Genomic DNA, 72,089 nt, shown 5'->3' on the forward strand with positions numbered 1-72,089 from the left:
GCCAGATGACATCGGTGTCTATCTGGTGCCAGGATTCGGGAAGCAATGTGCTCAGGGCTGAAGATGTGGGAAATGGAGGTTACAGCAGGTGTGGTCCACAAATGTCAGGAGAGAGCCTCTGCTGAGGGTGCGTGAAAAGTTAGAAGCTAACTCTGGACGGCACAGGGGCTCAGTGGTTAGTACCACTGCCTCACAGTGCCAGGGGATCATGTTTGATTCCATCTTTGGGCAACTGTCTGTGTGGACTTTGGCACGTCCTCCTCCTTGTGTCTGTGTGGGTTACCTGCAAGTGCTCTGGTTTCCTCCCACAGTCCAAAGATCTGCAGTTTAGGGTGGATTGGCCATGCTGAAGTGTGCAGATTAGAGTGGGTTAGCCATGAGGAACTGCAGGGCTGTAGGGTCAGCAGATGGGTCTGGATGGGATGCTATTTGGAATGTCAGTGTGAATTCGATGGGCCGAATGGCCTGTCAGAATTATGATTCTACTGCTTTCGCCACGTATATATTGAGAAATGATTGACACAAGTCTGCTGTGGGAGGAGTGGGTTCCAGTTCGTGAGATATCAACACCGGTCCTAGGGAAGGTGGGATTTGGGCAGTCTCTCCACCCCACCCTCTGCCCCCCTGTCCAATCTCTCCCCACCCACTGTCCCCGTCCATTCTCTCTCAACCCCCACCCTCTGCCCTGCATTCTCTTCCTCCCCACCTCTGCCCACCAGTCTTTCTCTTTCCCTCACCATCGGACCCCACAATCTTCTCCATTCCCATCACCCTCTGTTCCCCCCAGTGTTCTCATCCTCCCACCCTCTGTCCCCCTGTCAATTATCTCTCTCACCCCCTGACACTCTGCCCATCCGTCCATTCTCTCTCCTTCTCTTCCACCCACTCCCTCTCCTTGCAGATGCCTCAAACCCTCTTCGATCGCTGTATCAAACCCTTCTAGGAAGAGAGAAAGAGAATGGATGTTGATGACTATACCTGGTAGACACGGCTTCACGAGAAATGACTGATCTTTAAAATTGAGAATAGCTAAAATGATATATTCAGAAATATCATGAAAGCATGTTCAACTTTATAGAAAAGCTGCAGACATCTTTCTGAAACTTGCATTCAAATATGTCCAGTTAGTCCACAGTTGAGGACAGGGTGTAATTTGTGGACGGCCTATACCTAGTCTTGTGAAATTGATTCTGACTATGCAGAAATAGAACCATAGAGTTGTACAAACCCGTCGGTCCATGCTGACCAGGTACCTTAATTAATCTTGGCCCATATACCCATCCAAATGTCTTTTAAATTTTGTAATTGTACCAGCCTCCACCACTTCTTCTGGCAGCTAATTCAATACATGCACCACGCTTTGCGTGAAATATTTGCCCCTCAGGTCCTTTTTATATCTTTCCCCTCTCACCCAAAATGAATGCCCTCTAGTTCTGGACTCTCCCACCCCAGCGAAAAGTCCTTGTTTATTTAACCTATCAATGCCCCTCATGATTTTATAAATCTCTATAAGGTTTTATAAACCCTCAGCATCCAACGCTGTATGAAAATCAGCCCCAGTCTATTCAGCCTCTCCCTGCAGCTGAACCTCTCCAACCTTTGCAACATATTTGTAAATCGTTTTTGAACCCTTCTAAGTTTCACAACATCATTGCTACTCATGATTAATAGGCTGTGAACAATCTATCTTGTTCAGGGCATAAGAGGGGGCATTTGTTGAGGGGAATTAACTTTCAAACTGTTTTTTTCTGACCCTGAGGTCCCTTTAAATCTTTTCCCTCTCAATCCGCAGGGAAGGGGAGTCCCTCTAGTTTGGGACTCCCCTACCCTGAGGAAAAGACATTCAAAAGTTGAGGAGTCACACAAAATGCAAACGCAATAAAAGGCCGAGCTACAGATTTAAAATAAAATGTGGCTTCAGCTTTTTTTTAAACTCCTGTTGACATTTGACATTCGGGTACAAAATCTTGTCAGCAACACCAGCATCGCCACAGACCACACTGCGCATACTCCTCGGTGTCAGTCAGTACTGCGCATGTTCAGCGGCGTTAACAAGAACTGCGCATGCCCCACGCTGTCCGCAATTACGGACGCGACTTTCTTTGATGGACCAATGGGGAGTTCGGGATGACCGGAAGGAGCCTGGTTCCTTTGTCAATCAGAGCCTTGCTTTTGTCTGAATACGGAAGTTTGACCATGAGCTTCTGAAGCTGCTATTGCTGTTGTTCCTCTCTGAATGAAGATTGAGCTTCACCCCAGACTGCAACTTCCTTCCTCTGTCCAACATCTGTGAGTATGGCACTTTCTTTTCTCACCCCCTTTTCCATTTGTTTTCATTCTGGGGTTCAATTTTTGTTTTGCAGCAATTGAAAGGAAAAGGAGTGAATCCCGGCGAGGGGAGAGAGTCTGGAAAAGTTGGTCCAAGATTGTGTCTTAGTTAGCAAACATACGGCAAATGTAGTCGCACAATGTGAAGTTATCGCATTTGCTGTTTTAAAAAAAAGCAGAAAGGAGACGCATTCCTTAAATAGTGATATATTGGGATGTGAAGAAAGTGAGGACTGCATATGCTGGAGATCAGAGTCGAAAAGTGTAGCGCTGGAAAAGCATAGCAGGTTCAGGCAGCATCTGAGAAGCAGGAGATTCGACATTTCAGGCACGAGGCCTTCATCAGGAATGATGTGTTGATGTACAAACAGGCCTCAGCGTCCTTCTATATCAGCAAGCAATGAGCAAGGCAAATGGTACATTAGCAAGAGGAATTGAGTTCCTAGGTGGTGACGTCTTCCTGCAGTTGGGGGTGGGGTTCATTGAATATATTCAAGGCTGAGTTCATTTGAATGTTCGACAACAAGGAAGTGGATGGTTATGGGGGGAGGCAAGAAAATGGGTTTAAGACCAGTATAGAACAGTTAGACAGTCAGACAGTGCAGAAACAGACTGTTCTGTCCAACTAGTCCATGCTGACTATGTTCTCAAACTAAACTAGTTGCACCTACCAGTGTTTGGCCCATATCCCTCTGAACCATTTCTATTCATGTGCTGATCCAAATGCTTTTTAACCCTTTTAAATGGACTAGATCCACCACTTGAACTGAATTGAATTTATTTATTGTCACATGTACTGAGGCACAGTGAAAAGCGTTGTCTTGCGATCACATAGTTAAGTCGCATAGTAAATAATAGGTAAACAGCGGCAAAAACAAAAATAAAGGTTCAGGCAAATCCTGAGAGTTTGAGAGTCCATTCAGTATTCTAACAATAGTAGGGTAGAAACTGTTACAAAACTGGCTGGTGCGTTTGTTCAGGCTTCTGTACCTTCTCCTTGATGGTAGAGGTTGTAGACAAACATTGCCAGAGTGGGATGGATCTTTAAGAATGCTGGCAGCTTCCCGTGACAGCAGGCCTGGTAGATGGATTTTATAGATGGGAGGTAGGCCTTTGTGATTGTCCGGGCTGAGTTCACCACTCTCTATAACCGTCTCCAATCTTGAATGGTACAGTTGCCATACCAGGTCGTGATACATCCAAGACAGCTTGTTGTGGATGACCACTCCCAGGAGCTTGACACCCTCCTCTCATTCCACCTCTGTGCTGTTAATGTGTATGGGGGCATGAGTAACATCCCGCCAAAAGTCAATAACGAGTTTCTTGATTTTGCTAGCATTGAGATCTGGTTTGTTTTCAGTGCATCATTTTTCCAGGTCTTCCATCTCCCGTCTGCAGTCTGTTTTGTTGCCATCTGAGATTTGACTGACTATAGTGGTGCCAGTGAACTTGTAAATGGCATTAGTCTTGTATTTGGTGACGCAGTCATGGGTATACAGTGAGTACAGTTGGGAGCTGAGTATGCACCCCTGGAGGGCTCCAGTGTTGAGTGTTAGTGAGGATCAAATGTTGTCCCCAGTCTTCACTGATTGTGGCCTGTGGGTCAGGAAACTGAGGATCCAGTTACAGAGAGTGGGGCTTAGTCCGAGATCACTAATTTTAGTAATCGGTCTCGAGGGGATAACAGTGTTGAAGGCTGAACTGCAGTCAAGTAGGATTCTTACGTACCTGTTCTTGGTGTCAAGATGTTCTAGGGAGGAGGGAAGGGCAAATGATATGGCATCTGACGTGGATCCCAATTTGCCGATAGGCAAATTGGAGTGGGGCAAGAGTAGTGGGAAGGCTGGAGTTGATTAATGCCATGACCAGCTTTTCAAAGCAATTCATGACCACCAAAGTTAGGGCAACTGGGTGGTAGTCATTGACACATGCTGCATGAGTCTTCTGAGGCACAGGGATGATGTTGGCCCTCGTGAAACAGGCAGGGAGAATGGCCTGCTGCAGGAAGAGGTTGAAGATGTGCGAGAAGACCTCTGTCAGTTGATCTGCCCATGCTCTGAGTGCACGGCCTGGTCCTACGTCTGATCCCATCGCTTTCCTTGGATTCACATGAAGGAAAACTGCTCTGACCTCTGGGCTTTCTCTGGACATTCATTCCACACACAAACTACTCTCTTAAAAAAGGGTGCTTCTGATGTCTTTTTAAAATCTTTCTCCTCTCGCCTTAAAAATGTGCTCCCTAATCTTGAAGCTCACATCTGAGGGAAAGGACATCGCTATCCTTCGTGATTTTATAATCCTCTGTGAGGTCAGCTCTATGCTCCAGTGAAAAAGAATCCCAGTGTATCCACCTAGATGTAGGTAGATTAATATCCAGTCATGATCTGTTGAATGCTGGTGCAGGCTTTAAAGACCAAATGGCCTACTCCTGCTCCCAAGTTTCTCTCACTGTGTCCAGAACAGCAAGAGACCATACGACACAGGAGCAGAAATTAGGCCAATCAGCCCACTGGGTCTGCTCCACCATTCAATCATGGCTGATAAGTTTCTCAACCCCATTCTCCAGCTTTCTCCCCTTGATACTCAAGAACCTATCATCTGTTTCAGTCTTAAATATACTCAGTGACTTGGCTACCGCAGCTTTCTGTGGCAGTAAATTTCATAGATTCGCCCCTGTCTGGCTGAAGAAGTTTCTCCTTATCTCTGTTCGAAAAGATCTTCCGTTTACTCGAAGGCTGTGCCCTCAAGTCCCCATCTCTCCTACCAGTGGAAACATCTCCCCCAACATGCACTCTGTCCAAGCCATTCAGCATTCTTATGTTTCAATTAAATCCCCCCTGAGTGTAGGCCTGTTAATCAGCATGAACCAGACTTTTCAGGATGAGGCAGAGCAGGGAATAGGTTCAGTAAAATGAGAATGAAAGGAGAGTGTGTGGGATGGAGATTTTCAGCTTTTAGGGAATAAGGGAGGAAAGAGAGTTTGCTATAAATTATAATCGATCGGATGGAATAATGGACCGAGGATTGGCAGATGGAGTTTAATTTAGACGAACGTGAGGTGTTGCATTTTCGGAAAGCAATCCAGGACTTAACCAGTTAATGGGGAATGTTGCTAGTGAGGGTGAGAATAAGTGGACAGGGCAGATGAATCAGTGGCTGAGGAACTGGTGCATGGGAGAAACGATCCAAAAATGTGAATATTGGAATCTCTTCTGGGGTAGAAAAGACCTGGACAAGAAGGATGGATCGCACCCGAATTGGAAGGGGACTAATATATTGCTGGGAGATTTGCGAGAGCTGCTCAGGAGGATTTAAACTAGTAAGGTAGGGGTGGGTGGGGGGCAGGGATTGCTGGGACCCAGAGAAATAGTGAGGAAAGAGATCAGTCTGTGACTGGTCCAGTTGGGAAAGGGACTGAGTTAAACAATCAGAGCAGGAAGTAACAAAGCAGAGAACAAGGTAGGACTGGTAAATTAAACTGCATTTATTTCAATTGCAAGAGGCCGAACAGGGAAGGCAGATGATGGTTAGGAACTTGGGACTGAGATATCATGGCAGTTACAGAAACATGGACAGCACTGGCAGCTTAATGTTCAAGAACACACATGGTATTGGAAGGATAGAAAGAGGGGCAGGAGAGGAGGGAGAGTGGCTTTTTTGATAAGGGATATATTACTATGCTTAGGGAGGATATTCCTGGGAATACATGCAGGAAGCTTATTTGGGTGGAACAAAGAAATAAGAAAATGGATGATCACCTTATTGGGATTTTATTACAGACTCCCTAATAGTCAGAGGGAAATTGAGAAAAAAATTATAAGGAGATTTCAGTTATCTTTAATAATAATAGGGTGGTTATAGTCAGGGATTTTAACTTTCCAAACATAGACTGGGACTGCCATAGTGTTTAAAGGCAGTACAAAGGCAGTTGGAGTATACTTAAGAGTAAACTCAGGAGGGCAAAAAGGGAACATGAGATAGCTTCGACAAATAGAGTTAAGGAGAATCCAAATGATTTTTATAAATATATTAAGGAGAAAAGGGTAACTAGGGAGAGAACAGGGCCCCTCAAAGATCAGCAAGACGGCCTATGTGTGGAGCTGCAGGAGTTGGGGGAGATAATAAGCAAGTATTTTGCATCAGTGTTTACTGTAGGGAAGGACATGGAAGAAATAGAATGTGTGGAAACAGATGATGATATCTTGAAAAATGTAAAAATGTCCATACTACAAAGGAGGTGGTGCTGGATATCTTGAAATGCATGCAAGTGGATAAATCCCCAGAACCTGAACAGTTGTACCCTAGAACTCTGTGGGAAGCTAGAGAAGTGATTGCTGGGTCCCTTGCTGAGGTATTTATACCATCGATAGTCACAAGTGAGGTGATGAAAGACTGGAGATTGTCAAACGTGGTACCAATATTTAAGAAAGATTGCAAGGAAAAGCCAGGGAACTATCAACCAGTGAGCCTGACATTGCCGGAGGGCAAGTGGTTGGAGGTAATCCTGAGGGACAGGATTTACATGTCTTTGGAAAGGCAAGGATTGATTAGGGATAGTCAGCATGGCTTTGTGCGTGAGAAATCATGCCTCACGAATTTGATTGAATTTTTTGAAGAAGCAACAAGGGATTGACGAGGGCAGAGCAGTCGACATGATCTCCATGGACTTCAGAAAGGCATTCAACAAGGTTCCTCATGAGAGACTGGTTAGCAAGGTTAGATCTCGAGAAATACAGGGAGACCTAGCCATTTGGATACAGATCTGGCTTGAAGGTAGTAGACAGAGAGTGGTGGTGAAGGGTTGATTTTCAGCCTGGAGGCCTGTGACCAGTGTTGTGCCACATGGATTGGTGCTGGTCCCACTACTTTTCATCATTCATATGAATGATTTGGATGTGAGCATAAGAGGTATAGTTAGTAAGTTTGCAGATGACACCAAAATTGGAGATGTAGTGGACAGCAAATAAGGTTACCTCAGATGACAATGGGATCTTGATCCGATGGGCCAATGGGCTAAGGAATGGCAGATGGAGTTTAATTGAGATAAATGTGAGGTACTACATTTGGAAAAGCAAATCAGGAAAGGTCCGAGGGAGTGTTGCTGATCAAAGAAACCTTGGAGTGCAGATTCATAGCTTCTTGACAGTAGAGTCGCAGGTAGATAGAACAGTGAGGAAGGCATTTGGTATGCCTTCCTTTATCGGTCAGAACATTGGGTAGGAAAGTTGAGAGGTCACGTTGCAGCTGTATAGGACACTAGTTAGGCCTTTTCGGAATATTGTGTGCAATTCTGGTCTCCTTCCTAACAGGAGGATGCTGTGAAAGTTGAAAGGGTTCAGAAAAGATTTACAAGAATGTTGCCAGGTTTGGAGGATTTTAGCTATCTGGAGAGGCAGAATAGACTCTGGCTGTTTTCCTGGAGCGTCAGAAGCTTTTGTGAGGGAGGGTGGGGGTGACCTTCGACACGTTTATTCTATCCATAATCCTCATGATTTTATAAACAGACAAGGTCTTTTCCCTGGGTTGTGGAGTCCAGAACTAGAGGGCATAGGTTTAGAGTGAGAGGGGAAAGATTTTAAAAGGGACCTCAGGGACAAGTGTTTCATGCAGAGGGTGGTGCATGTATAGAATGAATGTTAGAGTAAGTGATGGAGGATGGTACAATTACGGCATTTAAAAGGCATCTGGATGGGGATATGAATAGGAAGGGTTTAGAGCGATAGTGGCCAAGTCCTGGCAAATGGGACGAGATTAGGTTGGGATAACTGGTCGGCATGGATGAGTTGGACTAAAAGGTCTGTTTCTGTGCTGTACACCTCTACGACTTTAATTCAGGACTCTGAAATTGTTCATGAAAACCACTTCAGTAATCTGCCCAGTTTTAAGACTACAATATACAGGAGCAGAATGAGGCCATTTGGCCCATTGAGTCTGCTCCACCAGTCGATCATGGCCGATATGTTTCTCAACCCCATTCTGTTGCCTTCTCCTCGTAACCCTTGATCCCCTTACTTATCAAAGACCTATCTATCCCTGTCTTAAATGCCCTCAATGACTTGGCCTCCACAGTGCTCTGCAGCAATGAGATCCACAGATTCACCATCCTCTGGCTGCAGAATTTCCTCCTCATCTCAGTTCTGAAGGCATTCCTTCACCCTGAGCCTGTATCCTCTGGTCCTCGTTTCTCCTACTGGTGGAAACATCTTCCCCACATCCACTGTATCCAGTCAGAGTCACGCAGCACGGAAACAGATCCTTCGGTCCAACCAGTCCATGTTGACTATAATCCCAAACTAAACTAGTCCCACCTACATGTGCTTGGCCCAATATCCCTCTGAACATTTCTTATTCATGTACTTATCCAAATGTCATTTAAATGTTGTGACTGTAAGCGCATCCATCACTTTCTCTGGAAATTCATTCCACACGTGAAGCACTCTGTGTAGAAATGTTGCCCCTTATTTTGTGTTTATATCTTTCTGTTCTCACCTTAAAAATATGTCCGCTCGTCTTGAAATCCCTCATTCCAGGGAAATGACTCCTGGCATTCATCTTCTCTGTATCCAGCAAGATTTTATAAATCTCAAAGAAGACCTGAAATGTTAGCTTGCTCTCTATGTGGACACTGTCTGACCAGCTGTGATCTACAGCATTTGTTGTTTTCAGGACGGATTCCAGCATCTGTCGCAATGCTCTCCTAAATGTTAGCTACCTCTTTCCAGATCCTTCGAGACTCAACCTTACTCAACAATCCACTGTGCGGTACAGTCAATAAAGTTCCACATTGCATCTCTTTCAGCATGTGGCTCAGTGGTTACACTGCTGCCTCACAGCACCAGGGACAAGGATTTGACCTCATTCCGCATGGGATTCGATGTGGCAACCCCCCAGCTGTTTGCATTTCCTGTAGGGGAAGTGGGGACGGGCCGAAAGTTCAGTGTGTGTGAAGTGAAAATTAAACTTAGTGCTTTGCTTGAGCTCAAGCTGAGTGACTTGGTGGCAGGACTGGAAAAGGAAGGTACAGTGTCTGTGGTTAGTGATGCTGTCTCGCGGCACCAGAGAGCCAGATACAATTCCAGCCTCGGGGCCGTTGTCTGTGTGGATATTGCACATTCTCCGTCTGGTGTTTGCTGTGGATTTCTGCCAGTGCACCTGTTTCTTCCCACTATCCAAAGATGTGCAGGTTTGGGTGAATTAGCCATGTTAAATTGTCCATAATGTCCAGGATGTGTAGGTTAGATGCATTAATCAGGTGTAAATGTAGAGCAATCAGAGTAGGGTTATGGTGCTTTAAATTTCATGCAATTACAAAAGAAAAGAATGTTCCGCATAAAGGAGAATTGCTTGTTCTGAATTTTTACCCTGACTGACAGTGATAACTTTCATAATCTGTTTTTTCCAGTGCATTTTGAAGATTTGAAGACTGAAGTTTCAAATTCAGTAGTTGAAGGGCTTATGCCCGAAACAGCAACTCTCCTGCTCCCTGGATGCTGCCTGACCTACTGTGTATTTCCAGCACCACACATTTTGACTGACTCTCCAGCGTCTGCAGTCGTCATTTTCATGTCAATGACAGACAGTCGATCAATCCATTGGGACTGTAACGATTTTTGACTATGATTCTGCGAGAAGGAGCAAAATTCTTTGGTTTCTGTTTCAGTACGCTTTCAGCATCAGTGGAGCTGGATGAGAGACACTACTGTGGCAGCGCATTGAATGTGCAGCCTGTCACAATTATACAGCCTGGAAAGAGGAATTCACGGCAGGGAGGGTTTGGACATGCGTTTGTGTGCAGCTGAAGCTTTGGCCATGGAGAAACCAGAGGAATCTCGCCCCATGGAGAAACCGTGGAAGTGTGGTGACTGCGGGAAAGGCTTCAGTGTCCCATCTGCCCTGGAAATTCATCAGCGCAGTCACACCAGGGAGAGGCCGTTCTCCTGCCCAGAGTGTGGGAAGGGATTTATCCGCTCTTGCCACCTGCTGGACCACTGCCGAGTCCACACTGGGGAGAGACCATTCACCTGCCCCGAGTGCGGGAACAGCTTCACCCACTCCTCCCACTTGCTGGCGCACCAGCTTGTCCACACCGGGGAGAGGCCCTTCCCCTGCTCTGATTGTGGGAAGGCCTTCAGCAAATCCTCTGACCTGCTGAAGTACCAGCGGGTCCACACGGGGGAGAGGCCATTCAGTTGCCCCGATGCGGGAAGGCCTTTAGCGATTCCTCTGCCCTGCTGAGGCACCAGTGGGTCCACACAGGCAAGAAGCCGTTCCCCTGCCCTGAATGTGGGAAGGGCTTCAGCAGTTCCTCCTCCCTGCTGACACACTAGCGGGTCCACACTGGGGAGAGGCCATTTGCCTGCCCTGAGTGTGGCAAGAATTTTCCCCAGCCCTCCCAACTGCTGACCCACCGGCGGGTCCATACCGGGGAGAAGCCATTCTCCTGCTCAGTGTGCGGGAAGGGCTTTGCGGTCTCCTCCAACTTCGTGGCCCACCAGCAGTTCCACACAGGGGAAAGGCCCTTCAGCTGTCGCGAGTGCGGGAAGGCTTTCAGCAATTCCTCCCACCTGCTGAGGCATCAGCGGGTCCACACAGGGGAGAAGCCGTTCTCCTGCCCAGAGTGCGAGAAACGCTTTAACCACTCCTCCCACCTTCTGACCCACCAGCGGGTCCACATGGGAGAGTGGCCGTTCTACTGTCCTGAGTGCAGGAAGGGCTTCAGCAATTCTTCTGCTCTGCTGACCCACCAGCGGGTCCATAGAGGAGAGAGGCCATTCAGCTGCCCTGAGTGTGGCAAGAGGTTCACATTTTCCAGGAACTTTCGAAGACACCAGCGGGGGCACCAGTACTCCCAACAATCGGATACTGCAAGTGACGCCACTGTGGATTAAACCTTGTGCCCCACTCTGACAATGGGTGCAGTGGGAAAGTTGGTGGGCTTTTAAAAAAATGTCTGGACTGCACACTGCCTCACACCCCCAAGTGCAACTCTAAAGTGGCTCGGGGCGACATGGTGGCTCAGTGGTTAGCACAGCTGCCTCATAGAGCCATGGATTCGGGTTTGAATCTACTGTTTGATTCTCCCGTGTCTGCATGGGTTTCCTCCGGATGTTCCGCTTTTGCTCCCACAATACAATGATGTACAAGTTAGGGTGAGTTAGCCGAGCTAAATTGTCCATAGTGTTCAGGGATGTGTAAGTGTGGTGCAGTAGTCAGGGGTAAATGTAGACTGGTCAAAAGTGTGGTGCTGGAAAAGCATAGCCTGTCAGACAGCATCTGAGGCGCAGGAGGATCGACGTTTTGGGCATAAGTCCTTCATCAGGATTCTCCTGGTCTTCGGATGCTGCCTGATCTGTTGTGCTTTTCCAGCACCACATTCTTGACTCTGATCTCCAGCATCTGCAGTCCTCACTTTCTCCAAGTAAATGTAAAGTAACAGGGTTAAGAGAATAGGTCTGGGTGGGTAACTGTACGGAGGGTTGGTGTTGCCTTTTTGGTCCCAAAGGTCTGTTTACATTCTGTAGGGATTCTGTGATTCCATAAACTTTGCTTCCAGTGGGCGACATTACTCGGAGTCTGGGACTGCACGTTGCTAAGAATCCGCAGAAACCTTAGACCACAAGAGCACTGGAGCAGACATGAGGCCATTCAGCCCATTGAGTCTGCTCCACCATTTGTTAGAAACAAAAAATAATTGCGGTTGCTGGAATCCAAAGTTGGCAAGCAGGAGGCTGGGAGAACGCAGCAAGCCAGGTAGCATTAGGAGGTGAAGTTAGCATTTCGGGTATTAACCCTCCTTCAGGACTGAAGAAGGGTTCTTCCGAAAACATTGACTTCTGTATCAGAAACAATTTACCAGGGTGTTGCCGAGAGTTGGAGGGTTTGAGCTGCAGGGAGAGGCTATTTGGCTGGGTGAGAGATTTAAAAGGGACGTAAGGGGCAATGTTTTCACACAGAGGGTAGTGCATGTATGGAATGAGTTTCCAGAGAAAGTGGAGGCTGGTACAATTATACCACTGAGAGGGCATCTGGTTTCGGACATGAACAGGAAGGGTTCAGAAAGATAATGGGCCAAATACTGACAAATGGAATCAAATTAATTTAGGATGTCTTGTCAGCGTTGATGAGTTGGACTGAAGGGTCTGTTTTCGTGCTGTACATCTATGTCTACCGGTCCTGATGTAAGTTTTAAAATTGAGTCCAAGTAACTTTGAATAGTTCAGTCTTGTTGAACTCACCTCTTGAAAGGTTTCAAGTGAATCCCTCCAAGTGATACTGTTTAAAAATGCCGAGTTGGACAAAATATCCCATTAAGTTCGACACAAACCCACAGCTGAAGATATCAGAAATCACACAACACCAGCTTAGAGACCAACAGGTTTATTTGAAATTACAAGCTTTAGGAGCATTGCTCCTTCTTCAATGCTGCTGCTTCATCACTTCACCGACAAAGGAGCAGTGCTCTGAAATCTCGTGAGTTCAAATAAACCTGTTGGACTCTAACCTGGTGCCATTTGACGTCTGACCTTGTCCAGCCCAATCCAACACCAGCACTTCCACATCAGAGTTGACTCGTGAGATCGGATTTTATTCAGTGTGATTAAGTGAGATGCTCATTTGAAAACTCAAAACTGTTGGAGAGACAAAGAGACACGAGTCAGTGCTACAGCACGGAGACAGGCCCATCGGCCCAAACTGGTCCATGCCGACCAAAATGTCCATCAACAGTAACCCCATTTCCCTGCACTTGGCCACTATCCTTCTCAGCCTTTCCTCTCCATGTGTTTGACCAAATGTCTTTTAAATGTTGTTAATGTACCTACCTCAACCACTTCCACTGGCAGCTCATTCCATACACAAGCCACACTCTAAAATTTTTGCCCCACATATTTTTTCAATCACTCCCCTCTGACCAGGTTTGTATTATCTGTTTGGAGATGTAGGAGTAAAACTTCACAATAAAAGATTAATACAGCCTTTATTCATGACTCATGATTAAACACACTTTCTCCATTTACAGCTGTAATTGAGAGGCTTCTCTGAATTAGTTGACATGTTTGTAACAAGTTGTGAAACATGAAAGGGTTCTGAAAAGATTTACAAAGATACTGCCAGGGTTGGAGGGTTTGAGCTGTTGCAAGAGGCTGAAATAGACGGGGGCTATTTTCCCTGGAGGGTCAGAGGCTGGGGGGTGACCTTACAGACTGTTTCGCTGTAGAAGTGTTTCAGAAAAAAAAATCTCAAACCTTTTTCCGATTGTTGCCTTTGCCAACATCTGGCCATGAGTGAAGTCCCTTAGCCCAGTCGAATCGGACCCTCTGCCTTTTACAACCCCTCTTGGGAAAAAAAATCAAGATGACATCTTCTTAAAGGAGTAACATCATCACAACAGAGAGCACACAAACAGAAATATTTCTATCACAAGGTTGTACAGTTAACAGGCCAAGATAATGACTTTTCAATTTAGCCAATCAATTTAAATCCGGTCCTTTGGCTACCAATATCTATTAAATTTAAATGTGATGGTTTTGACAACAGAGGACCGATCCTATTGTAAAAACTCAATATGGCATCAAGGGTATAAAAGAAGGCGACAGTTGGACAGAACACCAGAGCTAACTCCCCATTGCTAGAGCTAAGAGTCCTCAGCACTAGAGAGAGACATCAGCTCTGACAGTCAGCTGTGAATGAGACAGCATCATTTACAAAAAAACCAGAAGAGCAGGAATTGCAGGAGGCATTCCTGACAAAAGATTCAATAGAAGGATGCTTAGAATATTCTGGAAGATGTAATCTGAGAGACTAAATTCTATTTCTTGTTGTTTTAGTGGGTCTTGTATTTATTGGAACAGCATATTACAAAAATCCTGTTTCATGCCAGAATCGTCAGTAGTTCGAAGGGATTTATTAGGTTTGTTAATAGTTTAGTTCAGTTGTTCACCATTCAAGTTGGATATGTAAATTGCTTTTTGTTGATTTTTAAAGTGTCAGGGATTTATTTTTGTTTAAGACAAGAGCAGATGACACTACTTTTCACACTAATTTTCCGATTATAGGGCAATGCACTCCTCTTTTGGTGTTTCGGTTTGAGATCTCAGAGAGGGGAGGGGAGGGGATTCAGCATTCGCTTTAAAACAGTATTGATGTGCCGTCCTGCTGAATGCAAAGGAGTCATTATTAATCCTAGCCTCTCACTCTGATTGTGGGTGAATCGCTTTAATTTGAATACTGACTCAGAAACTGCACAGACAACCAACTGTTGAATCATAATTTACACTTTATTGTAGGTAGGAACCAAAATATAAAACCCCTCAAGTAAGCAAGTTCACCCTCACCCCCCAAATCTTGGCTATCACCCAAATGATGGCGGAATTTAACATTGTTTCTACCAACCGTGCCCATCTCTGGAAGTTTACAGGGGTCTGATGCAGGGTTGTTCTTCCAAGCACTGCAGCTGAAACGTTCTGGAGTTGAATTCTGGTGGAGTTCCGTCACTTTCAGATTTCTGGTGTAACGTTTCTTTAGATTCTAACACCACCTCCCCACACTTCTGGAGACCTCAGGTCTGTAAGCTTACCTTCTTATCCTTGAGGGTTTTCCACCTGTTTGAAACAGCCTGTCCTGCAATTAACCCCTTTACGCCAAGGTAAAAACAATGACTGCAGATGCTGGAAACCAGAGTCGAGATTAGAGTGGTGCTGGTAAAGCACAGCAGTTCAGACAGCATTCAAGGAGCAGGAAAAATTGACGTTTCGGGCAAAAGCCCTTCATCAGGAATACAGGATTCCTGATGAAGGGCTTTTGCCCGAAATGTTGATTTTCCTGCTCCTTGTATGCCCTTTACACCAAGGCCTTCCTTCTACAAGCAGAATTAATTGTCCTTTTGTCACACAGTTATTAAACACCATTATCTCATCTGTCCAAAGAAACAGCTCATTGTTTTGCCTCCTCCTTCCCAGCAATAGTTAATGTATGTTATTTGTTAACTCCCTTGTAGCAGTTTCTCCTTGGCCCTTTTGTTTCTTGGTCCAGAAAGCGTTATTGCTGACTCATGAAGTTCTCAAAGTTCTGGAGTTTCCAGGACCACACCACATTCCTGTCTGCCTCTTCCAGGAATAACGACTGTTCCTGAGATACTCGCAATTCCTAACATTCCTTGGTATCCCCAAATACAATCCACATGTCAGGAAATCACTAGTGCTGCCCTGACACCAGACAGTCACTGTTGGAACAGAAGGATTATGGGAAGAAAATACAGAAATCCGAAGTGCAAAGAGACTTGGGAGTTCAAGTCCAGGATTTTCTCAAAGTAAACTTGCAGGTTGAGTCAGTAGTTAGGAAGGCAAATGCAATAATCGCATTTATTTTGACAGGACTTGAATACAAAAGCAGGGATGTACTTCTGAGACTCTATAAGGCTCTGGTCAGGCCACATTTGCAGCATTGAGAGCAGTTTTGGGCCTCCTATTAGCAAGGATGTGCCCCAGGAGAATGTTCAGAGGAGGTTCACGAGAATGGTCCCAGGAATGAAACGTTTAACATATGAGGAACTTTTGAGGACTCTGGGACTATATGAAGTTTATAAGGATGAGGGGGGTTACAATTGAAACCTACAGGATATTGAACGGCCTGGACAGAGTGGATGTTGGGAAGATGTTTCCATTGTTAGGACAAAGTAGGACCCGAGAGTACAGCCTTAAGAAGAAAAGGAAGACCCTTTAGTTGGGAGATAAGGAAAACCTTCTTCAGCCAGAGAGTGGTGTATCTATGGAATTCACAGCCACAGAAGGCTGTGGAGGCCAGGTCATTGAGCAGATTTAAGATGGAGACAGAAATGTTCTTGAGTATCAAGGGGATCAAGGGTTCCGGGACAAATGGGCTTGAGAAGGTTAACAGCCACGACTGAATGGTGGAGTCGACTCAATGGGATGAATGGCCTAATTTCAGCTCCTAAGGTCTTATGATATGCTGATGTGTGGAGGGGTGATGAGTGGGCAAAGAGATGAAGGGGGATTAGAATTAAGGGGAAGCTGGATACAGCCACAAGGGAGAAAGAAATACAAGAACTGTACAATAAATGACAGAACTCTTAGGAGCACTGGCATGCAGAGGGATCTGGAAGTGGAAACAGAGGTGGGTATGGTGGTCAAGAAGGCACATAGGACGCTTGCCTTTCCTGGGTGTGAGAGTTGGCAAGTTACATTACAGCTATTTATTTCAACCACATTCGGAATATTGTATGCAGTTCTGGTCACCACGCTATCAGAAGGACGTGGATGCTCTGGGAGAGGGTGCTTTAGTCAAGGGCTAATGTTGCGTAATAGGAGTAGGTGAATAAGTCTGTGTCAGTTACTCTTCACAGGGTCAGTGTGCACATGTTGCGCCGAATGGTCTTTTCCACACTAGGGATTCTATGTTACTCAGAGGTTTTTTTATTCCCCAGGGTGAAAAGAACAACAACAAAAGGGCACAGGTTCAAGGCAAGAGGAGGGCAGTCTATGGGAGAAGTGGAGGGGAAGGTTTTTCACACAGAGGGGTGATGGGTGGTGGAAGGAGGCACCTTAGCAATGTTTAAGGTGTATCTTGATAGACACATGAACGCGAGATGAACAGAAGGATAGAAACCGCAAATGGGCAATAAATAGCAGGTCCAAGTGAGGATTAAGAATTGGCACAGGCTTGAAGGGGGTGCCTAAACCAAATAAGAATGGCTTGTGACTGTGTTGTACTGATACAGGTTTTCCCCACTATCCAAAAGTGGAGCGTTCCTATGAAACCTTTCATAAGGCAAAATAGCGTAAAGCGAAGAAGCAATGAACATTAATTCATTTATATCGTATATACTCAAGTAATAGTCAATGTTTTGACTACTTTTTAAGGTTAAATTTAGGGGGTCGACTGTTACTTGGATACTACTTGAGGGGCTGAAATTCATGCCTGTCAAGATTCATACCGTATCATAAGCAGAAGCTCAACTGATGAACAAAGCAAAAAAAAATTATGGTAATTCTGAAAACTGAGTGGAACATACAGACAACGGACTGGAAGACAGGAACAGAGCCGAACAACCGACAGACTGCAGAGCTGGAGTGGAACATGACGGCCATCACACTGACTCACAAACATTGGTCTGTTGTCTATGAAGAACTAGGGTCGACGTTTACATGATCAGACTACTTTTCACAACACTTGCAAGAAAAAGAAATCAAACACGTCCAATTCGCCATGCATGGAGAACAGGAAATAAAGTAAAGAATTTTTAAAAAAAGAGATTTCCAGCATTCATACACAACTATACATGTGCACATGTCCATTTAAATACTGGGTAGGTTGATTCTTTGGAAGATGACAATCGCAAAGAAATGAAGCTCTTCAACAAAATGCTGGATTTGGTAGAAAGATTAATTAGTACCCTCACTCCCCTCCCTCCACAGCCAAATCATCACTGGGCAAGACAAAACCCTAGGATCTAAATAACATACCTACATATACACACACACACACACACAATCCTACCCATTTTACGTGCAATTACCTCAAATCACATTTATAAAACATAACCATAGGGGTTTACACAGGCTCTCGTACACAATATTGCCTGTGACCTTCTACAGCGCTGTAAAGTGCTGCAAATCCCATGATGACAGTATTTCATATCCAATGTGTTAAATAACATTGTATATTTTATAAAAAAAGATATCTATACATTATACACAATTTAACATCGGAACAGTTCAGTCAGATGGTACAGCCTACCCTCCTACATGGATTATAGGAGGTGTATGGAGGATTAGATAGTGATTCTAATAGAAATTATGTTTGTTTTAGGAATGGGAGTGATTGTGGCTCCAGGCTAATGGCGATCCGCCTTATCCCCCGGGTTCCCCCTCAGCCCAGCCCGGTACCTGGTAGAGTGAAGCCGCGGGTAGCTCCAGGCTCACGGTCCAGCACAGCACCGAGTGCAGCCTCTCCTCCAGCTTGTGCTCCGCCGGACTTTACCCCCCGCCGCCGCTCCTCCACCTCCGAAGAAGCCGCGGGCGCCGGCTCTCTCTCCTCCACCGCCGACATTTTTAATTAGTTTTCTCGTTCACCCGGTAACCGTCACCTCCCCCTTCCCGGGCCCCGGGAATTATACACAAATAAACAATAAACCCCACCGGGGACTGTCTCCTTTTCTTCACAACTTTTGTTTGAAAAGTTCCGGCTTTAATGTGAAATGTATTTTAAAGGTATTTTCTGAGGTAAACGATGCCTGTCTGCCCCCTCCCTCCGTCAGAAACCGCCCGCTGAGTCGATGAGAAAACCGCAGCCTCGCGCCGCCATCTTTGTTTTTCTTCTTTCCATCTCCTCCTTCAGTGACGCGCGTCATCCGCGCCCCGCCCAATCAGAGCGCACCTTACTCCACCTGACCAATGGCGGTCGGCGCTGGTTGTTATTGACAGAGTTTGTGTCCAATTGCCAATTTGGGATAAAAAGGCAGGAGTCACAATTTCTTTTCCCTGTGGTTGCACTTCTCATTCTCCTTGCTTTTCTCCTCCCCAGGGGAGGGGAATCCCAAACTAGAGGGCACAGGTTTAGGGTGAGAGGGGAAAAATTTAAAAGGGTCCCATGGATTAGAAAAAAAAGTGTGAAAGTTAGTTCAACTCAAGAAAAGCCCCCTCTTACGACCTAAACAAATTAGATTGTTCACAGCCTATTACTCACTAAACAAGAAGGATGTTGTGAAACTTAAAAGAGTTCCGAAATTATTTATAAGAATGTTGCTCGGGTTGGAGGGTTTGAGCTCCAGGGAGAGGCTGTATTGGCTGGGGCCGTTTTCACTGGAGCACCAGAGGCTGAGGGGTGACCTTATGGAGGCTTATAAGATCACGACAGGCATGGATAGGACAAAAAGATAAGGTTGTTTCCCTGGGGTGGAGGAGTTCAGTACAAGTGAGCATTAGTTTTTGGGTGAGAGGGGAAAGATTTAAAAGGGCCCCAAGGGGCAACTTTTTCACATTTTGGTTGGTGTGTGAACTGAATGAGCTGCCAGGAAAAATGGTGGAGGCTGGTACAAATACAACATTTAAAAGGCATCTGGATAAGTATATGAATAGGAAGTTTTAGAGGGATATGGACAAAGTGCTGTCAAACAGGACTAGATTAATTTAGGCTATCTGGTCATCATATACTGAAGGGTTGTTTTTGTGCTGTACAACTCAATGGTTCTATTTCTACAGAGCCAGAACCAATTTCACAAGACTAGGAATAGGCCATTCGCCCCTTACACACTGTCCTCAACTGTGGCCTAACTGAGCATATTTCAATTCGTAGTGCTATGTAATGAGCCAGACTTTATAAAAATATCTTAAAGCAAAGGAACACTTAGGAGGCAGCAATTATAATATGGTCGAGTTCAGTGTGCAGTTTGAAAGAGAGAAGGCAAAATTGGATGTAATGGTGTTACAGTTAAAGAAAGGTAATTACAAAGGCAATGAGAGAGGAACGGACAAAAATTTATTGGAAGTAGAGCCTAGTGGGGAAGACAGTAGAGTAACAATGGCAGGAATTTCTGGGTGTAATTGAGGACACAGTACAGAGGTTCATCCCCCCCCCCCAAAAAAAAAGATTATCGGGGGGGGGGGGAGGGCAGTGAAGAAGATAGCCATGGCTGACAAAGGAAGTCAGGAAATGTATCAATGAAAAAAAAGAGAACCTACAAAGTGGCCAAGACCACTGGGAAATCAGATGCCTGGGAAGACTACAAAAACAAACAGAAGATAACAAAGAGAAATAAGGAATGAGAGGATCAAATGTGAAGGTAAGCGGGCCAGTAATGTTAGAAATGATAGTAAAAGTTTTTTTGCAATACATATGAAACAAACAAGAGGCAAACGTAGAGATTGGACTGCTCCAAATTGATGCAGGGAGATAGTGATGGGCGATAAGGAAATAGCTGAAGAACTTAATAAGTACTTTGTATCAGTTTTCACAGTGGAAGACATGAGTAATATCCTAACAATTAAGGAGGTAAGGAACAGAGTTGAGTATGGTCGCCATTACAAAAGAGAAAGTGCTGGAAAAGCTAAAAGGTCTAAAGATTGAGAAATCTCCTGGTTCTGATGGCTACATCCTGGCGTTCTGCGGGAGGTGGCTGAAGAATTCGCAGAGATGTTGGTTGTAATCTTTCAAAAGTCACTGGAGTCAGGGAAAGTCCCAGGCAATTGAAAAATCACTGTCCTAAGTCCTTTGTTCAAGAAAGGATCAAGACAAAAGATGGAAAATTATACGCCGATTAGCCTAACCTCAGTTGTAGGTAAAATTCTAGAATCCATCGTAAAGGATGAGATTTCTAAATTCTTGGAAGTGCATGGTTGGATTACAATAAGTCAGCATGGATTTAGTAAGTGGAGGTCGTGCCTGACAAACCTGTTAGAATTCTTTGAAGAGTTAACAAATAAGTTAGACTTGGAAAACCCAGTGGATGTCACCTACCTAGATTTCCAAAAGGCCTTTGATAAAGTGCCTCATGGAAGGCTGCTGAGTAAGGTGAGGGCCCATGGTGTTAGAGGTGAGCTACTGGCATGGATTGAGCATTGGCTGCCTGGCAGAAGGCAGAGAGTTGGGATAAAAGGTTCTTTTTCAGACTGGCAGCCGGTGACAAGTGGTGTCCCGCAGAGCTCAGTGTTGGTGCTGCAGCTGTTCACTTTAGATGTTAATGATCTGGATAAAGGGACTGGGGGTATTCCCACGAAGTTCGCTGATGATACAAAGTTAGGCAGACAGTCAGGTAGTTCTGAGGAGGTGGGGAGGCTGCAGAAAGATTTGGACAGTTTAGGAGAGTGGTCCAGGAAATAGCTGATGAAATTCAATGTAAGCAAATGTGAGGTCTTGCACTTTGAAAAAAAGAAACAGGCATGGACTATTTTCCAAACAGTGAGAAAATTCATAAAGCCAAAGTACAAAGGGATCTGGGACTGTTGGTCTAAAGGTTGACTTGCAGATTGAGTCAGTGGTTAAGAAAGCAATGTAATGTTGCCATTTATCTCAAGAGGGTTGGAATATAAAAGCAGCGATGTGCTACTGAGACTTTATAAAGCTCTGGTTCGGCCCCATTTAGAATACGGTGTCCAATTTTGGGCTCCACACCTGAGGAAGGACACAGTGGCACTGGAGCATGTCCAGCGGAGATTCACAAGATGATCCCTGATATCGTAGGCCTAACATACAATGAACAGCTGAGGATCCTGGAATTATATTCATTAGAGTTTAGAAGGTCGAGGGGAGATCTATTAGAAACTTATAAGATAGTGCATGGCTTAGAAAGAGTGGATGCTGGTAAGTTTTTTTCCATTAGGTGGGGAGACTTGCACCCATGGACACAGCCTGATAATTAGAGGGGGTCAATTTAGAATGCAAGTGACGAACATTTCTTCAGACTGAGTGGTGGGCCTGTGGAATTCATTGCCGTGGAGTGCAGTGGAGACCAGGACATTAAATGTCTTCAAGGCAGAGATTGATAAATTCTTGGTATCGCAAGGAATTAACAGCTATGGGGAGAGTGCGGGTAAATCGATTTGAAATGCCCATCAGCCAAGATTAAATGGCGGAATGGACTTATGGCCTCACTTCCACTCCTATGTTTTGTGGTCTTAAGGAAGAGCTCTTTGCTATTCACCTTACCTCCACTCTCCATGATTTTATAAATCTTAGTAAGGTCACCCCTCAACCCCAACACTCCAATGAAAACAGTCCCAACCTTTCCTTATACCTCAAACCCTCCAGTCCTGGCAAAATCCTGGTAAATCTTTACGGAACCGTCTCTACTAGTATTCTTCCTATCACAGAGCCACCAGAACTATACTCAGTACCCAGAAAGTGGCCATACCAACATCCTGTACAACCTCAACATGATATCCGAACTCCTACACTCAATGATGTGAGCAGTGAAGGCAATGGTGCTAAATGCCTTCTTTACCATCCATGAGGTGAGGGAAGGAAGGAGTGTGTGCTGGAGCCAAGGTGGAGGAGGAACAGAACATGCAAATCTGGGTTGGAGCAGAGGGAAATTTGTTCAGTTGTAGCAACTGGACTGAATCCGGGGGTGGGGGGGGGGAAGAAGAGATCTGTTCACATGTCGCAACTGGATTGAATTCAGGAAGGGACCAAACTCTGGTATGTCTCTTAATTACCTGGGTGAGGAGAGACGGAAGAATAGCGTCTGAGGGGTGACCTTGTAGACTTACATAAGATTAATTTATAAGACTAATCCGCAATCTGGTTTTGATCAATATGCCGTATCAGTTGCATGACACTGTGATCTTTTTGCTATAAAATCTGTGCCTGATGATCCTGCTCCGCAGCTACCTGATGAAGGAGCAGCGCTTCAAAAGCTAGTGCTTCCAAATAAACCTGTTGGACTTTAACCTGGTGTTGTGTGATTTTTAACTTTATCCACCCCAGTCCAACACCAGCTCCTCCACATCATTTCTAGTGAACCCAGCCCAGACTTCCTGGTGCTGCCAGTAAACGTTACAATGGCATGATGCAGTGCCTGCGCTCTTGAAAAATTTACCATTTCTAACGATACCAGCTACTCATTCACTGCTCCTTCTGATACACGACATTGGAAACTTAGTGCAGGAGGCTGAAAGAAATGAGCAGCTTTAAAACAAAAACCTCTTGGAGCTCAAAGCTTTCAATGAGAACCTGAACCCAGCTGTAAGTTCAGGTGACCTCTGTTGTGACCCAACTTTGTTACAGCTTCAGATCCCCCCCAGGAAAATCGCGTACAAAAAATAGTTATTTTAAAAAAAACAGCTCAAGGTCAAAGCACACACACTCCACTACGTACTCACCGCACCTTTCTTTAATATTGCTCACCACTGAGTTGTCCCTTTGTAATTGGATCCTTAGTACAGCCTCAACCTATAGGAAGTATTCCCTCACACAGCAATTTCAACCCATATCCTGTATCCAAGTAAGTTTCTCCCTGCTCATTTGCCAGGTTGGGGCAGTGTAGTCAACTACATTACTTTGGGTTGGAGTCACGTGTAGGCCAGATGAGTAAAGGATGCAGCTGGGACAACTGAGTGAATCCATTCCCACAACGGCAGCATCCTTCCCCAAAAATGATGTAAGCGAATCAGATAGGAGTTTCTCTACGCCCATCCCCCTGAAAATTGTTTCATCGTTAGATTCGAAACTCCAGATTTCTAACCGAATTCTAATTCCGCCATCTGCAGCGGCAGGATTTGAACCTGGGAATCCCCGGAACTTGGTTAATAGTACAGTCGATAATGACACAAAGCCGTCGCTCCTTCAATCACCCTGCGACAGCATGTGAACTCGCTGGTGCCTCTTCAGGTGGGAGGAGCGGGTGAAGCCCTTCCTGCACTCAGGGCAACTGAAGGGCGTCTCCCTGGTATGGACCTGCTGGTGCCTCTGCACATTGCCCACCTGAATGAATTCCTTCCCGCACTCAGGGCAGCAGAAGGGCCTCTCCTCTTCGTGGACCCACTTTTGCTTCAGCACGTCAGAGGAATTGCTGAAGGCCTTCCCGCACTTGGGGCAGGTGAATGGCCTCTCCCCCGAGTGGACCCGCCTGTGCCACAGCAGGGAGGAAGAATTACTGAAGGCTTTCCGACATACAGGGCATCTGAAGGGCCTCTCCCCTGTTTGGACCCGCCAGCGGGTCAGCAAGTGGGAGGTATTGTTAAAGGCCTTCCCACACTCGGGGCAGCTGAAGGGCCTCTCCCCCAGGGTGGTCCAGCTGGTGTCTCAGCAGGTCGGAGTAATGGCTGAAGGCTTTCCTGCACTCACTGCAGGGGAACGGCCTCTCCTCTGTGTGACTGCGCCGATGCGTCTCCAGGGCAAGATGGGAAACGGAAACCTTTCCCACAGTCACCACACTTCCATCGTTTCTCCAATGGGCAGGATTCCTCGGGATTCTCCATAGCCAAAGCTCCTACCGCACACAAACATGTGTGGAGCCTCTCCCCACCGTGAATTCCTCTATCTAGGCCGTTTGACTGTTTCAGACTCCACACAATGTGCTGCAACAGTAGGGTCTCATCCAGTCCTAGTGATGCTGAAAACATACTCCACAGGAACCAAAACGTTTTGCTCCTCACAAAATTACAGTCAAAAATCATTGCAGTCCTGATGGATTGAATGAATGTCAGACTTTGATGTCAAAGTGAGGACTGCAGACACTGGAGAGTCAAAACGTGTGGCTCTGGAAAAGCACAGCAGGTCAGGCAACATCCGAGCAGCAGGGCAGTCAACGCTTCAGGCATAAGCCCTTCACTGCTGATTTTGAATATTGCATCTTCAGCTCTTCAGATGCTTTGTAAAGAGAGATTACAAAAGTCATCACTGTCAGTCCAGGGTAGAAATTCAGATTTGTTATTCTACAAAAATCTCTCTCTCTCTCTCTTCCCCCCTGCTGTTCTCACTCCACTCTAACTAATTCTCCTGAGGGTACTGATCCAGGATCTTACAGAAAAGCAAAAACATCAAGACGGACATCTCTCTGAATTTTGGATAACTCCACCTGAAAGTTAATATCTTCCACAACATTGGGATACTGCTGAGAGTGAGCAGGTCTGATTTTGGGAAGCAAAAAAATGCGTTTGTCAAAATCCCTTCCCTTCAGAGAACCCCCATGAGTTCTCACTGGCCCTGCGAAGGGTAACCCACTCACACCCATTCTCCTCCCCACAGTTGCTCTATATTTACCCCTGACTCAAACACCTAACCTGCACATCTCTGGGCACTATAGCTAATTTAGCATAGCCAATCCACCCTAACTTGGACAAAGTTAAAAATCACACAACACCAGGTTAGAGTCCAATAGGATTTTTTGGAAGGACTAGCATTTGGAGCGCTGCTCCTTCATCAGGTGGTTGTGGAGAATAAGATCATAAGACAGAATTTATGGAAAATCATTACAGTGACCTGCCACTGAAATGATATATTGAACAAACCTGAATTGTTAAGTCTTTCAACTTTTAGAATGGGTTGCAGGTATCATTACTATGTAAATTCCATAACTTCTTGTGTGTCACCTTCTCAAGAGCACTTAAGGTTTTATAGCAAAAGGTGACATCTCAGCTCAGACAATGTATTTAAGGTGTGAGGTCAGAATCGGCCTGTATCTCAATCTTGAGTCAGACTGATTCTATTTTCAAAGTGGAATTTACGAAATAGGACATGGATCAACTGCCTGCAGGCTGTACATTTTTATTGCGCAAAATAGAATGGATCTGCAAATACCATTCTGCAAGTACAAATTCTCCCCCATGGACTTATACATGTGAATGTGCATGATAGAGAAAAAAGGTCTATTTCTGTGCTGTATATTTCTATGTCTGTTTGATAACAGATGCCTTATTTCTGTTGGTGTCAATATTGTAAATCACAGCTGGGTACTAATAGTTAGATGTAAGGGAGACAGAATTCCTTAAGTCGGGCACCAGAAGAATCTTGAGAGAGCCCTATTTCTGGTTTACTTCCTCTGGGTGGGTGATTGTGGGTTGGGTCTTGTTTTACTGTTCCAAAAGGTGTAAAAGGGGGTCAAAGCTTGAGCAGAAATCTAGCAAAGCTGAGAACAGATAGACATCCAGATGCCTTTAAATGTTGTAATTGTACCAGTCTCCACACTTCCTCTGCCAGTTCGTTCCATACATGCAACACCCTCTGAGTGAAAAGGTTGCCCCTCAGGTCCCTTTTAAATCATTGTCCTCTTACCTCAAACGTATGCCTTCTAGTTTTGGGCTTCTCTACCCTGGGGAAAACACCTTGGATATTCACCTTATTCATGCCCCTGACAAACATCTGTAAGATCACCCCTCAGCCTCCGATGCTCCAGGGAAAATATCCCTGGCCTATTCAGTCTCTCCCAGTAGTTCAAACTCTCCAAATCTAGCAAAAGCCTTGTAAATCTTTTCTGACGCCATTCAAAGTTTCACAACATCTTTCCTGTAGCAGGGAGACCAGAAGAGAATGCAGTATTCCAAAAGTGGCCTAACCAATGTCCTGTACAGCTGCAATATGACCTCCCAACTCCTATACTCAATGCTCTGACCAATAAAGGAAAGCACATGAAATGCCCTCTTCACTATCCTGTCTGCCTGAGACTCCACTTTCAAGGAAATATGAACCTGCACTCTTCGGTTTCTTTGTTCTAAAACACTCCCCTTAACTGTGTCTGTCCTGCCTGGATTGACTAATTTCTCCAAATTAAACTCCATCTGCCAAGCCATGATCCATCGATCAATTATAATTCATAGGGAACTCTTTTTCCTCTCTTATTGCCTCAAAGCTGAAAATGTCCATCCCACCCACTCTCCCTCCATTCTCACTTCGCGAAATCTAATCCCTGCTGCACCTCATCTTGAAGGGCCTGGTTCATGCTGATTAACAGGCCTACACTCAGGGGCGATCTAATTGAAACATAAAGAATACTGAATGGCCTGGACAGAGTGGATGTTGGGAAAATGTTTCCATTGGGAGGACAGACTAGGACCTGAGGGCACAGCTTTAGAGTAAAGGGAAGACCTTTTAGAATGGAGATAAGAAGAAACTCCTTCAGCCAGAGACCGGTGAATCTATGGAATTCTTTGCCACAGAAGGCTGTGGAGGCCACGTCACTGAGGATATTTAAGACGGGGATAGATAGGTTCTTGAGTATCAAGGGGACTGAGGGTTACGGGGAGAAAGTGGGAGAATGGGGTTGAGAAACCCCATCAGTCATGGTTGAATGGTATGTGCAGACCTGATGGGCTGAATAGCCTAATTTCTGCTCCTAAGTCTTATGGTCTATTTCTGTTCTGGACACAGAATTGGGAGCAGTTGTCGGCCATTTGGTCTTTGAAGTCTGCACCAGCATTGAACAGATCATAACTGGATATGAATATCCCTACATTTAGTTTAATAGGCTGGGACTTTTTCACTGGAGCACAGGAGAGGTTTTTAAAATCATGAGGGTGATAGAGGAGGTGAACAGCAGATATCCTTTCCGACAGGTGGGGCTTCAAGATTCATGAGCAAATTATGAAGGTGAGACAAGAAAAATGTTAAAAAGACTTGAGTTGCACCTTTTTTCTTTTAAGAGAGTGATTTGTGTGTGGAATGAATGTCCAGAGGAAGTGGTGGATGCAGGTACTGTTCCAATGTTTAAAAGACATTTGGATAGGTACATGAATAGGAAAGGTTCAGAGGGATATGGGGCAAACACAGGCAGGTGGGATTCCTTTAGTTTGAGAACACAGTCAGCATGGTCTATTTGGACTGAAGGATCTGTTTCTATGCTGTATGACTCTGTAACTGTTCTGTACTGGTCTGTACTGGTCTTAAAAGGATTTTCTTGCCTTCCCCGATAAACATCCCCTTCTTTCTTGTTCAAAAATCAGATTAACTCAGCCTTGAATATATTCAATGACACCCCAACTGCAGGAAGACATCCCCACTTCTGAACTCAATTCCTCTTGGTAATATACCACTTGCCTTGCTGATGGTTTGCTGCATCTGATTGACAACTGGCATCGACTGGTGTAGAAGGACGCTGAGGCCCTTTTGTAAATCCACACATCATTCCTGATGAAGGGCTCTTGTTCCTCGGATTCTACCTGACCTGCTGTGCTTTTCCAGTGCCACACTTTCCGACTCTGATCTCCAGCATCTGCAGTTCTCACTTTCACCACATCCCAATAGATCACCACTTAAACAATACACCTCCTTTCTACTTTTTTCACAGCAAAGGCTATAACTTCACATTGTGGTAATGTATTTGCCATGTGTTTGCCAATTGTGGCCATCTCTACAATCGGGGAGACCAAGTGTAAACTTGGGGAACACTTCACAGAGCATCGCAGCTGGGTCCGCAGAGGCCGGCCGGACCTCCCAGTCACCACCCATTTTAATTCCCCTTCCCATTTCCTTTCTGACATGATCATCTTTGGCCTCCTCCATTGCCACAACAAACAAAACTGCAAAATGGAGGAACAACACCTCAACATTGAGTTCTCCAATTTCAAGTAACCTCCTCTCCCATCCCGATCCCCTCTCCCACCCTGCCACCAACCAGATTCCTTCCTCCCATTGACCAACCAGGTGTTCACCTGTCCCCATTTCCCCACCCTGCCCCCAGCACCCACTTGTTCTGCAGCTCCCACGCTCAGTCCTGAAGAAGGTTTACACCCAAAACATCAACTTGTCCACCTCCTGACGCTGCCTGGCTTGCTGTGTTCTTCCAGCATCCTGCCTGTGTATTTTGCCAATTCAGACATTGATCTGGACCAATATTTCCCGAGTCTGCCCGCTCCTTACCTTTCAGTTGCTACAAGTCAACAATTTATAGAATCCCTGCAGTGTGGAAAGAGGCCTTTCAGCCCAACAATTCCACACCAACCCTCCAAAGAGCAACCCATCCAGATCCATTGCCTTACTCTATTACTCTCAATTTACCCTGACTAATGCACCTAACCAACACATCCCTGATTACTATGGGCAATTTAGCATGGCCAATTCACCTAATCTCTCCGTCTTTGGATTGTGGGATGACTACGGAGCACTTGGAGGAAACCCACGCCCCTTAATTTAAGAATGAAAAATAAATGGAAAAACGGAGTCGGAAAAGAGAATTATGTGCTCACAGAAGTTGAACAGAGGAAGGAAGTTGCAGTCCAGAGTGAAGCACAATCTTCATTGTGAGGAGCAGCAGCAACTTCAGAAGCTCATGGTCCAACTTCCGCATTTAGACAATGGGGGCTCTGATTGACGGGAGGACCAGTCATCTTCCGGTCCTCTTGGTTTCCTATTGGTTCATCAAAAGTAGGTCGCGCGCCTTTTCCGCGGACAGCAAGGAACATGCGCAGTGATTTGTTGACACTGATAAACATGCGTAGTGCCTTACTGACACCGTAAAGCATGTGCAGTATGCTCCGTAGAGATGCTGCTGTTACTGACAGTTGTGTCCAAATGTCAATAGGAGAAAAAGAGGGTCGATCCACAATTTTTTTCCTTTTGCATTCTGTCTGGCTGCTCAACATTTTTATGCCTTTTCCTCAGGGTAGTGGAAGGGGCGAATCCAGAACTAGAAGCATAGGTTTAGGGTGAGGGGGGGAAGATTTATGAGGGACCGAAGGGGCGACTTTTCACACAGAGGGTGGTGTGTGTTTGGAATGAGCTGCCGGAGGAAGTCGTGGTAGCTGGTACAATTACAACATTCAAAAGGCATCTGGATGGAAGGGTTTAGAGGGATATCGGCCAAATTAGGATATCTGGTCGGCCTGCACTGAAGGTTTTGTTTCCGTGCTTTACAACTCTAATTCACAAGAGGGACCAATTTCACGTGACTAGTTGTAGGCCATTCACCCCTTACAGCCTGTCCTGAGCTATAGCTTAACTGCGCATATTTCACTGCAAGTTTCAGAACGATTTCAGGAGCTCTTTTTAAAAAAATGTACGTGCTTTCAGACTTTAACGATGTTTCTAAATATAACATTTTAGCAATTCTCACTTTTAAAGATTAACCATTTCTCGTCCCTCCGGTCTCCCAGGTAGAGTCATCACATATATTTTGTCTCTCTCTCTCTCACTCTCTTCTTAGAAGGGCTTGATACAGCGACCAAAGAGGGCTCAAGGCACGAGAAAGGACGGGGGTGGGTGGGTTTGTGGGCTGGGGAGAAAAGAGGCAGAATGCACAGGGGAGCAGAGGGTGGGGGTAGAGAAAGACGGTGAGGGGGTGGGACAGAGGATGGCAGGACAGAGAATGTGAGAGGGGCCACAGAGGAAGAATGGGGGAGGCAGAGTGTTGGGAAGGAATGAGAGAGAATAGTGTGGAGTGCAGAGTGTGAGGAGAGAGCGAATGGTTGGGGGTGCAGAGCGTGGGGAGAGAGAGAATGGATGGGGTGCACTGGGTGGGGAGAGAAAGGACAGGGCCAGAAGATGGGGAGATAGAATGGACCGGGTGTTCGGGGTAGAGAGGGATAATGGACAAGAAGCTGGGGATAGAGAGAGAATGGACTTGGAGTGCATTGGGTGGCAGGTGGGACTGGACAGGGGATGCTGTGGAATGTGGGGGTCAATGGACAGAGAGCGCTGGGGGTTGTTGGGGAAATAGACAGGGGGCACTGAGGTGACGGGAAATTGACAGGGGGTGCTATAGGTCACGTGGATGAATGGACAGGGCACTGTGGGTGGCAGGGCAGAAAGGACAGGGGATGCTGTTTGTGGCAGAGCAGAATAGATAGGAGGCGCTGTAGGTGGCGTGGGGGGCAATGGACCGGGAGAGCTTTGGGTGCTGTGGGTGATTGACGGGGGGAACTAGACAGAGGGTGCTTTGGGTGGCATAGGGAATGGATGGGGGCGTTGTAGGTGGCATGGGGAATGGACGGGGCTGCAGTGGGTGCCAGAGGGAATGGCCGGCAGCGCTGTGTGTGGTGGGGTGGAAGGGACAGGAGGTGTTGTGGGTGGCGTTGGGGAATAGACAGGGGACGCTGTGTGTGGCGGGGGGGAAGAGACAGGCGGCACTGCGGGTGACAGTCTTGAATAGACAGGTGGTGCTGTCACAGAGTGGCAGGGATGTGGATTAAGGGACTTAAAGGGCAAGCTTTTCATGCAGACGGTTGTGTAGGTGTAGAACAAGCTGCCAGGGGAAGTTGTGGAGTTGGGTACAATTACAACATTTTAAAGGTGCCTGGATGAATAATTTGGGTTGAGAAGGATCTGGGCCAAATACTGGAAATTCGGATTGGGTCAGATCTTGGACAATTGGTCAGCGTGGATGTGTTGAACTGAAGGGTCTGTTTCCATGCAGTGTCACTCTATAAATTGATTCTTTTTATGATCAAAACCAGACCTTTTTTTTTTACTGAAAATCGTCCTGCTGGATTTTTTTTTTACTGCACCCAGTTTCAGGAGATTTGTGGTGGGTAAAAGTGGTGCAAGTCCCCAATCCTGGAAATTCTGGAAAATATAAAGGGGTTATTAAAAATACTTTAACTTTGGGAATACTAGGTCTTGTGAAAATAGTCTATTTGTCAAATATTTTCATCTGTCCATCTTCTACAAGGCACAAGTCAGCAATGTAATGGAATACTCTCCCATCAGCTTGGATGGCTGCAGCTTCAACAGTTTTCAAGCAAAGACTTGATACCATCCAGGACAAAATAACCTGCTCGATTGGCGCGATGTCCACATACATTCATTTCCTCTGCCCCACTGTTCAGAATCAGTAGTGTGTACTATCTACAAGATGCACTGCAGAAATTCAGCAAAGATCCTTCGAAAATAGCTTCCAAACCAACAACTACTTCCATCTAGAAGGACCAGGACAACAGATACTTGGGAACACAACCTCTTGCAAGTACCCCTCCAAGCCACTCGCCATCTTGACTTGGAAACGTACCGCTATTCTTTCAGTGTTGCTAGGTGTAAATCCTGAAATTCCCTCCCTAAGGGCATTGTGGGTCATCATACAACATACAGACCTCAGCAGTTGAAGAAGGCAGCCCACCACCACCACAAGGGGAATAAAATGCTGGCCAGCCAGCAACGCCCATTTACCACGAGTAACTTTTAATAAATCGTTGAAACAGAGCGTTGAATTGTGCAAACTAAAGAAAAATTAACGTTAAGGAGGGACAGATGGAGGGCATTGATTCGGTCCTTATTTGAGGACAGATAAGGAGCAATATACTGGCACTGAATTGGAAATAGAGTTTAGAGTTAAACACCTATAGTATTTCATTCAGTGTATCATTTAAAATCGATTAAAGGTTGGCTCCTAACGTGTACTTCAATATCACGTGAATAGTACGATTAAGACGGCATACGGAACACTTCATTTCACCTCGTTACTGGCGGCTATATCTCCCACAATCCCGTGCGCTGCAGAACCCGCTCTGTCGGTCGTAGGCAGTGCGCATGTGTGAGATCGGAATGGGGCCCGCCCACATTGTTCTGATGGACGGCAGACCAACCTTTGATCCTGATGAAGGGCTTCTGCTCAAAATGTCGATTTTCCTCCTCCTCGGAAACTGCCTGATCTGCTGTGCTTTTCAAGCACCATTCTAATCTAGACTTGATCTCCAGCATCTACTGTCCTCACTTTCGCCTTCGCCAACCTTTGTGAAACCCTGGAGGACCGGAAAGAGTCTGGTCCTCCTGCCAATCAGAGTCTGGTCCTCCTGCCAATCAGAGTCTGGTCCTCCTGCCAATCAAAGAGTGTTCTTGACTGCTGTCACCCTGGGCGGGTACCAGGGCGGGCTGTCCTAGAGGTGGTCGAAAGGTGCGTCAGGGCGGACCGAGAACTGGAAGGGGCATGGGGTGGACCGAGAACCGGAAGGTGGGTAGGGGCGAGCTGCCTTAGAGTGGTCGGAAGGTGGGAGGGGCGGGGGCTTGCTGGGTCTGTATTGTCTGCACTTTTGTATGTAACGGTATTGCCTAATGTACAAATGTCATTGTCACTGTCTTGTCATATGTGGAACTGGGATTTGAGGTTTGTCCTCCTCTCCCTGTAAAATGGTTGAACGGTAGGGTTCGGGGCCTAGCTTTGCTGCTCCTCTCCCTTGTAAAACTGCTGTCTTTTGTGTACAGCTGTCAATGTTTTTTTGTAAACTGTTTTGTAATTTGTTTAATAAAATAAAAAAAAAACAGGAGATATGATCAAAATTGTCAAAGAGTGTTCTAGCTAGGAGGATAAAGAACTGGTTGAGCAACAAGAGACAGACAGTAGTAGTTGAAGGGAGTTTCTTGAAATGGAGAAAGGTGACCAGTTCCACAGGGATCAGGGTTCTGGAAGAGAGCACTGCTGGTATGATTAGCACATTTGCAGATGACACCACGATTGGCGGAGTAGCGGAAAGCATAAGGGATTGTCAAAGAATACAGGAGAATATAGATAGACTAGAGAGTTAGGCAGAGAAGTGGCAGATGGAGTTCAATCCAGGCAAATATGAGGTGATGCATTTTGGCTAGTCTAATTCTAGAGCAAATTATACAGTGAACAGAAGAGCCTAGGGAAAAGTTGATGAGCAGAAAGATCTGGGAGTGCAGGTCCATTGTCCCCTGAAGGTTGCTGCACAGGTGGATAGAGTGGTCAGGAAGGCATATGATATGCTTGCCTTCATCAGACAGGGTGTTGAATATAAGAGCTGGCAGGTCATGTTAAAAGTTTAAATGATGTTGGTTCGACTGCTTTGAGAATATTGTGTACAGTTCTGGTCGCCACATTATCAAAATGATGTGGACAATTTGGAGAGGGTGCAGAGAAGGTTTATGAGGATGTTGCCTTGTATGGAAGGTGCTAGCTATGAAGAAAGGTTGAGTAGGTTAGGTTTGTTTTCATTAGAAAAAAGGAGATTGAGGGGGGACCTGATTGAGGTTTACAAAATGATGAACGATATAGACAGGGTAGATAGAGATGAGCTTTCTTTCCCAGGATGAAAGATTCAATAACGAGAGGTGAAAAGTTTTTAAGGGTGGTGGGTGTCTGGAATGCATTGCCAGCAGAGGTAGTAGAGGCAGGCACGGTAAATTCATTTAAAATGCACCTGGACAGATGCATGAGTAGGTGGGGAACAGAGTGATGCTTAGGAATTGGGCAACAGGTTTAGACAGACAGAAGATTTGGATTTGCTCAGGCTTGGACAGCTGAAGGGCATATTCCTGGACTATAAAATTTCTTTGTTCTATCTGTGAGCACAACACCCTCTTTTCTCACCCTCCCCTCCTTTTGTATTTGTCATCCTCGGGTTCAACTGTTGGTTTGTTGCAGTTGGAGGGAAAGCAAGTCAATCCAGAGGAGGGGACAGTCTCTGGAAAATGTTGGTCTCGATCTGTGTCTATTAAAGACATTGACAGGCTTTGTTTCCTCAACTTGACACATTTATTTGTCTCGTAAAAAGGATGGCCTCCTGATCTGCAGTCAGAAAAGATACAAGAATGTAGGTAAAAACTATGACTGCAGATGCTGGAAACCAGAGTCCAGATTAGAGTGGTGCTGGAAAAGCACAGCAGGTCAGGCAGCATCCGAGGAGCAGGAAAATCAACGTTATTCCTGATCAAGGGCTTTTGCCCAAAACGTCGATTTACCTGCTCCTCGGATGCTGCCTGACCTGCTTTGCTTTTCCAGCACCACTCTAACATAGATACAAGAATATTGGATCTACATGAGAAACGTTCAGGGGTGAGATTCCCTCTGAGAGTTCTTTGTGAGAGCTTTTTGACTTGATTTATTGCCATATGTCCCACATTGAGTTGGTGGAGTTGTGGGTAGTGTGGAGGGCTGATCTAGTTTGCAATTAGACATTGACAAGATGCAGAACTGGGCTGATAAATGGCAGATGGAGTTCAACGTGGGAAAATGTGAAGTTATTCACTTTGGAAGGTCGTATTTGAATGCAGAATACAGGGTTAAAGGCAAGATTCTTGGCAGTGTAGAGGAACAGAGAGATCTTGGGGTCCATGTCCACTGATCCCTCAAAGTTGCCATGCAGATTGATAGGGCTGTTATGAAGGCGTATGGTATGTTGGCTTTCATTAGCAGGAGGACTTCGTGTAAATGCTATGAGGCTATTCTGCAGCTCCGTAGAATCCTGTATAGACCACACTTGCAATATTGTGTTCAGTTCTGGTTGGCTCATTGTCGGAAAGATGTGGATGTTTAGAGAGGATGCAGAGGAGATTTACCAGGATGCTGACTGCACTGGAGGGCATGTCTTATGAAAAAAGGTTGAGGGAGCTAAAGCTTTTCTCATTGGAGCGAAAAAGGATGGAGGTGACTTGATAGAGGTGTACAAGATGTTGAGAGGCATAGATAGAGTGGATAGCCTTGGCAGAAATGCCCTTACAAGAGGGAATACGTTTCAGGTTATTGGAGGAAGGTTCAGGGGAGATGTTAGAGAAAGTTCTTTACTCAGTGAATGGTGGGTGCATGGAATACACTGCCAGCGGTTATAGTACAATCAGATACATTAGGGACATTTAACCAACTCTTGTTTAGGCACGTGGAAGTTAGTACAATGAAGGATATGTAGGTTAGTTTGATCTAAGAGCAGGATAAAGGGTCGGCACTACGTCGAGGGCCAAAGGGCCTATACTGTGTTGTATTGTTCTATGTACCTAAGTACAGTCAAAAGTTTGATTTGTGATCAGTACAGTCAGATCCTAGCAAACAAGGACATGCAGGTCATACTGTGCTTAGACAGAGCGAGGCGTGTAGGATTATGGCTGCACAGAAGGTGCACAAAAGCAAGGTCAACATCAGATTTCAAATTCATGAGTTACATTCAACAGTCTAATAATGGCAGGGAAGAAGCTATTCTCAAACTTTTGGTTTGTATGTTCAAGCTTCTGTATCTTCTGCCTGACAGAAGAGGGTGTAGGAGATCATTCCTGGGTGCCAGGGCGGGGGTGGCTGCGGGAATAATGTTGGCAGCCTTTCCACGACAATGAGAAGTGAAGATGAATTCCATGGATGGAAGGTTAGCTTCCAGGATGGACGGTACTGTGCACACAACCTTCTGTAGTTTCTTCTGGTCCTGGGCAGAGCAGTTGCCGTTGCAGGCCGTGATGCACCCAGACACAATGCTTTCTATGGTGCATCTGTAAATGTTGGTGAGGATCCTTATGGACATGCTGAATTTTTAAGCCTCATGTGGAAGAAAATGCATTGTTGTGCCTTCTTGACTGTTACATGGGTAGGTTTGGATATTCAGCCGCTCCTTTCTCATTCTTATTAACTCCTTCACTTAAAGTAGTCACACAGTCAGTTTCATACCTGGTGCTAATATGTTTTGAAGGATTTCTTCAGGAGGATGAAATATTACAAGCGGCAAAGATAGTGTACATACATAATATGAAGTCTTTAAACTTATAGAGTCATAGAGATGTATAGCATGGAAACAGACCCTTCGGTCCAACCCATCTATGCCGACCAAATATCCCAACCCAATCTAGCACCACCTGCTAGCACCAGGCCCATATCCCTCCAAACCCTTTCTATTCATATAGCCATCCAAAAGGCGCTTAAATGTTGCAATTGTACCAGCTTCCACCACTTCCTCTGGCAGCTCATTCCATACACGTACCACCCTCTGTGTGAAAAAGTTGCCCCTTAGGTCTCTTTTATATCTTTCCCCTCTCACCCTAAGCCTATGCCCTCTAGTTTTGGACTCCCCGACGGAGGATTGTTCCATTCCTGGTCGGGGTGGTGGTGCGGGGCGGCGAATGGGGATGAAAAGGATGCTGTCACTCATGGGGGTGGGGGTGGAAGTGAGGAAGAATCATCCCATGGACATGGGAAAAGGAGAATTGTACAGTCCAGACAGGGAGGGTTGTTTCATTCATGGCGGATGTGGGTAGGGGAGAACTTTACCATTGACAGTTGGAAGGATTGTACCATTCGGAGACGGGAGAATTGCACCCTACATGGGTGAGGGAGGAAAGGAGTGTACCATTGAGAGGGAAGGATTGCATCATTCATGGGGAGGGGTAGAAAGGATAGGATGATTTTACCATTCGGGATTGGGGGGGGGGGGGCGGGTGAGGTGCAGAGGGGAAGGAGAGGATTGTACCATTCACGTCGGGGGATGTGGATTGTACCGTTCACAGAGAATTATTTATTTTCCAGAATTTCCAGGATACAGGACATGTGCCAATTTCACTCACCACAAATCTCCTGAAACTGAGTGCTCTAAAAAAATGCAACAGGAAGATTATCAGCAAAAAGGCCTGCTTTCAGTCATAGAGTGAGAAACATCGAGTCACACTGCACAGAAACAGACCCTTTGGATCAACTCATTCATGCTGACCAGATGTCCCAAACTGACCCAGTCCCAAGTTCCAGCATTTGGCCCAAATCCATCTACACCCAAACCAGTCATCCATTCACCTTTTAAATATTGTAATTGGACCAACCACCATCACTTCGTCTGGCAGCTCATCCCATACAAGCACCACCCTCTGTGTCCAAACATTGCCCTTTCGGTCCTTTTTTAATCTTTCGCCCTCTCACCTTCAACCTATGCCTTCTAGTTTTTGACTCCCTCATCCTGGGAAATAAGACCTTGGCTATTCGTCCTATCTGTGACGCTCATGATTTTAGAAACCTCTAATAACGTTACTACTCAGACTATGACGCTCCAGGTTTTAAAAAAGCCCCAGCCTCTCCCTACAACTCAAAACCACCAGTCCCAGCAACATCCCTGTAAATCTTACTGCTTCACCATTCAATCATGGCCGGTACGCTCCTCACCCCCATTTTCCTGCCTTCTCCCCATAACTCTTCAACCCATCACCAATTAAAAACCTATTCCACACCTCTTCAAATTTATTCACTGTCCCAGCTTCCAACACTTTGGGGGAGCGAATTCCACAGATTCACAACCCTTTGGGAGAAGTAGTTTCACGCAACACTGTTTTAAATTTGCTCCCCCTTGTCCTAGTCTGTGACCTCTCCTAGAATGCCCAAGAGGGTGCGTCCATTCCATGTCTACTTTATCCATATCTTTTATCATCTTGAATACTTCAATTTGATCTGCTCTCATTCTTCTAAATTCTCAAAAGTATCAGTCTAAACTGTTCAATTTCTCTTCATTCAACAACCTTTATGGGCGGCACGGTGCGCCAGAGACCCGGGTTCAATTCCCGCCTCAGGCGACTGATTGTGTGGAGTTTGCACGTTCTCCCCGTGTCTGCGTGGGTTTCCTCCCACAGTACAAAGATGTGCAGGGTCAGGTGAATTGGCCATAATAAATTGCCCGTAGTGTTAGGTTAGGGGTATGGGTGGGTTGCACTTCGGCGGGTCGGTGTGGACTTGTTGGGCCGAAGGGCCTGTTTCCACACTGTAATGTAATCTAATCTATAAAAAAAGACCTCCTCATCTGTGGGATCAATCTAGTGGACCTCCTGTCAACTACATCTTTTCTGAAGTAAGGGTTTCAGAACTCGGCAAATCCTTCAGGTGTGGTTTCAGCAATACCATGTACAGTTGCAGCAACACTTCCTTAACCTTATATCCTATTCCTTTACCTGTAAAACCCAACATTCCATTCGCTATCTTTATTATCTACTGTACCTGCATGCTAGTTTTCTGTGACTCATGAACGAGGATACCCAGATCCCTGTGCATCAGATCACGCCAAAGCCTCTCACCACTTAGATAATAGGTCTCCTTCCTGTTTTTGTGACCAAAATGCATGACCTCACACTTATCTACCAAACTCCATCTGCCAAATTTTGGCTCACTCTCCTAACCTATCTATATCTAGTAGATTAGATTAGATTACTTACAGTGTGGAAACAGGCCCTTCGGCCCAACAAGTCCACACCGACCCGCCGAAGCGTAAACCACCCATACCCCTACACCCACCCCTTACCTAACACTACGGGCAATTTAGCATGGCCAATTCACCTGACCTGCACATCTTTGGACTGTAGGAGGAAACCGGAGCACCCGGAGGAAACCCACGCAGACAAGGGGAGAACGTGCAAACTCCACACAGTCAGTCGCCTGAGGCGGGAATTGAACCCGGGTCTTTGGCGCTATGAGGCAGCAGTGCTAACCACTGTGCCACCATGCCGCCCACGGAAATAAGGTTCTTATTTCCTCAATGCAATTTACCATCCTGCCTATTTTGTGTCATCTGCAAATTAGGCTATAGTGCCTTTTATCCCTGTATGTAGATTGTAAATAGTTGGGCTCCAAGGACCCAACCCTGTGGCACATCAATAGTTACATCTTGCCATCCAGAATAAAAAAGCCATCGATTCAGACTGTCTGTCTCCTCCCCATCAGCTTGTCACCTATTCAAGCAGATAAATCAACCCTAATCCCATATGATCCCACCTGTGAATTGACCTTTTGAGTGGCACTTTCACAAATGCCTTCTGGAAGGCCAGATATATTACATCTACAGGATCCCCATTATCCAATTCACTTGTTATATCTTCGAAGAACTTAGTCAAACCTGATTTGCCCTTCATAAAACCATGCTGACTCTGATGGGTGGAGTTTTGAATTTCCAAACGTCCTGATATTGCTTCCTTTATAATTGATACGAATACCTTCCCAACATCAGATACTATACTAACTGGTCTGCAATTTCCTATATATTGCCACCCTCCCTTTTTAAATACAGATGTTACATTAGCATTTTTCCAATCAACTGGAAACATAAGATCATAAGATATAGGAGCAGAAATCAGGCCATTCAGCCTATCAAGTCTGCTCCACCATTCAGCCATGGCTGATAAGTTTCTCAACTCCATTCTCCCGCTTTCTCTCCGTAACCTTTGTTCACATTGTCAACCAAGAATCGACCTATCTCAGTCTTAAATACACTCAATTAGTCTTTCTCATGTCCAGGGAATTTTGGAATGTTGGAATTAATGTTTCCACTATTTCCGCCATTACTTCCTTTAGTACCCTAAAATGTAGGCCATCAGGCCCAGTGAACTTGTCTACCCTTAATCCTCCTCGTGCACCTATCAACGTTGATTGTTTAAGTGCTACGCTTTCTATGGCTTCTGCCTTGGCTGTTCCAATAGGACTGGTACTGCTGTCCTCCAAGGTGAAAACTGAGGAAAAGTATTAATTAAGAAGCTTGCCATTTCAGTATTCCCCCGATTAAATCACCGGTTTCATCTTCCAAGGGACCAACATTTACTCTGTTCCCTTTAGCATACGACTAGAAGCGTTTGCTTTTCTTTTTGATATTTTGTGCTAGGTTTCTTTGGTAATTTACTTTACCTACTTTTATTCATTTTATTAGTATCCCATTGTTTATGTCTGAAAGTTTCCCAACGTTTCAGCTTTCCAGACGTCTGGAATACCATTTCTGTACAGGCTGAAAATTGAAAACATACTTTTGTTCAAACTGAACATAAACCCACCTATCAGGTGGCTGGGGGCGGGCAAACCTATCGCCCCGCTCCCATTGTTTTCAAATTCTTGGAAGACTCGTCCAATCACGTCCCTTCAGCTGGTGATGACATCACCCTTATTCTCACCCCCCCCCCCCCCCCCCCCCGCCCAAACGCGTCTCGGGTCCAGTGATCCTTCTTCAGAACAGGACCAGGTTTCAGGAACATCCCGGGGAGGTCGCCAGGCCCGAGCGCCAAGACCTGGCTCCTGCCCCCGGGGAGATGAGACAGGGTAGGATTGGGAACCGCGGGAGGAGGGAGACTGGGGTGTTTACAAACTCCTAGGGGGAGGCCTGAGGCCGCGAATTAAAGCCCCACAGGTCAAGTATTTATTGGAGAAGGACCTCTCGGGTTGCCAGTGCAACCGGCCGCCATCTTTGTGGGGGTAAGGCGCATGTTGTCTTGGGGTGGGCGGCCATCTTGGTGAAGGCACCATCCACGGTCATTTCCGGGAGAGAACTCCAACCTCGTGACAGCCTTTGTGTCAACTAGAATTTCCTCATTTCACTTTGAGAGACCAGGCGCTGAGGGTATATCTGCCCTTAACACAGGAAAAAGGAGTGAGAGAGAGATCCTGAATTTGAGTTGAATGTGATAATCTGTGGCGCTGGACAAGAAAGTGGTGATCGCAGTGACCTGGAGAGTATTGGCGTGTTGATATTGTTGTCAGTTTGTAGACTGGAGAAAAGAGAAAACACCAGGAGTGGAAGAAAGACATGAGGAAGTGGATGTGAATTTCAATGCAGGAGGAGAGACAATGTGTAGGATTGAAATTTTTAATACTTCCAGCTAGTAGAGAAGAAAAGTGTTCTGTGGAAAGTAGAACTGTCCCCTGAGCTTTTAATCTTGTACTCAGTGACATCTTTTGTAGATTTAACTTAGTGGATGTCACAAGTTTCAGATGGGAAACTCAAGACAAACATCATAGAGTCATAGAGATGTACAGCACAGAAACAGACCATTCAATCCAACCTGTCCATGCCAACCAGATATTCCAACCTAATCTTGTCCCACTTGCCAGCACCCAGCCCATATATCTCCAAACCCTTCGTATTCATATACCTATCCAGATGCCTTTTAAGTGTTGCAATTTCACCAGCCACCACTATTTCCTCTGGAAGCTCATTCCATACATGCAACACCCTCTGTGTGAAAAAGCTACCCCTTGGGACTCTTTTATATCTTTTCCCGCTCACTCTAAACGTATGCCTTCACCTCAGGGAAAAGACTTTATCTATTTATCCTATCCATGACCCTCATGATTTTATAAACTTCTATAAGGTCACTGCTCAGACTCCGACTCTCCAAGAAAACAGCACCAGTCTGTTTGACTTCTCCCTGTGGCTTAAATCCTCCAACCCTAGCAACATCCTTCTGATAGGAAAGAGACTAGAATTGCATGCAATATTCCAAAAGTGGCCTAACCAATGTCCTGAACAGCTGCAAAATGACTTCCCAACTCCGGTACTCAATGCTCTGACCAATAAAGGAAAGAATACCAAATGCCACCTTCACTATCCTAAATACCTGCGACTTTACTTCCAAGGAGCTATGAACCTGCACTCCATGGTCTGGTTGTTCAGTAACACACCCCAGGACCTTCCTGTTAAGTGTGTAAGCCCTGCTAAGATCAGCCCAAGGTTTGACAATTGGATGACTTATCTCAGTCCATACCCTGGAGTTTGGATTATCAGGTGCTGGGGCTTTGTAAACTTTTAATCCCATCAATTTCCCCAACAACTACTCAGTTCTGCTCTCGATGGACCATGTGTTCCCCAAAATTTTGGGGATGTTACTTGTGTCCTGCTTTGTGATGATACAAGCAACATGTGTGGTTAATTGGTCTGCCATCTCTTTGATCCACATGAGAACTTTGCCTGTTCTCATTTGTAATTATTTTCACTAATCCTTTTTTTTTTGTCTTTACATACCCCATTTTCCCCTTTTTAATCAATCCTTTTGCTGAAACCAGAAGTGCTCCCAGTCTTCAGATCTGCTTTTCCTTGGCCAATTTGTACGCCCTTTCTTTGGATCCAGTACGATCCATGATGTCCCTTGTTAGCCGTGGCTGGACCTCCTTTTGTATTTTATTTTGCCAGACAGGAAGGGACAACTATTGCAGTTCCTCCAGGTGCTATTTAAATGTTTGTCATTTTTTTTTAAATAATGTTCCCTCATTTGTTGTGGCCTGTTTGTGCCTTTGCCATTGTAATTTTCTCGCTTTAGATTTAAGTCCCCAATCACAGAATCAACTCTGTTCCTCTCCACCTTAATGGAAAGTTCTCTCTCTGTTTTTCACTCTTCCGTAAGGGGCCTCTCTCAGTTACGTTGCAAATTATTTCCTTCTCGGTGAAGGAATTAGCATTTTGGAACTAAATTACCATTGCCCAACAGCCACTTTTGGAATGTTGCATGCAATTCTGGTCTCCCTCCTATTGGAAAGATGTTGTGAAACTTGAAAGGGTTCAGAAAAGATTTACAAGAATATTGCCAGGGTTGAGAGATTTGAGCTATAGGGAGAGGTTGAATAGGTTAGGGCTGTTTTCCTTGGAGTGTGAGAGGCTGAGGGGTGGCCTTATAGATGTTTATAAAATCATGAGGGGCATGGATAAGGTAAATAGACCATCTCTTTTCCTGGGGATAGGGGAGTCCGAAGTGAGAAGGTCATCGGTTCACCATTGGGGGATGTGGAGGGGGATGGTGGGTGGGGGGGTAGCGAGATTAAAAGGGAGCAGAAGGGCAACTTTTTCATTCAGAGGGTGGTGCATGAAAGGAATAAGCTGTCAGAGGAAGTGATGCAGGCTGGTACAATTACAATATTGAAAAGGCATCTGAATGAGGAAAACGAATAAGAAGGGCTTAAAGGGTTATCGGCTAAGGTGCTGGCAAATGGGACTAATTGATTTAGGATATATTTTCTGTACGGATGAGTTGGTCTGAAGGGTCTGTTTCTGTGCTGTATATCTCCATGACCCTGGCTTTCCAATAATGCTTGCCATGTCTGTATGTTTAGTTTCTCTCGAGTGTTGGTGTTAATGCCTTGATGTCTCACCTCCTCCACACCCACCCTTTTTTTTTTACTGGGGATGTTAACAATTTAATGTCTGGTTCTTCATCAAGAAGCTGCATTGCTGGTTCACCCTGAATTGACACACCCTTTTGTGTTTGCTTCTCAAAATCAGACCTGCTCATTCTCAGCAGTACCATGGTGTTGTGAAATATATTAACTGTTGGATGGGGTTATCCAAAATTCAGAGATGCCAGTTTTGACGTTTTTTGCTTTTTCTGTCTGAGATCCTGAATCAGCATCTTCAGGAGAATTAGTTCAAGCAGAGTGAGAACACAGGGAGTGGGAGAGTGGGATAGTGCTTTCAATTTTGTGGAATAACAAAAGCAAAAAATGTTCCTCAAAGTAGAATTGCATATTCTGAATTTCTACCCTGGACTGACAATGCTCTGACCTTGTGCTGTATAAAAAGCAGCTACTTTTTCTATGCCTTTTTGCTGGGAGGATCTGAAGCTGTCGTAAAGTTGGATTGCAATAAAGATTACCTGAACTTACCACCAGTCTCAGACTCATGGAAGCTTTGAGCTGCAACAGGTTTTTGTTTTAAAACAGCTCATTTCTTTCAGCCTCCTGCACTAAGTTTCCAATGTTGTGTATCAGTTGCAGCAGTGAATGAGTAGCCAGTATGGTTAGAAATTTTCCAGGAGTGCAGGTACTGCGTTATGTCGTCAGCATTGTAAGGTTTATAGACCGCACCAGGTGTGGGCTGTGTTCACTGGAAACAATGTGGAGGAGTCGATGTTGGACTGGGGTGGATACAGTTAAAAATCACACAAAACCAGGTTATAGTCCAACAGGTTTATTGGGAAGCACTAGCTTTTGGAGTGCTGCTCCTTCAGGTAGCTGTGGAGCAGGATCATAAGACACAGATTTTATAGAAAAGATCAGTGTCGTACAACCGGGCTATATTGAACAACCCTAGATTGCGGTTTAGTCTTTAATCTTTTAGAATGGGTTTTGGTTCATTAATATATAAAGCCCAGAAGTACTTTTAAGTCAGGTTCTCGAGATGACTTAAGGTTTTATAAAAATCGGTGACATCACAGCTCAGTACATGAACGGTGTGAGGTTAGAGTCTGAAGATTGTCTGTATCCCAATCAGACTGGTTCCATTTCCAAAGTAGGAAGTTTTAAAATATTACAATTTTAAAAATTATTAAAATATTGACTACCTACAGATTGTGCTTTTTGATCAAAATTGAATGTATCAGCAAATGCAAATTTATCCCATAGACGAGTGTGTGTGTGTGTGTGTCTGAGAGTTTGCATAAGAGCGTTTGCCTGTGTGCATGTTTGGTAATGCAAGAGTGTGATGGAGTATAAGCTTGTGAAGGTGTGAATATTGGGTGGTGGGAGTGTGTCTCTGAGAGAGATCATGTGTATGAGAGAGGTATAGATAAAAGCGAGGAGTGCATTTTGCTACAAAAACAAAGGGCAGGACTTGTACAGTTACTGGTAGGGCCCTGGATCATGTTGTAGAACAGAGACATGGGGCGTGGTTTAAGTACATAGTTCTTTGAAAGTTGCATCACTGGTAGACAGGGTGGTTAAGGCATTTAGCACACTTGCCTTCACTGTTCACACCATTGAATATTGGAGTTGGGATATCACGTTGAGGTTGTATAGGATATTGGTGAGGCAACTTTTAGAATGCTGAGTACAGTTCTGTTCGCCCTGTTATAGGAAGAACACTGTTAGATAGGGTTTGGAAAAGATGTACCAGGACGTTGTCAGGACTGGATGGTTTGAGTTAGGAGAGCCAGGGACGTTTTTCACTGGAGCATAGGAGGTTGAGGGGTGACCTTATTGAAACTTGTAAAATCATGAGGGGTATACGTACGGTAACTAGCAAAAATAATGAGGAGCCACGGAGGAAAATAAATTGTGGGTCTACCCTTTTTTTTATCTATTGGCATTTGGACCCTTAAAATTTGTCAGTAATAGCAGCATTTTCACAGAGCATACTGCACAGGCTCCTCGGTGTCAGCAAGAACGGCGCTTGTTATTTTTGTCAGCTAAAAAATGCGCATGCTCCTAGTTTCCGCTGAAATGGGGCGCGACATTTAGCCATTGGGGCATTCCTGGAGGACCAGAAGCTTGGTAGTCATCCTGCCAATCAGAACATCCCCTATTGTCTGAATGTGGAAGTTGTCCTGCACCTCTCTCTCTGAATGAAGTTTAAGTTTCACCCCAGACTGCAACTTCCTTCCTCTGTCCACTTTTCTCATGCCCTTTTCTTCATTGTGGGCTTAAATTGCTGACTTGTAGCAAATGAAAGGAAACGGATTGAATCCAGGAAGGAGCAGACTCAGGAAATGTTGGTCCAGGACTGTCTGAATTGGCAAACACATGGCAAATCCAATACTTCAATGTGAAGTTATATCCTTTGCTGTGGGGGAAGAAAAAAAACAAAGAAGGGGCATTGTTTAAATGGTGATATTGGGATGTGGATGAAGGTGAGGACTGCAGGTGTTGAAGATCAGAGTCAAAAAGTGTGACACTGGAAAAGCACAGCAGGCCAGGCAGCTTCCAAGGAGCAGGAGAGTCGATTTTATGGGTACGAGTCTTTCGTCAGGAATGATGTGTGGATGTACAAAGGGGCATCAGCATCCTTCTATGCCAGTCAATGCCAGTTGTCAGACAGGTGTAGTAAGCAATCAGCAAGGCAAGTGGTATATCAGCAAGAGGAATTGAGTTCAGAAGTGGGGATGTCTTTGTGCAGATAGGAGGTCATTAAATATATTCAAAGCTGAGTTTATCTGACTTTTGAACAACAAAGAAGTGGATGGTTGTGGGGGAAGGAAATAAAATGGTTTAAGACCAGTACAGAACAGTTAGAGTCAAACAGCACAGAAACAGACCCTTGAGTCCAATGAGTCCATGCTGACTATATTCACAAACTAAACTAGTCCCACCTGGTTTCATCCATATTCCTCCAAACTTTTCCTATTCATGTACTTATCAAAATGTCTTTTAAATGTTGTTACTCTACATGCATCCACCATTTCTTCATTCCACACACAAACCACTCTCTTAAAAGAAAAAGGTTTTCCTCATGTCTTTTTAAAATCTTTCTCCACTCACCTTAAAAATTTGCTCCTCATTTTGAAACGACACTTGCCATTCAACTCATGATTGCTATACCCCTCATGATTTTATAATCCTCTAAAAAGGTCACCTCTCAACCTCCTGTGCTCCAGTGAAAAATTCCCAACTTATCCACCGAGATGTAGGTAGATCCATATCCAGTTATGATCTGTTCGATGCTGGTGCAGGTTTGAAAGACCAAATGGCATACTCCTGCCCCCAATTCTGTGTCCAGGACAGTAAGAAACTGGAAGACAGGAGCAGAAATTAGGTCAGTCAGCCCATCAGGTCTGCTGTTACCATTCAAATGTGTCTGATAAGTTTGTTAACCCTATTCTCCCACTTTCTCCCGGGACCCCTCGATACTCCAGAATCTATTTGTCTCAGTCTTAAATATCCTCATTGACTTGGCCTCCACAGCCTTGTGTGTCAAGGAATTCCATAGATTCACTGCTCTCTGGCTGAAGATGTTTCTCCTTGAATCCGTTCTAAAAGGTCTTCTCTTTTCTTTAAGACTGTGCCCTCTGGACCCAGTCTCTCCTGCCATTGGAAACAGCTTCCCAACATCCACTCTGTCCAGGCCGTTCAGTATTCTGTATGTTTCAATTGGATCCCCTCTGAGTGTGGGCCTGTTAATCAGCATGAATCAGACCCTTTAGGATGAGAAAAAGCAGGGATTAGATTCAGCAAAGTGGGAATGGAGGGAGAGTGTGTGGATTGGAGATTTTCAGCTTGTCTGGAATAAGAGGAAATAAATATAAACTAGAATTGATCAGATGTGCTGAGGAATGGCAGATGGTGTTTAATTTAGAGAAATGTGTGGTTTGCATTTTGGTCAAGCAATCGATGCAGGACTGGCACTGTTAAGGGGAGTGTTGCAGAACAAAGAGACCATGGTATGCTTTCCTTTATTGATCAGATCATTGAGTATAGCAGTTGGGAGGTCCTTTTGCAGCTGTGCAGTTCATTTGGTTTGGCCACTTTTGGAATACTGCATTCAGTTCTGGTTTCCCTGCTGTAGGAAAGATGTTGTGAAACTTTGAAAGGGGTGGAAAAGATTTATAAGGCTGATGTCAGAGTTGGAGGGTTTGAGCTACAGGGAGAGGCTGAATACCTCCGGTATATTTTGCCTGGAGTATCAGAGGCTGAAGGTTGACTTCATAGAAGTTTATAAGGATAGGGTGAATACCCAAGGTCTTTTCCCCATGGTAGGGGGGGGGGGGGGGTCCAGAACTAGAGGAGCTTAGGTTTAAGGTGAATGGAGAAAGGGAGGTGAGGTGAAACTTTTTCACGAAGAGGTTGACGGATGTTTGGAACCTGCTGCCGGAGGAAAAATGACACAATTTAAAAGACATCTGGGTTCATGAATAGCATGGGTTTAGAGGGATATGGGCCAAATGCTGGCAAGTGGAACTACATTAATTTAGGATCTCTGGCCGTCATCTGTCTAGGTTAGGGTGGATTAGCCATGTTAAATTGTTCCGTCAGGTTCAGGGATGTGCAGGTTAGGGTGGATTAGCCATGGTGTTGAGGGATGGGCAGGTTAAGTGCATTAGTAAGGGTTAAATGTAAAGCAATAGGGTTTGGGAAATGGGTGTGGGTGGGTTACCATTCGCAGGGTCGGTGTGGACTCCTTGGGCCGAATGACCTGCTTCCACACTCTGGGTATTCTCTGAAAGGAAGGAATTTTGCAAACTGCGTAGGGCAGTGCGATCCAGGCGGCCGCCATCCGGAGCAAGCGCAGTGCGGCACTGGTGACGTCACAACACGGAAGTGGCCATGTCCGTTTCAGAGTGAAACTCACTTCCTCCCTCTCAGCAACTCTTCATCTGGGGGGATCTGTTCACTTGTAGCAACTGGAGTGAACCCAGGGAGGGAGCAGATACTGCAAATTCAAGGTGAGGAGAGCCGGATGGAGGGTGGGAGGTGCTGTTTTCCCCAGCGTGCCAGAGACTGGGGGGCGGGTCAACCAGAAAGATTACTTATAAAATCGAGGGGCGGGGATAGAGGGGCGGGGATAGAGTGGTTTCCTTGGGATGGGGGAGTCCAGAACTGGAGGTTAATAAGTTTAGGCTGAGGACGGGGACGGGGATGGGAGTGGTGAAGATTTAAGAGACCTAAGGGGTATTGTTTTCACGCAGAGGGTGGTGCGTGTATGGAATGAGGTGCCAGAGGAAGTGACGCAGGCTGGTACAATTGTAACATTGAAAAGGCATTTGGATGGTATATGAATAGGAAGGGTTCAGATGGATATGGGCCAAGTGCTGGCAAATGTGACTACCTTAATTTAGAATGTCTGATCGGCACGGAAGAGTTTGCTCTAAGTATCTGTTTCTGTGCTGTATATCTCTGTGAATCTGACTTTCCACAAACATTTGCCACGTCTTTGTTTGGTTTCTCTCTGGTGTTGGTCTTAATACCTTGATGCCTCACTTTCTCCCCCGTTCCTGGGTACGTTAACCATTTTGTGTCTGGCTGTTCCTCAAGAAGCTGCTTTGCAGGTTCACCCTGAATTGAGGCACGTTTTAAAAACAATTCTTCCCAAAATCAGACCTGCTCACTCTCGGCACTATCCCAATATTGTGATAGATATTAACTCAGGTGGAGGTATCCAAAATTCAGAGGGATGTCGGTCCTGACGTTTTTGCTTTTCTGCCCTGTGAGATCCTGAATCAGCACCTTCAGGAGAATTAGAGTGGAGTGAGAACAGAGGGGGAGAGAGAGTGGGATAGTGCTTTCAATTTTGTGGAATAACAAAAGAAAAGAATATTCCACAGAGTAGAAATTCAGAACACCCAATTCTACCCTGGACTGACATTGATGTTTGTGATCTCTTTTTAGAATAATGGAGATCTGAAGACGGAAGTTTCAAAATCAACAGATGAAGGGCTCGTGCCTGAAATATTGACTCTCCTGCTCCTCAGATGCTGCCTGACCTGTGCTTTTCCAGCGCTGCACTTTTCGACTCTGACTCTCCAGTGTCTGCAGTCCTCACTTTGACGTCAATGTCTGACAGTCACTCAATCCATCTGGACCACAATGATTTTCAACTATGATTCTGTGAAAAGGAGCAAAGTATTTTCATTGTTGTTTCAGTACGTTTTCAGCAGCAGTGGGACTGGATGAGCCACTGTACTGTTGCAGTGGACTGTGGAGCCTGAAACAATAATACGGCTTGGAAAGAGGATATCATGGCGGGTAGAAGCTCTACACACATTTGTGTGCGGCTGAAGCTTCGGCCATGGAGAAACCCGGGGAATCCTGCCCTGTGGAGAAACTGTGGAGGTGTGGCGACTGCGGGAAAGGTTTCTGTGTCCCCTCTGCCTTGGAGACCCATCGGTGCATCCACACAGGCCTCCACCCTTCAGATCCACCAACAAGTCCACACGGGGGAGAGGCCCTTTAGCTGTCCTGAGTGCGGGAAGGGCTTCAGCCATTCCTCCAATCTGACACACCGGTGGGTCCACACGGGGAGAGGCCCTTCCCCTGCCCCGAGTGCAGGAAGGCCTTCAGCAATTCTTCCCATCTGCTGAGGCACTGGCGGATCCACAATGTTGAGAGGCCATTTGCCAGCCCCTAGTGTGGGTGGAGGTTTTTGTTGACCTGCAACTTGTGGGGGCACCAGTGCTCCCAACAATCGGATTACACCGGTGAAGCTGTTGTGGGTCACCCCCAGGACTGAAACTCCCGCCTGTTCTGGCAGTGGAGAGTCAGTGAGCTATTTTTGTTTCCTGCTGGACTTCCCTCCGTCCAACTTTGCTTCCAGTGGGAGCTGCAGCATGTTGAGCCCAGAAGCTACTCTTTTTTTTTCTGTCCAGTTAAAGAATTGTTGGCTTTTTCTGGGAATGAGTCGCAGTCTGTAAGAAGTCGCTGAATGCATCGGGACAACCATTCACATTCAGCAGTGACTTTGAAATTAGATATACGGTTATGTGTGTGTGAACGACTCATCGTCCAAAAATTGCACAAAAGCTTGGAAATCAATTGTTGGAAACTGGTTGAATTGGTAATTTCTTTATTTTCTTTTTTAATTTACCCCTTAAGTCTCTGTCTGTGAGATGGTGGGGGCATGATCATTGCTATTAATTAAATTATCTTGTTTAACTTTGCCTGAGTAAAGTTGCAGTATTTATAATTGTTAATTTTTATTTAAATTATAGTTTTGGTGTGCAAAATCTGTTCTTCAAGTCTGACTAGGAAGAGCTGAGAAATTCTGAGGGACATTGTGTGTTTTAATTTAATTGTGCTGTGAATCTGGTGATAATGACAATCGTTTGTATTGGCTTGCTTACCCTTGCCTTCACCCTAACTACTCACTGTGGTAGTGAGTTCCACAGTCTCACCACAATCTTGAAGTTTCTCATGAAATCCTCAGTACAGACTTGGAAAGGAAAATGTTGACGAGCAGAATATAAGGTGCTATCTGCAAAAAGCCAGGAAGAATTCGGCAAAGTAAAACTTTGACAATGAAGAGACAAATAAGGAACTTTGACAACAATGCAGAGATCACAAGTCAGTGTTCAAGGTAACAGTCATGACAAAAAAATGTACTCTATAGACATTGGATATTGTAATTAGGCAAATGTCGAGATGCTGTCGTTGGTTAAATCCAATAAGGTAAGACAAATAAAATAACCAGAACTACTAATCGTAATTGGATGTGGATTTCCCTACGGAGAAAGTGAGGACTGCAGATGCTGGAGTACCAGAGTTGAAAAATGTCATGCTGGAAAAACAGCAGACTAGGCAGCATCCGAGGAGCAGGAGAAGGGCTTAAGCCCTTCCTGAAGAAGGGCTTATGCCTGAAACGTCGATTCTCCTGCTCCTTGGATGCTGCCTGGCCTGCTGTGTTTTTCCAGCACGACATTTATCGACTGTGGATTTCCCTAAGACAAGTGTATACTGTTGATTTGGTATAGGTAAGCTGCTCTTAAAATAATTGAACAGTATATCAAACAGATGTACTTGATCATCTGGGGGGTTTGTTGCCAACTTATGGAAGTGGCTCTGCAGGCTTGAATAAAAGCAGTGTACGAAAAGTGTCCACGTATCATCTGGTAAGTTACAGGCTCCAGGCAGTTCTAGAATCCCGACCAGCGTGCAATAGGTCGTTCAGCCCTTCAAGTTGACACTGACCATCCATTCCAACTACCCTATTCTGGTAACCCTTCATTTCCCATGGCCAATCCACCCTAATCCGGATATCATTTGGACTGTGGGAGGAAGCCCACACAGACACAGGGAGAATGTGCAAACACCACACAAACAGTTGGCTGAGGGTGGAATCAAACCTGGGGCCCTGATGCTGTGAGGCAGCAGTGCTAACCATTGAGCCACCACCCTGTGCAGCTCTGAGGGAGTGAATTTCAAAGACTCGTAACCTTTGAGAGAAAAGCAAAACTTTTCCATCTTAAATGAGAGGCCACTTATTTGTTAACTGTGTCCACTCATTTCTAGTCTCTGCCACAAAGGGATTCATACATTCACATTAAGTCCTCTCAGGATGTTATACATCTCCATCAGATCATCTAATTCTTCGAAGCTCAAACTGATACAAGCCGAGCCCAATATCCCCTTGACCCCGATAAGTTAAGTAATGCAGCGACCCTTGACCTCACTGACATGACACAGGATGCCTTCAATCCAAGTTGACCTTTACCTTCTAACATCTTGACCCCAGGCCAGCATGTGGTCAGCGACAACTGAGCTCTGACGGGAACAGATGAACTGACCAGACAGCGGTAAGGTGGACACTGCATCCCCAGAGAAACCAACTCGAGTGTGAAAGTTGTTCAGCTCACATTCGGATTGTTGCAGGGACAATATCTCCTGTCATTTAAAAGTCTTTGATCCCAATAAAGTTCTGGTTCTGTTGCACGTTGTGTGTTTTATCGATCTGTGTTTCACTCGATTTTCTGTTCCTGTCATTCCCATTAGGAAGTGTGAATTCAGTACCAGGTAATAGTCTCACTTCTGAATTATCATTGAGGATTGGTGTAGAACATACCAAGTGTCGGTCAGAATGGAAGAAGCTGTACTCTTTATTTAACCCTCTGCTGTCCCTGTCCTGGGAGTGTTTGAATGGGAACGTTAGAGGGAGTTTTACTCTGTATCTAACCCAATGATGTGTCTTTCTTGGCACTGTTTGTTTGGGACAGTGTCATGGTTGCTTCACTTTCAACTGAAAAGAGTAGAGGAGGCTGTATTCTGATTGTATTCCTGTGCTATCCCTGTCCTGGGAGTTTTAGATGGGACAGAGTGCTGATGGAGAGAGCTGTTATATCTGTCATGAAGACCTCTGTAATTGCAGTGAATGCAGACTTGGCTGTGGGAGTGGAGGGTATTTTTACTTGAATACACCCGTCTTGGGCTTTGCTCTGCTGATCAAGATCATCTCAGACACCTTCATTCTCTTTTCCAACCAACCACAGGATGGTTAAGGATGGGTAAAAATGCTGGCATTGCCAGCGATGCCGACATCCCAAGAACGAATAAATACTTTTTGTTTAAAAGTTACACTTATATTCCAAACCCTCTGATTACCTACATCGGAAAATTCATATTTGGTTGCAATATCATTTTAAAACATAGGAATGTGGCAACCGTAGAAATATAACGAGCAACAAATTGAGCAGGTAACAGGTAATGAGCAGGATGGTAATTTGGACCAGAATGCTGAGTCAGCCTGACCCATGGCTGAGAGAGTTCACCCAGATGTTGCAGTTACAACTTCCCCAAAAATATGTCCCTGATGTAAGATCATTCAATGACTTGAAGAGCTAACTGTTTTTATCTCCATAGCTGCTGCCAGACTTGCTGAGTAATTCCAGCCCTTCTGCTTTACCCTTTTATGGGATTTGAGCTTCCCTAAGTCAGTGTAATGAAGAACTGCGGATACTGGAGATCTGAAATACACAAAGGCAGAAATTGCTGGAGAAACTCAGCAGGACTAGCAGCACGTGTTGAGAAAGAATCAGAGTTAGCATTTTGAGTGCATTTTGACCCTTCTTCACAGCTGTTCTGGACTTAGGACAGGATATTGACTCAGTTTCTTTCTCACTCTCCAACAGTGTTGCCTGACTGGCTGAGTTTCTCCAGCAATTTCTGTTTTTGACTCTTTCACAACGGTGATGTTTGTTGCCCATCCTTAATTGCAAGGTGTCTTGCTTGCGCCATTTCAGAGGGCAGTTTAAGAGTCATCCACATTGCTGTGGGTCTGCAATCACATGTAAGCCAGACCACGTAAAGATGGCAGTTTCCTTCCTGAAAGGACATGGTTTTTTATGATAATTGACATCAGTGCCGTCGACACCATGCTGAGACTAACTTTGTGTTCCACATTTATTAGTTGGTTTATTCAAATTTCACCACTTGCTGTGATGGGATTTGATCCCATGTCCCTGGATTACTCACCCAGTGACATTACGACTACGCTGCTGTTTCCTGTATTTTACTATTTTGTGTTTACTGTTTCTGTCTTTGGCCTCTGATGTTTGGGAAATGAACCTGTTTAAAGAGCTGCCCTAAACCTGCCCCTTTGACCAAGTCTTTCGTCACCTGTCGTAATCTGTGCTCCGGTATTGTAATTTTAGAAAATAATTCTTCTTATTTTCACATGAAGCACTTTGAGGCAGTTGACTATACCACAGATGTTATTTGAATGCAGCTTGTATCCCTATCTTAACATCTGGAACTAGGGAGTCATATGTTAAAAGTGTGAGGTTGCACATTTTAAGACAGAAATGAGGATTTCTTTTCTCTCTTTAAGGTTGTGTGTCTTCCACAAAAGGCAGCGGATTCAGTATCTTTAAGGCAGAGGTAGATAGGTTCTTGCTAACCAAGTGGGTGACAGATTGTTGGGGATGTGGAGGAATGTAGAGCTGAGGTTGTATTCAGATCAGCCATGATCTTATTGAATGTTGCAGCAGGCTCGAAGGGCCGAGTGGCCTACTCCTGTCCCTTTGTCTGTGTCTCCCCTCTTATATCTTTGAACTGTGTCATTCCTTTCCAATATTGCCTCTTGTAGACGGTTAATTGAATACCAAATGACCTTATATTGGGAGTGGGCACATTGTAGCAATTGCTGTGTTTCTTATATCAATTTTGTTCCTTCTTACTCAATGTTGCTGAAAATCTTCAAACTAAAAAGTTCCTGTTACTATCGCATCAATGGAAGTGTTGGTTTGGATGTAACGTTGTTGAATTAGCCATTCCCATCTTTTCCAGACTTCCACATTTAAAGCCCTCTAGTCTGGTTTCCACCCCTGAAACAGTTCTTATCAAGGTCATGTTTGACATTCTTTGCAGTGGTGACAGAGGTAAACATTCCCTGGGTTCAAAACCTACTAAGACAGATGGTGGAATGTAAATTCAATATAAATCTGGAATGAAGAGTCTAATTACAAAACTGTTGCGGATTGTTGTAAAAATGGGCGGCACGGTGGCTCAGTGGTTAACCTCGGGAGACTGTCTGTCTGTGTGGAGTTTGCACATTCTCCCTGTGCCTGTGTGGGTTACCTCCGGGTGCTTCGGTTTCCTCCCACAGTCCAAAGATGTGCAGGTTAGGTGAATTATCCATGCTACATTTCCCATAGTGTTAGGTGCATTAGTCAGAGGGAATTGAGTTTAGGTAGGTTACTTTTCGGAGGGTCGGTGTGGACTGGTTGGGCCGAAGGGCCGGTTTCCACACTGTAAAGAATCTGTAAGGAATCTAATCTAATCTTTTAAAAAAAAAACTCATCTGGTTTTCTGCTGTCTGAACCTGGTCTGGCCTACATGTGATTCCAAACCCACTGTAAGCTGGTTGAGTCTTCATTGCCCTTATGGTCAATTGTTAAAACTCACCCTTTTTGACCAGGATGTTGCTGGAATGATTTATAGACTGGATAGGCTGGGATGTTTTTTCACTGGAGTGTAGGAGGTAGAGGGGCCACCTTATGGAGGTTTATAAAGTCATGAGGGGCAAAGATAAGGTGAATAGCAAATGTCTTTTTTCTAAGGGAAGGGGAGTTCAAAACTAGGGCATATATTTTTAAAGTGAGAGGAAAAAGACTGAAAAAGGACTGGAGGAGCAACTGTTTTTACACAGAGGGAGGTTTGTGTGTGAAGTGAACTGTTAGAGGAAGTGCTGAATGTTTAAAAGTCATAGAGCCAAAGCGATGAACAGCACAGAAACAGACCCTTTGGTCCAACTCTCCATGCTGACCAGATATCCCAACCCAATCTAGTTCCACCTGCCAGCACCCAGCTCATATCCCTCCAAACCCTTCCTATTCATATACCTATCCAGATGGCTTTTAATGGCTGCAATTGTACTATCCTCCACCACTCCCTCTGGCAACTCAACACGTACCACCCTCTGTGTGAAAAGGTTGCCCCTTCGGTCTCCTCTAAATCTCAACCCCCACCACCACCCCCCCCCCCCCTTAACCCTAAACATATGCCCTATAGTTCTGGACTCCCCCAACCCATCGTGCGATCTGGGTGTGACATCTGTCACCCCATTGATTTTCAGGGTTGATTTGGCTGATCTGGCTGGGTAGGTGGTTTTCCCCCTTCCCTCACAGTTCCATGTGCGTCCCTCCTGAAGCTCAACGCTCGGTCGCGGAGGATGACCCCCTAGAAGAGAATTGCTCCGCCGGTCTAGGGTATATGATGTAGCTACACTCCCCTGCTCGGCCAAATCTCCATTTGGATAGGTACATGAATAGGAAAGGTTTGAAGGGATATGAGCCAAACACAGGCAGGGGGACTAGTTTAGTTTGGGAACAGGGTCAGCATGGACTAGTTGGACCGAAGGGTCTGTTTCCATGCTGTATGATTCTATGACCAAGATAGTGATCTTATGTTTTATGGTGCTCCTTAGGATTGTTTGTTCTATGAAAGATGATACAGTGTATAGATAGAAATGCTCCAAGCAGGTACCACCCCCTCACCTCAATCCAGAGCCCCAACTAGTCCTTCCAGCTGAGACAGAGGTTAACCTGCACCTCTTCCAACCTAGTTTACAATATCAGATGCGCCTGATGTGGTCTTTTTTACATCGGGGAGACAAAACATAAACTGAGGGAAAGTTCACCAACCATCTTAGCCGGGCCAACAGGACCTCCCAGATCCGCCAATTTTAATTCCCTTTCCAACATGACCATCCTCGGCCTCCTCTATTGCCATGACAAATCACACCTCAACTTCCGCTTAAGCAGCCTTCAGCCTGGAGGACTCACCATTGAGTTCTCCAATTTCAAATACCGACCCTCTCTTCCCCTCCCCCCAACCCCCCGCCGGCCACCAACCGGATTCGTTTCTCCAACTGGCCAACCACGTCAAACCCTCTACCTGTCTACACCAATCCCCACTCCGCCACCCTGCCCCCACGACCCCCTTTCTCTGCAGCTACTCCCGACACCCACCCCCAAACCTGAGGAAGAGTTACACCAGAAACGTCGACTTCTTCCCCTCCTGCTGCTGCCTGGCTCGCTGTGTTCTTTCAGCCTCCTGCCTGTCTACTTTGAGTCAGAAGCTGGAATGAAGTCGAGGTCGGTCCGAGTTTTGTTATCGGCAGATTCCGGGGCAGCGTTACCGGAGACCGAGGTTGCGGGTGAGTACTGGGGCGGTCGCGATGGCCTGGGTACCGACCCGGAACTCACATTGGACTGGAGAGGCCCGGTGCTGGATAGAGTCTCCACGTGGAGAAAGTGAGGACTGCAGATGCTGGAGATCAGAGCTGAAAATGTGATGCTGGAAAGGCGCAGCAGGTCAGGCAGCATCCAGGGAACAGGAGAATCGACGCTTCGGGGATGAGCCCTGAAGAAGCCACATTTTCAGCTCGAGTCTCCACGTGGGCGACACGGCAGTGTGGGCGGGGCCTGGGATAGAACGCAGCGTGGGGGCGGGGCCTGGGAGACGGTGGCAGCGTGGGGGCGGGGCCTGGAGGAGGAGGCGGCAACATGAAGGTGGCTGAAAATGTGTTGCTGGAAAAGCGCAGCAGGTCAGGCAGCATCCAAGGAGCAGGACAACCAACTTTTCGGGCATGAGCCCTTTTTCAGGAATGAGGAAAGTGTGTCCAGCAGGCTAAGATAAAAGGCAGGGAGGAGTGACTTGGGGGAGGGGCGTTGAAAATGCGATAGGTGGAAGGAGGTCAGGGTGAGGGTGATAGGCTGGAGTGGGGGTGGGGGCGGAGAGGTCAGGAAGAAGATTGCAGGTTAGGAAGGCGGTGCTGAGTTCGAGGGATTTGACTGAGACAAGGTGGTTGGAGGGGAAATGAGGAAACTGGAGAAATCTGAGTTCATCCCTTGTGGTTGGAGGGTTCCTAGGTGGAAGATGAGGCGCTCTTCCTCCAACCATCATGTTGCTATGGTCTGGCGATGGAGGAGTCCAAGGATCTGCATGTCCTTGGTGGAGTGGGAGGGGGAGTTGAAGTGTTCAGCCACGGGGTGGTTGGTCCGGGTGTTCTCTGAAACGTTCCGCAAGTAGGCGGCCTGTCTCCCCAATATAGAGGAGGCCACATTGGGTGCAGCGGATGCAATAAATGATGTGTGTGGAAGTGCAGGTAAATTTGTGGCGGATATGGAAGGATACCTTGGGGTCTTGGAGGGAAGTAAGGGGGGAGGTGTGGGCGCAAGTTTTGCATTTCTTGCGGTTGCAGGGGCAGGTGTCGGGGGTGGAGGTTGGATTGGTGGGGGGTGTGGACCTGACGAGTGAGTCACGGAGGGAGTGGTGTTTTCGGAATGCTGATAGGGGAGGGGACGGAAATATATCCCTGGTGGTCTTTGAAGAAGACATGGAGGTGGCACCTGGTATGGAATACCGCGTGGGGGCGGGGCCTGGAGGAGGTGGCGACGGTGCCTGGTATGGAATACAGCGTGGGGGTGAGGGTGTATGTGCAGGTTAGGTGCATTGGTCAGGGGGTAAATGTTGGGTAATATGTCTAGGTGGGTTACTCTTCCGGACTCGGTGTGGACTTGTTGGGCTGAAGGGCCTGTTTCCATACGGTCCTGACTTTATGAGCTGCTTTTCTGCCAACCCTAGGGAAAAGACACCTTATCTATACTCTTACGATTTTCTAAACCTCTACACCATCACCTCTCAACTTTCTAGGCTCCAGCGGAAAAACGTCCTAGTCTATCCCGCCTCTCCTTATAATTCAAACCCTCCATTCCTGGTAATATTCTGGTAAAGTAAGGAATAGGGAAATGTATCGAATCATGTAAATGTACTGTCTGAAAAAAATTGGTTGTGTTCTTGCCTGAGATGATGACAATATCTGATATAAGTAATTACAAATCCAATTAGTTTGGTCACAAAATTGAACAATCATTGTGTAACAAAAGGATCTTTGCCCTGAGGCATTGGTGCTTCCAAGCTGACCATCAGAAGTTCAGTTTGTCCCTGCATTCTTTCCTGGTTGTGTTTTTGTGCATTTTGAAAAAAATTCCCAATCCTCTGAGTAGAGGAGTTGGACAGTTATGTTGTGGATGTATAGGACATTGGTTCGGCCACTTTTGGAATATTGTGTGCAATTCTGGTCTCCCTCCTATCGGAAGGATGTTGTGAAACCTGAAAGGGTTCAGAAAATATTTACAAGGAGGTTGCCAGAGTTTGAGCTGAATAGGCTGGGGTTGTTTATCCAAGGGTAAGGTTTACCCAAGGGAGGCTGAGGTGTGACCTTATACACATTTATAAAATCATGAGGGGCATAGATAGGGTATGATAGATGACAAGGTGGGGAATTGGCGGAGTCCAGAATTAGAGGATAATAGGGTTAGAGTGAGGAGCGGGGAGATTTAAAGGGGACCCATCGTGCAACTTTTTCATGCAGAAGGTGGTGCGTGCAAGGAATGAGCTGCCAAAGGAAGTGGTGGAGGCTGGTATGATTACAACATTTTAAAAGGCATCTGGATGGTTATATGAATAGGACGGGTTTAGAGGGATATGAGCCAAGTGCTATCAAATGGGACTAGATTAATTTAGGATATCTGGTCAGCATGGACGAGTTGGACCGAAGGACCTGTTTCTGTGCTGTATATCTCTATGACTCTGGCTTGCCACTAATATTTACTACGTCTGTATGTTCAGTTTTTCTCTGGTGTTGGTGCCAATGCCTTGATGTCTCATTTCTTCCTCACCATCTCCCCGGACATTAACCATTTTGTGTCTGGTTATTTCTCCAGAAGCTGTCGGTTCATCCTGAATTGACACTTTTTGCTTCCCAAATCAGACCTGCTCACTCTCAGCAGTATCCCAACATCGTGAAAGATAATAACTTTCAGGTGGAGGTATCCAAAACTCGAGAAAAAGAGAGAGAGAGATGGTGCTTTCAATTTTGTGGAAAAAGAAAACAACGTTCTGCAGAAAGTAGAGTTGCTTGTTCTGAATTTCTACCCTGGACTGACAGTGATGATTTTTGTAATTTTTTTTAAGAGTATTTGAAGATCTGAAGACAGAAGTTTCAAAATCAACAGATCAAGGGCTTATGCCCGAAACATCAACTCTACTGCTCCTCGGATGCTGCCTGATCTGCTGTGCTTTTTCCAGCATCGCACTTTTCAACTGACTCTTCAGCATTTGCAGTCCTCACTTTCATGTCAATGACTGACAGTCACTCAATTCATCAGGACTGCAACAATTTTCGACTATGATTCTGTGAGAAGGAACCAAGCTTTTTCGTTCCTGTTTCAATACGTTTTCAGCATCAGTGGGACTAGATGAGAGACCCTATTATTGCATCGCTCTGAGTGTGGAGCCTGAAAAAGTTATACGGCCTGGGAAGAGGAATTCACGCCGAGGAAGAGCTGTACGTGCTTTTGTGTGCAGATGAAGCTTCGGTCATGGAGAAACCCAAGGAATCCCGCCCTGTGGAGAAACCGTGGAAGTGTGACAACTGTGGGAAAGGCTTCCATTTCCCGTCTGACCTAGACACTCATCGGCGCAGTCACACCGGGGAGAGGCCGTTCTCCTGTCATGAGTGCGGAAAAGGATTTAGCAATTCCTCCCACCTGCTGAGGCACCGGCAGGTCCACACAGGGGAGAGACCCTACAGCTGCCCCGACTGTGGGAAGACCTTTAGCAGTTCCTCCCACCTGCAAAGGCACCAGCTGGTCCACACAGCTGATAAGCCATTCACTTGCTCTGAGTGCAGGAAGACCTTCAGCTATTCCTCTGCCCTCCTGACCCACCACCGGGTCCACACGGGGGAGAAACCCTTCAGCTGCCCTGAATGCGGGAAGACATTCAGCAATTCCTCCAACCAGCTGAGGCACCTGTGGGTCCACACGGGGGAGAAACCCTTCAGCTGCCCTGAATGCGGGAAGACATTCAGCAATTCCTCCGCCCGGCTGAGGCACCACCGGGTCCACACAGGGGAGAGGCCCTTCAGCTGCCCCGAGTGCGGGAAGGGCTTCAGCAATTCCTCTGCCCGGCTGATGCACCAGCGGATCCACACGGGGGAGAGGCCTTTCAGCTGCCCTGAGTGCGGGAATGCCTTCAGTAATAGCTCTCACCTGCAGAGGCACCAGCGAGTCCACACTGGAGATAAGCCGTTTGCCTGCCCAGAGTGCGGGAAGACTTTCAGCAATTCCTCCCACCTGAAGAGGCACCAGGGGGTCCACACAGGGGAGAAGCCCTTCACTTGCCCCAAGTGCAGGAAGGCCTTCAAGGATACCTCTGCCTGGCTGAGGCACCAGCAGGTCCACACCGGGGAGAGGGCATTTTCCTGCCCCGAGTGTGGGAAGGGCTTTACCCAGACATCCCACCTACTGGCCCATCAGCGGGTCCACACGGGGGAGAGGCCCTTCCCCTGCCCCAAGTGCGGGAAAGCCTTCAGCAATTCCTCCAACCTGCTGAGGCACCAGCGGATCCACACTGGGGACAGGCCGTTGTCCTGTCCCTAGTGTGGGCAGAGGTTCTCATCATCCTGCAACTTGTGGAAGCACCAGTGCTCTCAACAATCTGATTCTGCCGGTGACACTGCTGTGGGTCACTCCCAGGACTTAACCCTTCCCATTCTGACACTGACTGCAGTGGGAGAGTCAGCGTGCCCCCACCCCCCCACCCCCAACTTTGCTTCCAGTGGGCATTGCTGCTCATTGTGCCCGGGAGTGTTCTTTCTAGTTTTTTCTGCCCACATAAAGATTTGTTGGCTCTTTCTGGGAACGAGTCGACAATAAATAGCTAAATACTTTGGGGTGTCCATTCGTATTCAGCAGTGACTTTGAATTTAGATTTACAGTTACGTGCCTGTGAACAATCCATTGTCTAAGGATTGCACAAATGCTTGGCAATCCATTTTTGAATTGGGAATTTTAAAATTTTCTTTCCTCAGTCTCTGTTTCTGAGATGGTGGGGAAATGATCATTGCTATTAATTAGATTATCGTGCTTAACTTTGCCCTAGCAAAGTTTCAGTATTTATAATTGTTGGTTTTTGTTTAAATTATAATTTTGGTGTGCAAGATCTGTTCATCAAGTCTGGTTAGGAACAGTTGAGAAATTTTGAGGGACTTTGCATGTTTTAATTTCATTGTGTTGTGAATCTGGTGACAGTGACACTCATTTGTATTGGCTGGCTTACCCTTGGTTGTAATGCTTTTCATGCCAACCTGTTGCGATGGTAGTGAGTTCCACAGTCTCACCACATTCTGAGGTTTCTCATGAAATCCTCAGTATAGACCTGGAAAGGGAAAACGTTGACCAGAGCAGAAGATCGGGTGCTAACTGCAAAAAGCCAGGAACACATTCGACTAAAGTAAAACCTTGACAATGTATGGACAAATGAGGAACTTTGAGAGCAATAAGGAGGTCACAAGTCAGTATTCAAGGTAACGGTCACGACAAAAAGAAAAATACTGTTCGAACATTGGATTTTGTAGTTGGTTGAATACAATAAGGTAAGGCAGATGAAATAACCAGAACCACTAATTGTAACTGGATAACGATAAACATAAAACAACTGTATACTATTGATTTGGTATATGTGAACTGCTCTTAAAATAACACAACAGTATATAAAACGGATGTATTTTAGTATTTGGGGAGTTTGTTGCCATCTTGTGGAAATGGCTCTGCAGGCTTGAATAAAAGCAGTGTAAGAAAAGTGTCCACGTGTCATCTGGTCAGTTACAGGTTCCAGGCGGTTCTAGAATCCTTAGTGTGCAAGCAGGCCATTCATCCGATCGAATCAGCACTGACTATCCCACCCAGACCCACTCTGCTATCCTATCCCGGAACTGTGCATTTCCCATGGCCAATCCACCCTCACCTTCACATCTTGTGGGAGGAGGCCAGAGCATCAGAGGAAACCCAGGCAGACACAGGGGCAGAATGTGCAAACTCCACGCAGACAGTTGGTCCGAGGGTAGAACCACACTAGGGTCACTGATGCCGTGAGGCAGCAGTGCTAACCACTGTACCACCACTCCATGTTTCCCTAAAAAAATGAATTTCAAAGATTCGGGAATCTTTGAGAGAAAAACAAAACTCTCTTATCTTAAATGAGAGGCTAGTGTCTGGCTAGAAATGAGTGGACATAACAATGTGAATGTAAAATCCTCTTCAGATGTCATACACCTCCATCAGATCATCTGGTTCTTCTAAGCTTGAACTGATACAAGCGCAGTCTGACATCCCCTTGTCCCTGATTATTATAAGTTGAGTAAATCAGCAACACCCGACCTCACTAGCATGACACAAGATCCCCTCTATCCAAGTTGACCTTTACCCTCTAACCTCTTGACCCTAGGCCACCATGCGGTCAGCCACAACTCACTCTGAATGAGAACAGATGAACTGACCAGACAGCAGTGAGGTGGACACTGCATCCCCAGAGAAACTGATGAGAGTGAGAAAATTGTCCAGCTCACATTCGGATTCTTGCAAGGACCGTGTCTCCTCTCATTTAAAAGTCTTTGATCCCAATAAAATTCTGGTTCTGTTGTGCATTGTGTGTGTGCTTTATCTATGTTTCACTAGGTGATTTTCTGGACCTGGTCATTTCCCATTAGGAAGTGTGAATTCAGTGCCAGATAATAGTCTCACTTCTGAATTATCCTTGAGGATTGGTGTAGAACATACCAAGTGTCAGTCAGAATGGAAGAAGTTCTACTGTTTATTTAATCCTCTGCTGTCATTGTCCTGGGAGTGTTTAAATAGGAAAGCGTAGAGGGAGTTTTACTCTGTATCCAAGCCAATGCTGTGCCTGTCATGGCAGTATTTGTTTGGGACAGTGTCGCGGTAGCTTCACTTTCAATTTAAGAGTTGAGGAAGCTTTATTCCGAGTGTAATCCCATGCTGTTCTCCCTCCTGGAAGAAGGAAGCTGAAGCACCCAGAGGAGATCCAAACAGACACCGGGGGAGAATGTGCAAACTCAGCCCAGACAGTCGTCCAAGGGTGGAATCAAACTCAGGTCCCTGATGCTGTGAGGCAGCGGTGCTAACCTCTGTTCTATCTCATTCTGCTCTCTAAAGAAGTGAATTTTAAAGACTCAGGAAGCCTTCAGAGAAAAACATAACTCTCCTCTCTTAAATGAGTGGCCACCTATTTGTTAACTGGGTCCACTCATTTCTAGTCTCTGGCACAATGGCATTCATCCATTCACATTGTTTAGTCCTCACAGGACGTTATACATCTCCATCAGATCATCTGATTTTTATAAGCTCTAACTGATAACATCGCAACCCGACAACCCCTTGACTCTGATTATAAGTTGAGTAAATTCAGTTATGAACTGCTTTGAATGTATTTACTAAGTAAAGAAACCAAATATGGTGGTCTTCCCAATAACCACCGAGAAATGGAGCAAAACACCCTGACTTTATATTCTACCCCCTTACCAGAAATGAGAACATTTCATTTAAGTTGGACAGGTTTTCCTGCATTAAACTCCTACGTTGCCTGGTCCCAACCTGTCAACCACACTTTACAGTTGTCTTATTCCCTGTTTGTACATTAGTTTGCTACCTAGGTTTGGGCCATCACCAAACTGAACACCTTTGCAGATACTTCCATCATCAAAGCTGTGAAAAGACATTGTGAAAAAAACGGAAGCCCTTGCACTGTGTTCCACTCATCACCCCTTGACAACCCGAAACATTTTGATGACTGTTGCCTGTTCACTCACCAATGCTCTATCCACGCTGTTAAATGACCTGGACAAGATGAGCTCTTATTTTGAATAATGACTTTCGATGTGGCACCATACCAAAAGACTTCTGGAATATCAGTGCATCCATGGGTTCCTCTACTTCATAAGAACTAGGAGCAGGAGTCGGCCAACTGGCCCTTCGAGTCCACTTCAACATTCAGTAACATCATGGCTGATCTTTTCGTGGCCTCAGCTCCACGTACCCACCCTCTCACCGTATCCCTTAATTCCTTCACTGCTCAAAACATTATTTATCTTAGCTTTAAAAACATTTACTGAAGTAGCCTCAACTACTTCACTGGGCAGGGAATTCCACAAGTTCACAGCCACTTCTGTGTGAAGAAAGTGCTGCTCAACTCAGTCCTAAATCGGCTCCCCCCTAATTTTGCGGCTCTGCCTTCTTATCCTGGTTTCACCTGCCAGTGGAAACATCCTCTCTAAGTCTGTCTTATCTAGTCCTTTCATAATTTTACGTGTTTCTATAAGATTCCACCTCATTTGTCTAAATTCCAATAACATAATCCCAGCTTACTCAGTTTTTCCTCATAAGCCAATATCCTTACCTCTGGAATTAACCTAGTGAACATCCTGTGCACACACTCCAGTGCCAGTACATCCTTTCTTAAATGAGGAGCATATTACTGCACACAGTACTCCAGGTGTAGCCTCACCAGCACCCGAAACAGCTGCAACATAACCTTCCTGCTTTTAAACTCGATCCCTTTAGTGATGAAAGACAAAATTCCATTTGCCTTCTTAAATACCTACTGTACCTGCAGACCAACCTTCTGTAATTCATGCACAAGGACGCCCATGTCCCTCTGCGCAGCAGCATATTGCAATTATTTTAAGCATTCAAGTAATAATCCTTTTTACTGTTATGCCAACCAAAATGGATGACTTCACATTTATTAACATTTTACTCCAATTGCCAAACTTTTGTGCACTTACTTAACATATATCAGGAAGCTAAGGCAATTCAGCATATCTGTAAAGACTCTTAGCGATGTTTATGGCTGCACCATTGAAAGCATTCTTTCTGGATGCATTGCGGCTTGGTACGGCAACTGCTGTGCCTACGACCGAAAGAAACGACATACAGTTGCAAACATAGCCCAGTCCATCACACAAGACAACCTTCCAACCATTGATTCCATGTGTACTTCCTGCTGCCTCAGGAACTCAGCCAACATCAAAGACCCCTCCGACCCTGGTTTAGACCGTTGACTGGACACTTCAAATTTCAAATTTAATGTTGATGTCACTCTTTGTGCACCTTCTCTGCAGCCGTTGCATTGCATTCCTTGCTTTGTTCTATTACTCTGATGCACCTTGTGTAGTATATCTGCACACAAAACAAAACCTTTCACTGTACTTAGGTACATGCGACAATAATAAAGCAATGCAAATCAAATTGAATGAACCACATTGCTTGTTACTTTCTTAAAATACATTTCCCAATGAGTGAGTCCCTTTCACAATCCTTTGTTAACTCTGCCTGATTGCAACAAGATTATAAATGTCACAATTTATTTTCCTTATTAACTGATTGCAGCATTTCTCCCTGTGACTAATGTTAAACCAAGCAGCCTCTACATTCATAGAGTCACAGAGATGTACAGCATGGAAACAGACCCTTCGGTCCAACCCATCCATGCCGGCCAGATATCCCAACCCAATCTAGTCCCACCTGGCAGCACCCGGCCCATATCCCTCCAAACTCTACTTATTCATATACCCATCCAAATGCCTCTTAAATATTGCAATTGTACCAGCCTCCACCACTTCCTCTGGCAATTCATTCCATACCCGTACCATCCTCTGTGTGAAAAAGTTGCCCGTTCGGTCTCTTTTATATCTTTCTCCTCTCACTCTAAACCTATGCCCTCTAGTTCTGGACTCCCAACCCCAGGGAAAAGACTTTGCCTATTTACCCTAACCATGCCCCTCATAATTTTGTAAACCTCTATAAGGTCACCTCTCAGCCTCCAACATTCCAGGGAAAACAGTCCCAGCCTGTTCAGCCTCTCCCTATATCTCAAATCCTAAATCTTTTCTGAACCCTTTCAAGTTTCACAACCCTTTCAAGTTTCACAACATCATTCCGATAGGAAAGAGAGCAGAATTGCACGCAATATTCCAGCAGTGGTCTAACGAATGTCCTGTACAGTCGCAACATGACCTCCCAACTCCTGTACTCACTACTTTGACCAATAAAGGAAAGCATACCAAACGCCTTTTTCACTATCCTATCTACCTGTGACTCAACTTTCGAGGAGCTATGAACCTGCACTCCAAGGTCTCTTTGTTCAGCAACACTCTCTAGGACCTTACCATTAAGTGTATAAGTCCTGCTAAGATTTGCTTTCCCAAAATGCAGCACCTCACATTTATCTAAATTAAACTCCATCTGCCACTTCTCAGCCCATTGGCCCATCTAGTCAAGATCCTATTGTCTAGGTCCCTAGTAGTTTTCTGACTCTGCTAAAATCAAACCCTCTTTGCTGTCCACTACACCTCCAATTTTGGTGTCATCTGCAAACTTACTAACTGTACCTCTTATGTTCACATCCAAATCATTTATGTAAATGACAAAAAGTAGAGGACCCAGCACCAATCCTTGTGGCACTCCACTGGTCATAGGCCTCCAGTCTGAAAAACAACCCTCCACCACCACCCTCTGTCTTCTACCTTTGAGCCAGTTCTGTATCCAAATGGCTAGTTCTCGCTGTATTCCATGAGACCTAACCTTGCTAATCAGTCTCCCATGGGGAACCTTGTCGAACACTTTACTGAAGTCCATATAGATCACATCTACCGCTCCGCCCTCATCAATCCTTTGTTACTTCTGTAAAAAACTCAAGTTTGTGAGACATGATTTCCCAAGCACAAAGCCACGTTGACTATCCCTAATCAGTCCTTATCTTTCCAATACACATATATCCTGTCCTTCAGGATTCCCTCCAACAACTTACCCACCACCGAGGTCAGGCTCACTGGTCTATGGCTCCCTGGCTTGTCCTTGCCACCCTTCCTAAACAGTGGCACCACGTTTGCCAACCTCCAATATCCAGCACCTCACCTGTGACTATCAATGATACAAATATCACAGCAAGAGACCCAGCAATCACTTCTTTAGCTTCCCACAGAGTTCTCGGGTACACCTGATTAGGTCCTGGGGATATTTTATCCCTGCTTCCACGAAGAGAGAACTATCCTGCAGTCTGCAGTGGCCATTTTAGAACCTAGGATTAAAACTGAAGTTCCGGCATCTTCCTTTTTGAAGATGAGAGGATGACGTCTCGTGTAGCTTTGCATGGATTGCAGAAAGACCATGCACATGACACGCAGTTAGATCACCTCACAATGTGGCATTCCACAACAAAGTCTGTTCCCTCACCTCAGTAGTCACAATGCAATATGTGGTCACTCAGTCAGCCACAAGTCGTGTTCTAGTCATGTGGTGCATCAATGAGCCCAGAACCCAGTCTGTGTCTCAGCTTGAGATCTTGTAATGGTGCAAATAATGAGTGTTTTTAATAAACTTCAAGACATCTGCCTCAACAAGAACCCATATTACATGGTGATGGGACGATTCTGCCCCTTAAACAAGGTTATACTGTCCTTGGTTTTGTTCAAGAAGAGTTGTAAAAGCAGTGGTGTGGAAATGGCTAACAGACACTGTCTGAATCAACAACCAGAGGAAGCCTGTAGAGTTTTTTTAAACACAGTTGCACAATGAAAGGGGAGTGGCCAGTTCTCCCAGCTCAGTTTTTTTTCCCAGTTTGGTTTGGTTTTAGCAGAGTCAGAAAATTACTGGGGACCTAGACAAGCAGTTGCAATGAAACTTGCTTTAATAGACATTATTTTGCCTGACTCCACTCTCTGAAATCTCTCCTGCCTGTAAGAACCTGTGTTCAAATTTACCTTTTGCCAAGAGGTGTGTTCACAGGATGTTGCGAAATTGGAACAGCTTTGTTAAGTTGCAATAGTCAGTTGAGATTTCATATAAGTTATTCTCAATTCTATTTTCTTTTGTTTCTGTTTCATCTGTAGTGTGTAAATAAATTGTTTTGTCTGAAACTGAGTGGTTTGACCAGCTGCATCAGTCCTGGAATATCCACTTCACTAAATAAATTTTGTGAAATTGCCTAAAAAAATAAATTAACAAGTTAGGGTGTGGCCTACATTCTTCACATTTTTTGAGGGGTTCTTGTCTGATCCATAAAGGTCTGTGTTGCAGGGAAGTATTCAGACCATATCCTACTCTGTGGTGTTTGAGCCAAGAAACCACATCAATGTGGCCATAATTGGCAGCTATTGGGTACTATAAGCTGATGGCAGTGCTGGTGGGTAACAAGTTACTGACAGCTGTTATGGACCAGACCACACCCATGCCCAGCCCCATCTAAAGATTTTGAGAAAGGACCCTAAACCCTCTCTTTCTTAATTTAATAGCAGATTTGAAATGTCATCTTCCAGAAGTGATATGTTGTGAAGTTGGATAGAGTACAGAGGAAACTCAATTATCCGAATATTGGATTATCCGAAGAAGATCTCAAGGTCCCGATAGAAACATTACATCAAAGAGGTGTTTCAATACTGATTGCGCCTTTTGTTTATAATGATTAAAAATGCACTCAGCTTACTGAAATGCTGTCAACAATCCTGGATATCTATGGGAGCCCAGGCACCATCTCCCAATGACTGACTGCTTGGCTTCTCTCTCTCCCACACTTCCCCTGAAGTTCTATACAGGCGAGTACCCTCAACTTCCCTTTCCCAGCTGAAGGGCCTCTCGCCCGTGTGGATCCGCTGGTGCCTCAGTAGGACAGAGGAATTGCTGAAGGCCTTCCCTCACTTTGGGCAGCTGAAGCTCCCCAGAGTGGAGCCCCCGGTGGGCCAGCAGGGTAGAAGAATCACTGAATGGTACGTCTAACATACGATGAATGGCTGAGGATTCTGGGATTGCATTCATTAGAGTTTAGAAGGTTGAGGGGAGATCTAATAGAAACTTATAAGATAATGCATGGCTTAGAAAGGGTGGATGCTGGGAAGGTGTTTCCATTAGGCAGGGAGACTAGGACCCATGGGCACAACCTGAGCATTAGAGGGGGTCAACTTAGAACAAAAATGAGGAGACATTTCTTCAGCCATAGAGTGTGGGCCTGTGGAATTCATTGCCACAGAGGACAGTGGAGGCCAGGATGTTAAATGTCTTCAAGGCAGAGATTGATAAATTCTTGATCTCGCAAGGACTTTCACATATTGTAATTGTACCAGCCTCCACCATTTCCTCTGGCAGCTCATTCTTTACATTCACTACACTGTGAATTAAAAAGTTGCCCTTAGGTTTCTTTTAATTCTTGGCTCATCCACCTCACCCTAAAGCTATTACCCTTTAGTTCTGGACTCCCGCAAACCCAGGGAAAAGACCTTGTCTATTTAACCAATCCATGCCTTACATGATTTTATAAATGTGTACAAATGCCTTCGGCACACTCGTGAAAACAGCACCAACCAATTAAGCTCAAACGCTCCAATTCTGGCAGCATCCTTGTCATCTTTTTTCACAACATCCTTCCGATAGGAGGGTGACCAGAACTGCACACAATATTCCAAAAGCGGCCTAACCAGTCTCAATGTAACCTCCCATCTCCAATGCTCAGAAGATTGGGAAAGTTGTCTTTTGTGGGTTTTGAAAATTGAGAAAGAATGGAGGGACAACCCGAACTTATGAGTGTCAGCTTGGAAGCACCAATGTCTCGGGTCCAGGGTGGGAATGGGGGAAGGAAGCCGAAATGCAGGAGCCAAGACAGAGGAAGAACAGAGGATGTAAAACTATTGCAGCTGGCTTGAAGCTGCAATGTGGATTATTGCATGCGCTGTACTTGTACCCGATGCATTTATTTGCGGGAATCGCTATCATCCGTCCCTCCTCGCCCGGGTAATTAAGCCAGATACCCGAGTTTGCAGAGGCTGCTCCCTCCCTAGATTCACTCCAGTTGATTCCCCCTTCCCTCTCTCCCTCCCAGGATGAGGAGTTGCCCAGAGGAGGGTGTTTCACGTTGAAACTGATAGGGTCACTTCCGTGTTGTGACGCCATAATGGGGCGGAGCTAGTCCGACAGCGGAACCCGACAACAGATGGAAAGAGCTGAAAAAGTGTTGCTGGAAAAGCGCAGCAGGTCAGGCAGCATCCGAGGAGCAGGAAAATTGACGTTTCGGGCAGGAGCCCTTCATCAGGGTAAGTTAGTATGGCCTATAAACACTAACCAGAACATCCTTGGGCATTAGCAGTAATTTAGCACGGCCGATCCACCCTAACCTGCACGTCGCTGGACAGTGTGGGGAATTAAGCTCAGCCAAGGCCGGGGCTGCCACAAGGGTGGAAGTCTTTCCCAGAAATAACAGTTGATGGTGCCCTCACCAAGATGGCCGCCCATGCTCCCCGCCCCAAGACAACAGGCGCCTGACCCTCACACAGATGGCGGCCGTTGCCGGGCAACCCGCGAGGTCCTTCCCTAGTGAAGTAAATACTGGGCCTGTGAGGATTTTATTCGAGGCCTCAGGCCTCCCCCTAGGAGTTTATAAACTCCCCAGTCTCCCTCCTCCCGCGGTTCCCAATCCTACCCTGTCTCACTGTCTCCTCTCCCCGGGGGCAGGAGCCAGCTCTTGGCGCTCGGGCCTGGCGACCTCCCCGGGATGTTCCTGAAACCTGGTCCTGTTCTGAAGGAGGATCACCGGACCCGAAACGGCTCCTCGGATTTCTCCCCACACATGCAGCCAGGGATGCTCAGCTTTTCCAGCGGTCTCTGTTCTTGTTCCTTAAGCCGCCAGCGCCATTCCTCTCCCACAAACAGGAACACTGTCTTTGTCCCGCTGCAGGACCTACACTGCACATGCGCCAGCTCTCAAGGGGCGGGGTTCCGGTGCATGACGTCTTCACCGGAGGGGGCGTGGTTGGAGGAGTCCTCCAAACAATCGGAGACGATGGGGGCGGGGTGATCGTTTTTCAGGCCCCCAGCCACATGAAGGGGTTTGAAAAAAGTTTTGACATTTTAAAAATCGTTTCAGCCTGCTCAGAAGTAGTATTCCAGACCTCTGGATGAGTGAAACATTGAACTTTCAAACATAAACAAAGGGATACTAAAAAAAATTAATTAAAATAGATGAGATAAATTACAAAAGAAACCTTGCACTAAAAATCAAAGAGAACAGCAAAAGCTTCTGTTGGTACGGTAAAGGGAACAGAGTCGCTAAGGTAAGTATTGGTACCTTGGAAAATGAAAACGGTGAGTTAATGGGGGAATACTGAAATGGCAGAGATGCTAAATCAATACTTGTCCTCAGTTTTCACGTTGGAGGACAACAGAACAATTCCTATTGAAATGGACAAGTCAGAGGCTATAGAAAGGGGAGAACTTAAACAACTAACATCGATAGGGAAAAGGCACACAGCAAACTAGTAGGATTGAGGACAGACAGGTCCCCTGGGCCTGATGGCCTACATTCTAGGGTCCTGAAGGAAGTGGCAGCGGAGATAGTGAATTCATTAGTTACA

The 72,089-nt window shown here is 45.6% G+C and overlaps 1 protein-coding gene and 1 pseudogene across 1 annotated transcript; both read left to right on the forward strand.

Moving 5' to 3' along the window:
- The first annotated feature begins 10,164 nt into the window (after positions 1 to 10,164).
- On the forward strand, positions 10,165 to 50,499 carry LOC148142912 (uncharacterized; annotated as a pseudogene).
- A 9,717-nt stretch (positions 50,500 to 60,216) lies between these two features.
- On the forward strand, positions 60,217 to 61,278 carry LOC148142913 (uncharacterized). The gene is made up of 2 exons (XM_087975761.1): positions 60,217 to 60,923; positions 61,176 to 61,278. Exons 1-2 carry the CDS (start codon positions 60,217 to 60,219, stop codon positions 61,276 to 61,278), a joined length of 810 nt encoding a protein of 269 aa, XP_087831887.1.
- Positions 61,279 to 72,089: the final 10,811 nt, after the last annotated feature.

Source organism: Chiloscyllium plagiosum, unplaced genomic scaffold (genome assembly GCF_037043375.1).
Source record: "Chiloscyllium plagiosum isolate Xiang-an unplaced genomic scaffold, Cpla_swu_hap1 HiC_scaffold_27, whole genome shotgun sequence".
Classification (NCBI taxonomy): Eukaryota; Metazoa; Chordata; class Chondrichthyes; order Orectolobiformes; family Hemiscylliidae; genus Chiloscyllium; species Chiloscyllium plagiosum.

Coding starts and splice junctions, on each gene's coding strand:
- LOC148142913 (XM_087975761.1), top strand. CDS start 60,217: ATGGAGAAACCCAAGGAATCCCGCCCTGTGGAGAAACCGTGGAAGTGT. Junction 60,924..61,175: donor CGAGTCCACACTGGAGATAA/GCCGTTTGCCTG, acceptor CACGGGGGAGAG/GCCCTTCCCCTGCCCCAAGT.